This window comes from Spermophilus citellus, assembly GCF_964194105.1.
Source record: "Spermophilus citellus genome assembly, chromosome: X".
Lineage (NCBI taxonomy): Eukaryota > Metazoa > Chordata > Mammalia > Rodentia > Sciuridae > Spermophilus > Spermophilus citellus.
The window spans coordinates 43,668,673-43,740,761 of NC_138190.1; the positions used below are offsets into that span (position 1 = coordinate 43,668,673).

The following is a 72,089-nucleotide window of genomic DNA, read 5'->3' on the forward strand; positions in this document are numbered from 1 at the left end:
CATTAGGGTTCATTTGCACATAAGTATAAAGTTATGGAATATAATTTGCTCTAATTCAATTCCCAGGACTTCCCCTTTCCCTCCCCATCTCACTCCCAGTTTCGTTCACTTTGTTCTACTGATTTTTCTTTTGATTACAGAGTTTAGTGCATTGCCATTTAAAATAATTACTGATAGGAAAGAACTTTATAATGCCATTTTGTTAATTATTTTCTATATATCCTTATCAAAAGCTTTTTTGTCCCACTTTTCCTTTCCTGCTATCTTACCTTTACATTTCCTTTTGTGTATCTTCTATGGGTACTTGCTTTGTAGTTACCATGGGGATTACATAAGATATTTTAAGGTTATAACAGTCTATTTTTTAACTTTTTGTAACAATACATTTTAAACTGAGAAAAACTTAAGTTTTATTGCAAAAAAAACTCTACTCCTTTATATCAATGTACTTGTCCATTTATGTTATTGATGTCAGGTACTGCATATTTATTTTGTGTATCTCTACTAATATAGATTCGGGGGTTTTCTAAGTTTTTCTTTTGAATTCTAGCAGAATTTAAAGTTGTTTATGTACTAATGCTGTAATAGTATAGGATTCCATGTGTATATTCTGTATTCATCTCTATCAGAGAACTTTATTTTTCAAATGCTTTCACTTTGCTATCTAACATTCTTTATCTTAAGTAACTGGAAGGACTCCTTTTAGGATTTCTTGTAGTGCAGGTCTGGTAGTAATGAACTATTTCAGATTTTGCTTCTCTGGGAAAGTCTTCATTTCCTCCTCATTTTTCAGTACCCAAAATATTGGATTTTATTTGAAAATGGCAAAAAGTCATTGGATTCTTTTATTAAATTATTTTGTTTCATTGTGCCAAGAACATCTAACATATCCTCTTAACAGGTTTCAAGTGTTTAATAAATTATTGTTGGAATAAGGCACTATGTTGAACTGCCCATATTTAGAGATTATTTATCTTGCTTTAGTGAAATTTCATTCCCATTGTTTTAGTAACTCCCTATTTCTGACCTCAACAGATTCTCAAAACAACACTCCTCAACAAAATACAAAAACTCCTCAAATGCACATTTAATTGATCATCCACCGTGATCAAGTGGAATTTATCCCAAGGATACAAGGATGGTCCAACATACACAAATATAGAAATATGATACGCTACATTAACACAATGAAAACACAAATTATATGACCATCTCAATAGACAGAAGAAACATTTGACAAAATTGAATATCCTTTCAGGATTTTAAAAAAACTCTTAATAAATAGGTATGGAACAAATGTGCCTCAACATAATAAATGCCTCATATGATAAATCCAGACATAACAGCATACTCAGTGGTGAAAAGTTGAAAGATTTTCCTTTAAAATCGGTACTGGAAGTCATATGCAGAGCAACTAGGCAAAATAAATATATAAAAGAAATATATGTTGGAAAGGAAGACATTAGATTGTCACTTTTTGTACATGACATTATCTTAAATATCCAAAATCCCAAAACCACCAAAAAACTGTTGGAATAAAAAAAATTCAGTAAAATTACAGAAAATAAAATCAACATACAAAAATCTATACCAATAACATTAGGCTATTCAAAAAAGAAATCAATAATACAAAACCATTTAACTACAAAAAATTACTTAGGAAAAATTTTAGCCAAAGAGGTAAACAATCTGTACAATGGATACTATAAAACACTGTTGGAAAAAATTAAAGAAGACACAAACAAATGGAGATCTATCTATGTTCATGGTTTGGAAGAATTAGTATTGTTAAAATATCCATAGTATCCAAAGTAATTCAGAAAAGAACCCAAATAACCAAAGCAGTATTGAGCAAAAATAACAAAGTTGGAGATATCACCCTGTCTGACTTAAAAATATACCTCAAAGCTATAGCAGCTAAAATAGCATGGTACTGACACATAAGCAGACACATAGATGAATGAAACATGACAGAGATTCTAGAAATAAACCCATGCATTAGTAGTGGTAGTTTGCAACAAAGATACCAAGAACTAACAATGGGGGAAGGATAGTCTCTTTAATAAATGATATTGGATAAATAAAATAGCAACATACAGAGAGTGAAATTGGGTCCTTATTTCACACCACACACAAAAAATAAAATCAAATGGATTAAAAACTAAAACATAAGATCTGAAACTTTAAAAATACTAAAAGAAAATAAGAGGGAAAGCTCAATAGTATTTGTCTGGACCCTAAATTTGGGGTGTGACTTTAAAAGCACAGGCAGTGAAAGCAAAAGTAGACAATGGGATAATGTAAGATTAAGAATCTTCTCCACTACCAAAGAAACAATCAACAGAGTGAAGAGACAGCATAAAGGATGGGAGCAATATTTGCAGCCATACATCTCACAAGAGGTTAGTATCTAAAATATATAAGGAACTCCATAGCAAGAATACAAAAATATGATTTATAAATGAGCAAAGGGCCTGAATAGACATTTCACAAAAGAAGACAAATTGTCAGTAGGTATATGAAAAATGTTCCACATCACTAGCTATCAGAGAAATGCAAATTAAAACCTTAATAAGATATCACCTCACCCCTATTATAATGACTATTATCAAAAAACAGAACATAAGTCCTGGCAAAGTTATGGAGAAAAGGGAACTCTAACACACTGTTGGTGGGAATGTAAATATGTACCACCATTTTGGAAAACAGTATAGAAGATTCTCAAAATTTCAAAAGAAAACTACCTTGCCCTTCCACCATGTGAGAACACAGTGAAAAGGCTGTGAACCAGAAAGTGAATTCTCACCAGACACCTCATTTACCATCAACTTCACCTTGAACAATTGTCCAGGTTCCAGAACTATGAGAAATAGATTTCTGATTATGGCATTTGCCAGTAAATGCATGGAGCTGCATGCTAAGCAAAATAAGCCAATCCCAAAGAACCAAAGGCCCAATGTTTTTTTTCTGATATATGAATAGTAATTCACAATATGGGAACACTAAGGAAGAATAGAGGTACTTTGGATTCAAGGGGAATGAAGGGAGGGAAGGAGTTCTGAGGCATTATTACCCTATGTGCATATATGATCATATGACCTGTGTAATCCTATGTCATGTATAACCAGAATAATGAGAAGTTATACTCCATTTATATATAATGTGTAAAAATGCATTCTATTGTCATGTATAACTAATTAGAACAAATAAAAAGAGAAATTTCTGTTGTTTATAGGCTACTTAGTGGCATTTTATTATAGCAGACCTATGGACTGAGACCAAAATTGGTACCAGGAAGCAGAGGTGCTGCTCTGTCAAATACTAACATCTGGAAGCAGCTCTAGAATTTGGTAATGGGTAGAGACTGGAAATAGTATTTGAGGTGGATGTTAGAAAAAGCCTACATTGTCATGAATGGAGGAGAGCTGTAGAGAAAACCTCTGTCATCTTAGAGAATATCTGAGTCCTCTTGAGCAGAATTTTGGTAGAAATATAGATGATAACATCCATTCTTATGAAATCTCAGGTGGAAATGATGAATATATTATATATATATTAATATGTTAAGCCCAGAGTGCAAGTGCCTTGCAGGCAGAATGATTTCAAAAGAGCCAAGGGTACACATGGGTTCTCAGGGTTTGCTTAGTAGAACCTCAAGGCTATGCTCTCTGATTTCTGGCTCAGTGCTCCTTGGCCATCCCAGGTATTGCTCCTGTGAGTCTAAGTACATTATTGTCTACAGTGGCCACCCCTGCAGAGAGCACAGGCAGTAAATCCTGGTAGTACCCCATGGAATCACTTCTACTGGTATTCAGAGTACATGAACTATGGAGGCATGACTACCTCTACCTAGATTTCAAAGGTTCGATATCTCACATACATCTAACATGGGCAAGGGAATGGGTACACATTGTGGGATTGGGCTGGCTGTGAAATAAAAGCTATGAAAGTACTATATCAGAAAATAAAATCAAAAGGCAAGAATATTTTTAAAGCAGGGGCAGAGCCGACCAGAGGGGTTTGGCTTCTAAGAAAAAGCCCTTGCTTGCTTGATATTATAGCAGTTACAGATCAAAGGGGATCAATAGGTATAAGATTTCAGTGTGGGAGGAGTCTTATTTCCGTGCTGACTTCCCAGTGTGTCAGAGGTCTTGTAGTAAACAGGTTAGTTGGCATTTTTCAGGCTACGCCCACCTCTGGGAGGCTGTGTTTAAACTTGGAGCTGTGAGCTGGGTTTGGGCATTCTCAAATCGGTGGATTCCACCCAGGAGTTCCCAAAGGAGCAGCTTCACTGCCTGATGGCTTGAATGTTACTCAGTTCATACACAGCTCATAGTTAGCTCCCAACAGATGGAGCCACGTGGAACCCAGAGCATGGAACCCAGGCAGAGGGCTACTATGAGGCCAGGACCAGTGCAGAAAATGCACACCAGGACAGTGCCTAGTGGAACTCTGGGGATAGGGCCACTTCTATGACCCCAGATCAGTAGTGCTACCAAAATGTGATTATGGAGAGCCACAGGCACCCAACTCCAAATCATGGGGATGGGGCTGCTCAACCCCCTGGGATAGGGCTGACCTGAACCTTAATGGCCCAACTCCTGCCAGCAAACCTGGGGAGGTGAGACTTCCAATCCAGTGAGTCTGGAAGACAGACTCTCAAATAAAACAATTATTTGTAAGCATTCAAATTTTGGACTTCTTTGTGACCTGTTACCAATTTCCTCTTTCCCATTTCAAAAGGAAAAAATGTCTATCCTTTGCCTCTCCCACCATTGTATTTTGGAAGCACATATTTTTTTCCACATGTTGTGTTGGTTCATTATAGTTGTAGATATCAATGGGATTTGTCATTACATATTCGTACATGCACACAATTTGACAATATAATTTGGCCAACATTACTCCTTAGCACTTCTCCCCTCCTTCCCCACCTCCCACCTCTTGGTCCCTTTCCTCTACTAATATCCCTTTGATTTTTAGGAGGTCTACTTCCTTCACCTTTCTTTTCCTTTTTCCTCTCTAGCTTCCACATGAGAGAAAACATATGACATATAATGTATAATATTCTGAGTTTGACTTATTTCACTTAACATGATGGTCTCTAGTTCCATTCATTCTTCTGTAAATGCCGTTTTCATTTTTCTTTATGAATGAATAAAATTCCATTGTGTATACATACCACATTTACTTTATCCATTATTCCATTGATAGACACGGAGGCTGGTTCTATAGTTTGGCTCTTATGAATTGTGCTGCTATAAACATGGGTATACATGTATCAGCATAGTAAGATGCCATTAATTATTCAGGGTAAATACCAAGGAATGGTATAGCTGTATCATATGGTGGTTCCAAGCCTAGTTTGTTGAGGAACCTCCATGCTGATTTCCATAGTAGTTGTACTAATTGACAGTCCTACATAGTTTGCTTGATTTCACAGGTGCACAGCTGGAAAACAGTTTGTCTCAGGATTGATTGTACTTTGAATGGAATCTCATGCATATCTGATCAAGATGGTATTTAGATGATATGTGTGGCTTTTTTAGTTGATGCTGGAATGAGTTAAGATTTGCAGGGATCCTAGGAAATAATGAACGCGTATTATATGCAAGAGGCATGAGTTTTGGGAAGCTCCGGACACAATACTATGGTCTGAATGTTTGTGCCCCCCAAATTCATATGTTGACCAGCTATCCACCAGTGATAGTATTAGGAAGTGTGGCCTTGAGGAGGAGTTACTAGGATTTCAGGAATATGCCATATTTTTAAAAATTTTTCATTGGTGCATTATAATTATACATAATATTAGGATTCATTTTGACATGTGTACATGTACATAGCATAATTCAATCAATTGCATTCCCCAGTACTTTACGTTTCCCACTGTTAATCCCTCCCACCTCATGAATGGTATTAGCACCCTAAAAAAGAGGCCTCAGAGGGCTGCCTTGCCTCTTCTGCCATATTGGACATAGCAAGAAAGTCGTGTCTGTGAACCAGAAAGAGATCACTGATAACCAGAAAGAGATACTGAATCTGCCAGCACCTTGGTATGAATTTTCCAGCCTCCAGAACTTTGAGAAATAATATCAAAGTTGTTGTTTATAATCTACCTATTGTAAAATATTTTATTATAGGACCCTGAATGGACTAAGACAAATGCTAAAATGTATGCAGATGTGTTATATACCAATAAAATAAATTATAATAATATACCAACAAAATCATAACTTGGCAAGAAGGGAGGAAAAACTGAAGTATAAGGGGCTGGAGTTGTAGCTCAATGGGAGAGCACCTGCCTACCACATGTGAGGCACTGGGTTCAATCCTCAGCATAACATAAAAATAAAATAATAAAACAAAGGTCTTGTGTCCATCTACAACTAAAATATATTTTTAAAAATCAATAAAAATAAAGCATAAGTATGCTACTTATCTTTCACAAGGAGTTACATAGACACTATCAAAAGATGAAATGTAACTTTAAAAGTAAAAAAAAAATCATTGTTTATTCTATTTTGTAAGGGATATTTTACAAAGTAAAATATACTATTGTGAGGAAAAGAAGGACATACCATTTTGTACAAAGAAAAACATAACTTGAATAATATTTGGTCATTCTGAATAACATAGAATATGAAAGTACATAACTGCCTTAAAAATTTATGCCTTCTCTCCTTTACTTATTTCTTGACAGCATCAATTTAATTTTTGATAAGTATATTGTATACTTTAGTTAGCCATATTTATGTATGTCAATTTCTTATTTTTAAAATGGGAACAGTATAGTTATAGTATTTCATTTTGCCAGTATTTAATTCTTTGTAAAATCTTAATTTGTGAAATAATAATGTGTAAGTCACATTGAATATCTGGTTTATATTTATTTTTTGCCTGTAGAATATTTTATTCAATTTAAGAACTATATGTAGAATGATATTGATGACCATACTCTTTTTTTTAGTTGTAAATGAACACAATACCTTTATTCTATTTATTTATTTATTTATTTGGTGCTGAGGATCAAACCCAGTGCCTCACACATGCTAGGCAAGCACTCTACCACTGAGCTACAACTCCAGCCCCTGACCATAGTGTCTTCACACATTAGGCTCTTCCTCAAACTTTTTGGGAAACTAAGAAGTTCCAGGAGAGGATTCTAGATTTTAAACAGAAAAAAAATCTTAACACATTACAATGATCCAAAATGATAGTTGTGTGACACAAAAGGTATTTCAACAATATTTAGGACATATTATATTATCTAGGTCAATCTATAAAATAGGAATAAGCTTTTGATTCCAATACAATCTTCAAAAAGTGGCTTTCCTACTAGGCATGATAGCACATGCCCATAATCCCAGCAGCTTGAGGTTGAGAAAGGAGGATTGCAAGTTCAAAGCCAGCCTCAGTACTTAAGGCTCTAAGTAACTTAGTGAGACCCTGTCTCTAAATAAAAAATAAAATAAAATAAAAAGGACTGGGAATGGGGATTAGTGGTTAAGTGCCTTTGGGTTCAGTCCCTGGTACCAAAAAAGAAAATGTTTTTTTTTCTTTTACCTTATATTCAGATCTGGCTTAGGGAAGATAGAGTTCTAGAAGGGAGATCTTTGTATTATTAGATGGGATTCCTTATTTCAAGCAAGTGTCAATCCTAACTTAGGATCCTTAATTTGACACCCCCCAAAAATTGTTGTGTAAAACAACATATATATCCACAATTTTTGTTTATTTGTACATAGTACTAGGGATTAAACCCAGGGGCGCTCTACCACTGAGGTAATCCCCAGTCCTTTTTATTTTATTTTTTTTATTTTGAGACACAGTCAGAGTTACCCAGGCTGGACTGAACTTACAATCCTCCTGCCTCAGCCTCCTGAGTTACTGGGATTGCAGGTGTATGCCACAGTTTTTAAAATTTTTCATTGGTGCATTATAATTATACATAATACTGGGATTCATTTTGACATATTTGTATATGACATAGCACATTTCGATCAATCACATTCCCCAGTATTTTCCCTTTCCCACAGTTAATCCCTCCCCTAGTCCACTTCCCCAACCCTCTATTTTCATAAGATCATTTTTTTTATCTTTTTCTGTCTACCTTCCGAATATGAGATAAAACTTATGACTCTTAACTTGCTGAGTCTGACTTATGTCTCTTAGCACGATACTCTCCAGTTCCATTGATATTCCTGCAAAGGACATAATTTCTTTCTTCTTGATAGTTGAATGAAAATTGTGTATATATAACACACTTTATTTTTTCTTCTGTCATTGGATACCTAGGCAGGTTCCATAATTGGCTATAATGAATTGCACTGCTACAAACATGTTTGTACAGTATGCTGACTATAACTTTTCTGGATTATACTGAGGATTATCTGGATCATATGGTACTTCCAATCCACAGTCATTTAAGTAAGTGGTTCAGGTGTCCTTATGGTTTAAGAAACCTGTAACAGCCGAATATCAAAAAAGCAAACTGTACTCAATTGGAATATAACATCAAGTAGATATCTTGACAGTCCTGTGACTAATAATGGTATTGAATTTGTCATTTAAACTCCTTTTGAAAATAAATTTCTAAATAGAGATGGTTTCCCTGACAGATATCATTTCTACAAAAGAAATTCAAGAAAATAAAAGCAGATTAAACATTTTCAACATCATTTTAACAGCATAAGATAACCTTGATAATAAATTAGAAAAAAGCATTACAAAGTAAGAAAAATATAGGCTATTCTTAATGAACATAGATGCAAATTTCCTCAGCAAAAGTGTTAACAAATAGAATCCATCAGTAAATAAAATAATAATGTGCTGCAACCAACTAGAATTTATTTCAGTTATGCAAGACTAATCCAATATTAGAAAGCCAGTCAATGTAATCCATCATATTAAAAAGGTAAAGAAACATGATCCGATAAACTGATATACAAATTTTGACAAAATATAATCCCTTTTCATCAGGGAAAATCTCAGTAAAGAATAAATAGAAGATAATTTCCTCAACCTGACAAAGACCATATACCAAAAAATCCATAGGTAATCTCATACTTAATATTTTTATGGTTTAAATCTGAAATTTCATGTGTCAGGCAAAGTAGCAGTGTTCAGAGGTCAAAATATTAGATGATAAGGGCTCTGACCTCATCTGTGGATTAATCCATTTGATGGAGTCATAATCCCAAAGATTCTTTCTTTCAAAAACTGCTGGTGAATTTAGCAAGGTCCCAGGTTATAAGATCAAGAGACAAAAGCTAAAGTGATGTCAATGAACTTTTAAAAAGCAGACTGTCCTTCTTCGATGAAAGAAACACGTGGAAGTCAAAAATTTAAAAACAAGGACAAGGGTATAGTTCAGTGGTAAAGAACAAGGCCTTTATTTCCAGACACAGCACCACCCAAAACTCACTTATAAACATGCTTCAAAATAAATTAGGATCCAGGTGCAGTGGCTCAGTCCTGTAATCCCAGAGGCTCGGGAGGCTGAGATAGGAGGATCATGAGTTCAAAGCCAGCCTCAGCAAAAGCAAGGCACTAAGCAACTCAGTGAGACCCTGTCTCTAAATAAATACAAAATAGGGCTAGGGAAGTGGATAAGTGGTCAAGTGTCCCTGAGTTCAATCCCCAGTACCTCCCTGAAAAATACAGAAATAAACTCCCATAAATACAGCTAGATAATTATTGAAGGAGTTACAAAAGTCATTCAATAGAGGATGAAAAGTATTTTCACTAACTGATCTTAGAACAATTGCACTTCCATAGGCCAGAAATTTAACTCAAAATGGATCATAGATGTAATTGTAAGGTTATAAAACTTTTAGAGTTAATTAAGAATATTAGAAAATTTTCATAAACTAGGTTTGATGAAAAGATGTTAGATGTGACATCAAATGTATGATATAGCACAGAAAAAAATCACTTCATCAAAATTAAAAATAAAAAGTTTCCCCCCAAAAACATTATTAATAGGATGAAAATACAAGCTTTAGACTGGGAGAAAATATTTGTAAACATACATCTGACAAGGGACTCATATCCGGAATATATAAGTAATCTTGTAAGCTCAAAAAATTTTTAAATGTGATATCATTGGAAAATAAGCAAAAAGAAGAATAGACACTTTATCAAAGAGTATATACCAGTCAGGCATGGTGGTGAATGCCTATAATCCTAGCAACTTCAGGAGACTGAGGCAGGAGGATCACAAGTTCGAGGCTAGCCTTGGCAACTTAGTGAGACCCTGTCTCAAAATTAAAAAAAAAATCTGTCTGGGGATGTAGCTCAGTGGTAGAGCACCCTGGGTTTAATCTCCAGTATTGGTGGGGGTGGGAGGAAGAAAATTTTAAAAAGAGCACATACAGAAGAAGAATACAAAAAGCATGGAAAGAGTTGTGGATGTAGTCCAGTGGTAGAGTGCTTATCTAGCATGCACAAGGCCCTGGGTTTGGTCCCTAGCACTGCAAAAACTATTAGGCAAACAAACTGAAGTCACAGTGACATAACCCTGCACACACATCAGAATAGAGTATGTATATATGTGTGTATGTATGTATATCACACAAAATATTAAGCACTTCTGAGAATAATGAGCAACTGGATCTCATATATTTCCATTAAAATATAGAATACTACAGTCACTCTGCAGTTTCTTATAAAGTTTGAGAGGTTCTCATAAAATTTAACATAAACTTACCATACAATCTAGCAATCATTCTTCTTGATATTTATCCAAGGAAAACAAAAATGCATATCCACATAAAAACCTATATGTGAATGTTTATATCAGTTTATTTTTATTAGCCCCAAACAGGAAACAAATGTCCTTGAGTGGATGAATTGATAAGTAATCTGTGGTGATTCAAATAATAAAATACTACTTATCCATTTAAAAATGAACTATTGGTACATATAACACATTTGAATGAATTTCAAAGATATGCTGAGTGATAAAGTCAATCTCATAAGATTACATGCTGCATGACTTCATTTATGATATATTACTAATAATACATTTGTGATAAATATAGATAAGTGGTTTTCAGGGTTTAGGGCTGGCAGGGGGAGGGCCTTACTCTTAAGGAGTACCATAGAGGAGTTTTTCCATGATGATGGAATAATTTTATATCCTAATTTTAGTAGTGGTTACACAAATCAATACATGTGATAAAAAATTTATAATACTGTATACCAAAAAGGATACATGAAAAACTAGTGCAATCTTAGTAAGTTCCAGAATTTAGTGAATAGTATTGTACTAATGTCATCTTTTACTCTTTTTTGAAAATGTAGTATAGATGTGAAAAAAAATTATCATTAGGTCAACTTGAATAAAGGGTACTCTGCTATTTTCAGTAGCTTTATTGAAATATAAGTTACATACCATAAATTTACCCAGTTAAAGTGAATAGTGGGTTTTAGTGTGATTAACAGGGTTGTGTTACCATAACCATAATACAGTTTTAGAACATTCTTATTTCCCCCAAAAGGAAACTTATACCTCTTAATAATCACTTTCTAATTTCCTTATTATAGACCTAGAGGACCACTGATATACTTTCTTTCTCTCTAGATTTGCATATTATAAGCATTTCATGTAAATTGAATAATGCAATATGTGGTCTTTGATAACTGGCTTTTATCTTTTCATAAGTGAAATGTTCATCTTTGTCTCAGAAAATATCAGTGATTCAATGTTTTTTATTGATGAATAAAAATCTGTTATAAGAGTATAGTACATTGTGTTTATCCACTCACCATTAATGAACATTTAAGTGGGTTGAATGTTTGCCCATTATGAATCATGCTTCTATGAACATTTATATATAAATCTTTATGTTCTAAGATAGTATTTCATTTCTCTTGGATAGATACCTAGGAGTGGAGTTGCTGGGTTACATGGTAACTCTAATTTAATATTTGGAGGAACTATCAGTTTTCCAAAGAGGCCTCACCATTTCACATTCTTACCAGCAATGTTCTTATTTATCCAAATTCTCACCAAAACACTTAATTGTCTGTATTTTAAATTATTTTCAAACAATTCTGTTGTTTATGAGGTTGCCTCTTCGTGTTGGTTCAATTTATACTTCCCTTACACTTAATGATGTTCAGCATGGTTTCAAATAGTTGTTGGCCATTTGCTTATTTTTTCAGGCTGGGTTTTTCTGGTTGCCCTGACTGGTCTTGAACTCTTGGGCTTAAGTGATCCTTTTAGACTCCAGAGTAGCTGGAATGGCAAACATGTGCCACCACATTTGGCTTTGAAAATATATATATGTATATATATATATATATATATATATATATATATAGAGAGAGAGAGAGAGAGAGAGAGAGAGAGAGAGAGAGAAATGCCTATAAGATCCTTTGCCCATTTATGTAATTATTGACTTTTAAATTTCTTCATAATTTTGGAGACAAGTCTCTTATCAGATATATGATTTGCAAATATTTTTCTCATTCTGAGGGGCGTCTTTTCACTTTCTGGATGATATCATTTGAAACAAAATTTTATATGTAATCAAATTTTCAAATGCATGCGCATTTGGTGTATATCTGAAAAGTCTATGATCAACAAAAGGCCAGGAATATTTATTCCTATGTTTTCTTCCAAAAGGTTATTTAAGTGTTTTTATTAGGGCATTATAGTTACACACAATAGTGGAGTTCATCTGGACACAATCACACATGCATGGAGTATAACTTGATCCATTGCAGTCTGTCCCCTGTGCTTCCTCTTTCCCTCTCCTCTTCCCTCCTCTTTCCCTTCCTCTACTTCACTGCTCTTCCTTCTATTTGTTGTTTTCAATTGGTGTTTTCTAGATGTAGATAAAGGTGGAATTCACTGTGGTGTATTCATACATGCACAGACCATAATGTGGTCAATTTCATTCCATGGTCACTCCCTTTTCCCTTCTCTCATCTCTCCCCTCCATCCCATTTAGACTGTGCTCCCCTCTATTCTCATGACATTTGCCCCACCACACATTTTGTCCCTTACTTTGCTCTTGCCTCTGCATATGCGAGGAAACATTTGACACTTGTCTGAGTCTGGCACTTTGCACCTAGCATGATGTTCTTCAGTTCCATCCATGTCCTAACAACTGCCATTGTTTCATTGTTTTATTACTATTATATATATATATATATATATATATATATATATATATATATAGAGAGAGAGAGAGAGAGAGAGAGAGAGAGAGAGACACTATATATATATAGAGAGAGAGAGAGAAAGAGAGAATATATATATATATATATATAGAGAGAGAGAGAATATATATATAGAGAAAATGATTCTATGAAGTATATATATATATATATAGAGAGAGAGAGAGAGAGTATATATATAGAGAGAGAGAAAAAAATGATTCTATGAAATATATATATAGAAAAATGATTCTATGAAACATATATATGAAATATGATATATATCATATTTTCTTGATCCATTCATCTACTGACAGACTGACAGACTTCTATCTGGTGAGCTAGTTCCATAATTAGGCTACTGTGAATTGTGCTATTATAAGCATGGATGTGGTTCTATCACTATAGTATGCCAACTTTAGTTCTTTTTGAAAAATATCAAGGAGTTGGATAAATAGCTTGGTCATATGGTGGTTGTGTTTCTAGTCTTTTGAGGAATTTCCATACTGCTTTCCAAAGTGCCTTGTACTAATTTGCAGACCTACCAACAACATACATATGAGTATATCATTGTCCCCACGTCTTTACCAGCATTTGTTATTATTTGTGTTCTTGATGATTGCCATTCTAACTGGAGTGAGATGAAATTGCAATATAGTTTTTAAAAAATATATTTTTAGTTGTAGATGGACACAATAACTTTATTTTATTTATTTATTTTTATGTGGTGCTGAGGGTAAACCCCAGTGCATGCTAGGCAAGCACTCTACCATTGAGCCATAACCCTAGCCCTCAATATAGTTTTTTAATAACTTTATTTTGTTTATCTATTTTTATGCGGTTCTGAGTATCAAACCCAGTGCCTCACGTTAGTGAGGCAAGTGCTTTGCCACTAAGCCACAACCACAGCTCCTCAATATAGTTTTGATTTGCATTTCCCTGGTTGCTAGGAATGTTGAACATTTTTTCATGTATTTGTTGGTCATTTTTATTTCATTTTTAAAGAAATTCCTGTTTAATTCTTTTGCCTATTGATTGGAATATTAGTTTTTTGTGTTAAGCTTTTTAGTTCTTTATGTATTCTGGGTATTAATTCCCTGTCAGAGGAATAGCTGGCAAAGATTCTCTACCGTTCTGTAGATTCTTTCTTCATTCTCTTGTTTAACTTACCCTGCAAAACCTTCATAATTTGATGATATCCCATTAATTGATCATTGGTTTTATTTCTTAAGTGTTAGGGCTCTTGTTAAGAAGTTTTGTCTTGCTAAGAAGTTATACTTAGTGTGGTGGTACACACCTGAAATCTCAGTGATGTGGGAGGCTGAGGCAGGAGGATCACAAACTCAAGGACAGCCTCAGCAAGTTAGTGAGTCTCTTAATAACTTAAGAGACTCTGCCTCAAAATAAAAAAAAAAGACTAGGAATGTGGTTCAGCATTTAAGCATCAATGGATTCAACCCCTGGGAAGGAATGAAGGAAGGAAGGAAGGAAGGAAGGAAGGAAGGAAGGAAGGAAGGAAGGAAGGAAGGAAGGAAGGGAGGGAGGGAGGGAGGGAGGGAGGGAGGGAGGGAGAGAAATAAGAAGTTGGGACCTATGCCATTGCATTGGAGTGTCAACCCTATTTTTTGTTTGTTTGTTTTTGTTTGTTTCCAACCATTTGCAAAGTGTCTGGTCTCATCCCTAGGTCTTTAATCCCCTTGAGTTGACTTTTGTTCAGGGTGAGAGATAGGAATCTGTTTTCATTCTTCTACATATAGATTCCCCATTTTCCCAGCATCATTTTAAAAAAAAAGCTATCTTTTCTCTAACATATTTTTGGCACCTTTTTTTTTTTTGAGAATCAGATGATTGTATCTATGTGAATTTGTCTCTGTGTCTTAAATTCCATTGGTCTTAATATCTGTTTTGATGCCAGTGTCCTGCTGTTTTTGTTACTATAGTTCTGTAGTGTAATTTGAGGTCCAGTATTGTGATTCCTTCAGCATCACTTTTTTTACTCAGGATTGTTTTGACTATTCTGGGTGTTTTATTTTTTCAAATGAATTTTAGAACCTCTCTCTCTCTAGGCTTATGAAGAAATTCATTGGTATACTGAAGGGGATTTCATTGAATCTGTATAATGCTTTTGGTAGTGTGGCCATAATTCTGTCTATCCAAGAACATGGGAGGTCTTTCCATCTTCTAAGGTCTTCTTAGATGTCTTTGTTCAGTGTCCCATAGTTTTCATCATAGTGGTCTTTCATCTTTTTGGTTAGATTTTTTTTTCTTGATTGGCAGATTCATAATTAGAGTATTGGAAAGCTTTTGATTTATGAGTGCTGATCTTGTATCCTGCTGTTTTGTTGAATTTGTTTATCAGCTCTAGAAGTCTTCTGGTGGAGTTTCTTTGGGTCTTCTAAATATAGGATCATGTCATCAATAAGTAGAGATAATTCAACTTTTTTTTCCTCTATTTGTATCCATTTAATTTCCCTCTGTTGCCTGATTTCTCTGACTAGAATTTCAATAACTATACTAAATAGAAGTAGTGAGAGTGAGTATCCTTATCTGTTCCTCATTTTAGAGGAAACATTTTCAGTTTTTCTCCATTCAGTCTGATGTCGGCTTTGGTTTTATTGCAAATAGCCTTTATAATGTTGAGATTAGTTTCTTCTAACCCTAGTTTCTCAAGCATTTTTAATATAAATATGTGATTGATTTTCTCAAGGCTTTTTCTGCATCTATTAAATGATCATGTGATTCTTTAATTATATTGAAATGGTTAATTACATTTATTGATTTGCACATGTTGAACCAACCTTCCATCCCTGGGATGAAACCCACTTTATCATGGTATATTATTTTCTTATTGTAAATTTTTGAATGTGGTTTGCTAATATTTTACTAAGGATTTTTGCATCTATGTTCATCAGGGATATTGGCCTGTAATTTTCTTTCCTTGATGTGTTTTTGTCTGGTTTTGCTATCAAGGCTATACTGGCTTCATAAAATGAATTTGGCATTGTACCCTTCTTTTCTATTTCATAAAATAATTTGAGGAAGACTGGTGTTAGTTCTCTCATGGAAATCTATCTGGTCCTAAGCTTTTCTTTGTTTGGGCTTGTGCTGCTTTAATCTCATTGCTTGATATTAGTGTGTTTAGGTTTCCTGTATCTTCCTAGTTCAATTTGGACAGGTCACATGTGTCTAGAAATTTCTCAATGTCTTCTAGATTTTCCAGTTTTTTGGAATATAAATTTTCAAAATAGTTTCCAATGATCTTCTGAATTTCAGAATTATCTATGGTAGTATCTCCTTTTTCATCTCTAATTTTGTTGATTTGGATCGCCTTTTTTGTTGGTTTGGCTAAGTGTTTATCAATATAGTTTATCTTGGAAAAGCAAAAGTTTATATTTTTAATTCTTATAAATATGATCCTAATGCTATGAAGTATGGGTAAATATCCATTCTTTTGCAGATTACATCCAGTTATCCCTACATCATTTGTTGAAATGCAGTTGTTCCACCAAAAGAAGTATATTTTCCTCATTGTTCAATTATTAATTATTTTATTTTCTGGGATAATTTGTGAAGGATTGACATTAATTAATATTTAAATGTTAATTAGGGTTTACCAGTAATGTCATCTGGACCTGAGCATTTTTTTGTTGTGGGAAATTTTGAATTATTAATTCAATCTCTTATTTATTTATTCACTTTCTATTTTCTTACACCCATATTGGCAATTTGCTTTTTGTAGGAATTTGTTAATATAATCTGTTATGCAATTTGTTGATTACAATTGCTCATAAATTTCCTAATGATACTTTCACTTTCTATAAACTTGCTAGAATTACTATCTGTTCCATTTTCAGTCTTGTTAATTTGTGTCTTGTCTCCTTTTTCTTGTTCCATCTAATGAAAAATTTGCCAATTTGATAATCATTGTTAAGAAACAACTTGGTTTTCTAATTTTCTCTATTATTTTATATTTTCTATTTAGTTTATTTGCACTATAATCTCAATTATTTCTTTCTGTCTCGTTTTGGTTTTTTTTTCTCTTTTTCTAGTTTATTAAGATGAAAGTTCCCATTATTGATCTGAGAACTTTTGTAGCCTTTTGCAGCAAATAATTTCCTTCTAACACTGCTTAAAGTACATCTCATAAGTTTGACATATTATTTTCACTCATCTATGCTGACTTCCTTTGTGATTTCTTCTAAAATCTATTGATTGGTTCAAATTGCATTGCTTAATTTCCATACATTTTTAATTTATAAAATTCAGTTCTGCTGTTGGTTTCTAATCACATTCTATTATGGTCAGAGGATATGTTCGTGTAATATCTAATTTTAACTTCATTATGGGTTATTTTATGGCCTTGCCTATGGGACTATCCTGGAGAATGTTTCATGTATACTTGATAAGAATATGTATTCAGCTACTGTAGAGGAAGGTATTCTATAGATATTCATTAACTATAATTGATTTATATTGTTATTCAAGTTTTCTGTACTTTTGTTGATCTTTTGCCTAGATACTTTATCCACTATTAAAAATTTGATATCAGCAAGTGTGGTGGCGCATACCTATAATCCCAGCAGCTGGGGAGGCTGAGGCAGGAGGATCGTGAGTTCAAAACCAGCCTCAGCAACAGTGAGGTGCTAAGCAACTCAGTGAGACCCTGACTCTAAATAAAAAAATACAAAATAGGGCTAGGATGTGGCTCAGTGGTCAAGTGCCCCTGAGTTCAATCCCTGGTACAAAAAAAAATTAATTCTTGACTATAATTATTGAATTTTTCTATTATGCCTTTTTCTCTTCATGTATTTTGGGACTTTGTTCTTATATGAATATGCTATATAATTGTTATATCTTTTGGAAGCATTGACATTTTATCATTATACAATATCCTTTTAGCAATCTTTTTTTACCTGAAATGTATTTTTTTCTGATATTAATATAGCACTTCCAGCTCTCTTACAGGTGCTATTGCATAACATGTCTTATTCCCTCGTTTTACTTTCAATCTATTTGTGTCTTTAAATATTAAATATGTCTTTTGCAGACGGTATAGTTAGGATTAGATCTTGTTTTTCTATCCACAAAATCACTGCCTTTTTGAATGAATACTTTAATTCACTCACATCAAATGCTATTATTGATATATCTTGATTTATGCTTGTAATTGTGCTTTTGGTTTCTATTGACTTCATTATAATTTTTGTTTATGTTCCATTTTTTTCTGTCTTTGTATTGAGTAGATATTTTCCAATATACTTTTTAAATCCTTTAATTATTCTCCCAACATTTTGGGGCAGTTTTCTTTTTCATTGCTTTGTCTCACAGACAAAGCAACCTTTGCCCCTCTCACAGACAAAGTAATTTTTAAAAAATTGTCATATATATCGTGTGTGTGTGTGTGTGTGTGTGTGTGTGTGTGTGTTACATTTCTGGAAGTCAGAAGGTCACCCATCTTATGCGAAAATCAAGATGTCATCCAGGCTAATACTCCCTTTGGAGTCTATAAAGAAGAAAAATAAAGGAAAACTTCTTTCCTTGCCTTTTCCAGCTTCTAGGGGTTACCTGAATTCTTTGTCCCATGAGCCCTCTCCCTTCTTCAAAGCCATCACCTCAGCCTCTGAATTCATAGGTTACAAGTTTTAGGACTTACACATATTTGGTGAGCTATTTAAGTTTACTAATTCTTTTTCTGCCACCTCACATCTACTGTTGAGCACCTCCTGTGATTTTTTTTTTATTAAATTATATTTTGGATCCAGATTTTTTTGTTGTCTTTTGAAAAATTTCTATTTTTTGAATTGTATTTTCCATGATGAGTCATTGTTATCTTACCTTCCTATAATTATTTAAACATAGCTTCCTTTAGTTCTATGAACATACTCATAATAGATATTTTACAACCTTTGCCCCTCTCGAAGATAACTTCTAGTACCTGTTCTTTCCTGTGTATGAGTCACACTTTCCTGTTTCACTGTCTGTTAAAAATTTCCTTATTTAAAAATTGGACGTTTTAGTTAATATATTGCAACATCTCTTGGTACTATTCGTTTTCTGGGGAGGGTTATTGTGGTTTATTTTTATAGTGACTGGCTAGACTAATTCTGAAAAGTCCATTTCTTTTGAATATTGAAGTGCTGATATCCTTTCCTCATATTGTTTTACTTGGTTTTTTGAATGACTTTTACACACTAATTAGCTAAAGAGGTTTCTTGCATTGCATGGATGTCTTGAAAAGTTCACTCAAGGAAGATCATTCAATCTGACTCAATGAATCCTATATCCTTTGTGTACTGACAGAAACAGTGGTGGCACATGCTGAGGCCATACTTCTGAATGAAACCATTCTGGTTTGAGCAGATGCTGCAAGAGCAAGAACCCTAGTCAAATTTTGCTGGTGGCTCCAGTAGAGCTCCTAGTGACCCATCTTGCTATTAGGGGTGCAACAAGGCCAAAAGAAAGGATTCTGTTTTGTTATTGTTGTATGTTTTTGTTTCTCTTTTTTTGTATTCTGACATTTTAATTTATTTTGAATATAAGTCATTTTTTTTCAAGTGAAGAAACAGAATCAACCTCAGGATATGGTTTTCCAGGGATACAAGCCAAGTCTTGAGATCTTCAGCAGAGAACACTATAGTACCAGGTGCTAACAATAGGGTACACACTCTAAATAGCAACCACTTATATTCATTTTTCATTAGGGAATAGCCAAAATTCCTTAAAGCCATAATATATAGAACATCTTCATCCACAAAGGCTAGAATGATCCAAATTATATGCAAGCCAACCTATTGGGAAACAAGATCAGAGCTGGCCCAGGACTGGGTATCAGAGACAGTGCTTATGCTTTAAAAACATACTCCATGGCTTAAAAAGTTCCTGATCCCTTGTCACTAAGAAACAAAGTAAAAAATATTACAGATGGATCCACACTAATATGTAATTTTATGGAGGTCTTCCACCAGAATGTGAAGGTAGAGATAAGTGTAGGGAATAAGATCTTTTGATATTTTAAAAATATATTACTCAGTAACTAAGAAATTAGACATACTACTCTCTTTCATTTGCTGTAATAACAAATTGACAAAGAAGGCTATTTAAAAGAAATGCTCATCTAAAGAAGGAGGGAACGGTAACACTTTCCACTATAGAATAACCTCCTGCTTTTCCAGACAGTTAGCATTGTTATTCTTCCATGGTACATATTCATGTGGAAAAACTTATTGAGTTTTGCCAGGGCCAGATGAAAAACAGAGTGTTTCCTGATTAGATAATTAACCTTAGTGAACATTTTTGAGAGGGACCCATGAACTCTGGCCATTATTCTGTCAACATCTGCAAACTGCATAATTCCTCAACCCTTAGTCAATGGTTTCTGTTCAATGTGAACATCTTAAAGCTGGGTTCAGTCCCACTGTGACTTATCAAAGTGAATGTTAGTCATCAAAGTCTGGAATGTCATCATAGGAATAACCCTGGTAGCCTTTAGATGCATAGTAGGCAATGCACAGATGGTAAAATCCTGACAGGAACACCAGAATGCCAAGGATCAGGACAGGAACAGCCGTTTTCCCTGCCCCCTCTCTTTGCTGATGTAGCCTGACAGCAGAAGGGAGCCTGTGATAATGAGAAAGGTGCCAATCAAAAACAGCACAGTGGCAAATGGCTTTATAAGGGATCTTAGGAGGGCTTTTCTTAAACTGAACACCAACGTAGCTATCATCTGTGTGGGAAAGCCTTGAGTATTTTACTTTATTCCTGGGGGTTCCAGTAGCCAGATTAGTACAAGATGGCATCAGAACACAGTAACACAGCCACAGTCCGAGCATAGCACCAAGACTGGGGCTAGTGGGGAACCCATCCACAGCTGCCTGCCAAGGCATCCCAGGCCTCACGGCACAGCCAACCTAACTCCCCGCCCCCCCAAAAGCACCAGCCTGACACCAGAACTCTTTTTTGTTTTCATATTTAACCTTTGCTAACCCTGGTTGTCCTTGGGTCAGAGTAGCTTATGATCAGTCACTGATTGATCAGAGATTATGCTTAAGATTCCTGAGCCACCAAGGATTTCTGCCTTTGTGTTACATAAGTGTGTGATTTAGAGATGGCCTTCAAAGTTTATAAATTAAGCCAGCCAGGGGATGGTAGTTCTTAGATCAGAAGTTCTCACACTATTTATTCCTGAAAAAGTGCTAACTTGAACAGGTGCTCTGTCCTGTAGGGTTTTCACATGGCCTTCTTCAATTATCTTTCACTGAACTTCATTTTAGATTTCAGGCTGACCTACTCTGATTATTAACTGATTGTTCTATTGTTTTAAAAAGTGACCTAGGCCTTAAATTCTGCCATTCTCTTATCCAAATATTGTCAACTCTCTTAGGCAAGGCCAGGAAGGTGTAATACTTCTTGGTTTGACCCCTGCTCCCTTGTCAGAAACTTTGCATTATGGAGTGAGAGCTGGAGATGAGTGGGTGTATTGTTGTTGCTACCTGCTTTTCTCCATTTGCCAAGCATTGATTTTCTACAGAGATATAAAGGTAAATACAAATCCAAAAAAGGAAAAAGAATAAAAATTTTCATGGCCCCTAAAGGGAAGAAGACTCTAATTTCTTAGAGCATATACTTTAGCCCACATTAAATTGTGAATTATTTCAATGCTCCTTTGAGATATATGTAAATATTTTTAAAAGTGGTTTAAAGTCATCATACAAAAAAACCACTTGCATACCCATGTTTATTGTAGAATTTTACACAATAGCTAAGATATGGAGTCAGCCCACATGCCTTGTCAACAGATTAATAGATAAAGAAAATATGGGAAGAGTCCTGAAGACGGCAGAATGGAGCTAGGTAGCAATTCCTAATTTCCCCACAACATAGAAAGGAGGAAGCAAAAGAATAACTGATCTGAGAGAACTTGACTACAACTTTATACCTGGATTAAAGGAATTATGGAAAATAATATCAATAACTTTTGCTTTTCATAAGGTTGATTTTATGTGACTTGGCTCTAAAGTGTTTGTAGTTAATAGGGTTCAGTGAGTCCTCTCAAAGTGGTGCTGATACTGGGAGGCCCCACATTGAGGCAGAGGCCCCACATTGAGTTAAAGTATCAATACCTGAATAATCACCCAACGCAGGGCTCTGAAGAGAAAGAATCTCATGAAGTAGTTCCTTGCTTTAAAAAAAAGCAATAACCATCCCAATAGATAATTACACATCCAAACAATATGAAAAGGCAGGGAACAAGCCATCCCAAACAGCACATAGTACTTCAACAACTGACTCCATCAACACCACAGTGGAGGAATTGTCAGAATTCAGAAAGTTCATAATTAAACTTATCTATGAGGTAAAAGACAATATAAGGAGTGAAATTAGAGAGAAAATATAGGAAGTGAAAGATCATTCCAATAGAGATAGATTCTGAAAAAGAACCCAAGAGAAAGGCTAAAAATGAAAGACTTAATAAATCAAATTAAAAATTCAGTGAAAAGCATGACCAATAGAATAGGACATGTTAGAGATAGATTTTTCATGCCTTTAAGACAAAGTATATAATATTGACAATAAAGTAGACTATAACAAAAATATGTTAAGAGCCCATGTTCAGAACATTCAAGAAATCTGGGATAACATCGAGACCAAATTTAAGAATCATTGGGGTAGAAAAAGGCTCTGAAATACAAACTAAAGGGATGGGGATACACAATCTTTTCAATGAAATAATTTTAGAAAATATTTCAAATCTTAGGAATAAGATGGAAATTCAAATATAAGATGCATTCAACACTCCAAATATACAGAATTACAATAAATAAGCCCTAAGACACAGTATAATGAAAATTCCTAGTTTTTCAAAATAAATTTAGAATTCTAAAAGATGCAAGTGAAAAATGGCTGGTCATATTTAGGGTAAACCAATTCAAATTTCAACTGATTTCTCAATCCAGACTCTAAAAGCCAAGAGGACTTGGAATAATATATACCAAGCTCTGTAAGAAAATGGATGTCAAACTAGATTACTATACCTGGAAAAATTATCCTTCCAAATTGAAAACAAAATACAAATCTTCCATGATAAATAGAAGCTCAAGAATTAATAACCTCAAAGTTTTCAGTACAAAGCATACTCAATGAAATATTTCATGAAGAAATGAAAATAGAATGAAAACCATCATAGGGATGAATTGCACAATAATAGTTAGTTAAAGGAAAACCAAATCTGAATTAAACATTGGAAACAAACAAAATGGAAAGAAATAAAAATCATCTCTATAATAACATTAAATGTAAATGATCTAATCTCTTCAATCAAACGATATAGATTGGGTCAGGTGCAGTGGCACATACCTGTAATCCCAGTGGCTTGGGAGGCTGAGACAGGAGGATTTCAAGTTCAAAGCCAGCCTCGACAACTTAGCTACGTGCTATAATCTAATATTATACCTCAAGGCTGTAAAAAAGAAGAACAAACAATACCAAAATCAGTAGAAAACAGGAAGCAATTAAAATTAGAGCTGAAATTAAGAATTAAAAAAAATACAAAGGATCAGAAACAAAGAGTTGTTTTTTTAAAGGATAAACAGGATTGACAAACCTTTAGCCAAACTAAATCAAATAGAGAGAAAATTTAAATAAACAAATTAGAGATGAAAAAGGAAATATCACCACAAACACTGCTGAAATTTAGAGGATCAACAGAGTATTTTAAAAATTTATACTCCAATAAGCTATAAAATCTTGAAGATATTGGCAAATTCCTAGAGACATATGACTTACTCAGATTGAACCTGGAGGATATAGAAAGCTTAACCAGATCCATATCAAGTAATGAAATTGAAAGAGCTATCGAAAGTATTCCAACAAAGAAAAACCCTGACCTGGACAGATTCTTAGCCAAGTTCTACCAAACCTTTAAATAAGAACTAATACCAATCCTCATCAAAATATTCCATGAAATAGAAAGGAAGGAAAGACTGTCAAATTCATTCTATGCAGCCAATATCACCCTGATACCAAAACCAGACAAAGACATATCAAGAAAAGTATTTAGGCCAATATCTTAAAACTCATGAAAAAATATTGGCAAACCATATCAAAAACACATTAAAATATAGTGCATCATGATTAAGTAGCTCTTTTCCCAGGTTCAACATATGCAAATCAATAAATGTAATGCCACATAAATAGAGTTAAGGACACAAATCACATGATTATCTCAATAGATACAGAAAAAGAATTTGATAATAACGAATTTGTAACACCCATTCGTTTTTTTAAAAAATTAGAGAAACTATGGATAGAAGGAACTTACTTCAACCTTATAAAGGCCAACATCATACTGCTTGCATAAAAACAAAGTGTTTCATTTAAAAACAGGAACAATCAGGTATACCCATTCTCATCACTCCCTATTCAGCATAGTTCTTGAAACTCTAGCCAGCATATGAGAGGGAAATTAAAAGGATACATATAGCACAAGAAGAGCTCAAATAATCTCTGTTTGGTAACTATGTGATCCTATATTTAGAAGACCCAAAACTTCACCAGAAGACTTATAGGGCTGAGAAACAAATTCAGCAAAGTAGTAGGACAGAAGATCAACATACATAAATCAATAGCTTTTCTATACTCCAATAGTGAGTCTGATGAAAGAGAAATTATGAAGACTATCCAATTCACAGTAACCTCAAAAAATACATAGATATTAATCTAATGAAGATGTGAGGGACCTCTACAATGAATACTATAGAACACAGAAGAAACTGAAGAAAACCTTATAAGATGGAAACAGCTCTTTATGTTCTGAGATAGGCAGAATTAATATTATCAAAATGGCCATACTATCAAAAGTAATATATAGATTTAATGCTATCCCCATCAAAATGCCAGTGACATTCTTCACAGAACTAGAAAAACAGTTCTAAACTTTATTTGGAAAATTAAGAGACCCAGGATAGCCAAAGCAATCCTGAGCAAAAAGAGTGAAGTCGGAGGCATCACAGTATTGGACCTCAAATTATAATACAGAGCTATTGTAACAAAAGCAGCATGGTACTGGCACCAAAACAGATGTGAATAGAGGAATAGAAGACATAAAGACAAACATATATAAGCCGTTATCTGTTATTAGACAAAGGTGCTGAAAACATATATTAGAGAAAGATATCTTTTTTAACAAATGGTGCTGGGAAAACTAGAAATCCATATGTAGAAAAATGAAACTTGACCTGTATCTCTCACCTTGTACCAAAAGACAAATCACAGTGGACCAAAGACCTAGGAATTAGACCAGAAATGCTACAACTGCTAGAAGAAAAGGTGAGCTCAACATTCCATCACATAAGCACAGGAACTGATTTCCTTGAAAATCAATAAATAAAATGGTATCAAATTAAATTCTTCTGCACAACAAAGGAAACAAGAGCATAAACTGAGAGCCTACATAATGGGAGAAGATCTTTGTCTCATGCTCCTCAGATAGGGCATTAATATCCAGCATATCTAAAGAACTAAAAAATCTTAATACCAAAAAAACCACCCACAAATAACCCAAGTAATTAGTGAGCAAAATAACTAAACAGAGACTTCTCAAAAGAACAAGTGGTCAAATGGTCAACAGATATATGAAAAAATGTTCAATATCTCTTGTAATTAGGGAAATGTAAATCAAAAGTACATTGAGGGGCTGTGGCTGTAGCTCAGTAGTAGAATGCTTACCTGGAATGTGTGAGGCACTGGGTTTGATCCTCAGCACCACTTAAAAATAAACAAATAAAGGCATGCTGTCCATTTACAACTACAATTTTTTTAAAATTACATTGAGATTTCTTCTCACTCCAGTCAGAATGGCAATTATCAAGGATACAAACAACAAGTGTTGGCAAGGATGTGGGGGAAAAAGTACACTCATACATTGTTGATGGAACTGCACACTAGTACAAATACTCTGGAAAAGAGATTCCTCAAAAAATCTAGGAATAGAACTACCATATGACCCAGCTTTGCCACTCCTTTGTGTTTTCCCAAAATATTTAAACTCTGCATAATATATGGATGCAGTCACATCAGTGTTTATAGCAGCACAATTCATAATACTCAAGCTATGGGATCTACCAACCCTTCAACAAATGAATGGATAAAGAAAATGTGGTATATATAGACAATGGAGTATTACTCAGCTTTAAAGTAGAATGAAATTATAGCATTTGTTGGTAAATGGATGGAACTGGAGACTATCATGCTAAGTAAAGTAAGCCAGACCCGGAAAATCAAAGGTCAATATCTTCTGTGGTATACACTAGCTACTCCAAAATAGGGGATAAAGAAAAAGAGAGGAAGTGGAGAGGGAAAGGAAAATGGGGAGTGGATTCCATCAAAATAGAATGACGACTTGTGGACTAGATGAAGGGAATTGAGGCAAAGAGAGGATGGGTGGGAAAAGGGAAGAACAGTGGAAGGAACTGATCTAACTTTTCTATGTACATATATTAGTATACTACAATGAATATCACCATCACCATCATATATATGCACAACACAATAACCAAAAAAACAACTATAAATAGCATAAATATCAGTAGAGAGAAGGGAACAGGAGGAGGGGGGAGGGAATGGAAAGGGGAAGTACTAGGGACTTAATTAGGTCAAATTATATTCCATCCTTTTATAATTATGTGAAAATGAATCCTAATGTTATGTATAACTAAAAAGAACCAGTAAAATTTAAAAAAATGAAAAAAAGAAATTTTATATATGCACACATGAAGAAGTATTATTCACCTATAAAGAAGAGGGAAATCCTCTAATTTGCATAAAATGGATAGAACTTGAGAACACTATGTTATATGAAATAAGCCAAACACAAAAAATGCAAGTGTTTTCTCATATGTGGAAACTTTAAGAAAGTCCTGAAAGTAGAATATATACTTCAAGGACTTTAAGGGAAGGGGAAAGGGAAGGATATTGTAAAAGGGGGAGAAAGGGGAGGGAAAGAGAAGGCAGAAGAGAAGTTGGACATGATCAAGGCACAATATATGTAAATGTTGCAGTGAAATACATTAATTTGTGCAATTAGTATGTGTTGATAATTATAATTTAAAAATTACAGGATACTATTCTTCTGGACTGAACTCATGCACTAACAACAGATAAGACTATACCAAAATTTTAAATGCCACATAATGAAATTCAAACTCTACAGAAGCAGATAAATCCTAAAACAGACCAGGTTTCTGTGAAAACAGGAGACTCCTGTCCATATAAATCAGATAAAAAGGAAGTCCTCTCTGTTTTAATCCTTTAAAAAAGTAACTGAAAGCTGGACATGGTGGCACATGCCTGTAATACCAACAATTTGGGAGGCTGAGGCAGGAAGACCATAAATTTGAGGCCAGACTCACCAAATTAACAAAACCCTGTCTCAGAATTTTAAAAAGGGATGGGAATGTAGTTTATTGGTAAAGCAGATCTGGATTCCAGAAGTAACCCAATGTTAATTAGCTTTTTCTATTATTCTGTTCCCTTATTCCCAGGTTACAAGCCCCAATTCTGCCGTGGCCCAATGGGAGCACTCATTCTATTTTTTAGAATGGAGGCTGCCTTGATTCATAAATCACAAAGAAAATCCCATCTGATCTATAACTAATTATGCTGTAACTTTGACTTCTGGCAAAGAAAAATAAGCCTTTTGCCAGCTTTGCAACCTAGGAATGCCCTTCTCAAGGACCTGAGTGTCTTCCCATTGAAAGGTCAACATCAAGGGAGACAGGGCCCCTATTTCCTTGGGAGTTTAATTTAGGTGTCTGATTCTAAATCATAACTACCTGTCATAGAAATATGGCAGATTTTATGATTATTCTGAAAAAGACAATTAGCAAAGACAAATGGCCACTACCCATTACTAGGTGAATATAAGCTGAACTGTGTCTAACAAATGGTACTATATGCTGTTACTTGAGGATTCATTGTTTATCTTGAGAACACATATGAAATGGGTTGTGTCTGCCTGGGGTATATAAAGAGGTGAGATTTCTTTCTGTGTCTACAATCTGTTTATCAGATTACCTTTGATACACATCACATTCTTAACTTTTTTTTTCTCTTCTACTTTTGTAGCAAGATTTTCTGTGTTGGCAGGAGATTTTATTTGTAATCATGTCTCCCCAACACAGGTGCCTAGGGGAAATGGGAACTTTCACTTGACTGTTGAGCCAAATAGAAGAGCTTTTCTGTAACACTCATGTTGCAAAGGAGATGGGACCTGCCATTCAGCTGTTACTACATAGTTGCTGAATCTGCTGGAATAATTAATCACCAATATGAAGATAGAGGAAGGAGTAGGTGCATCCCGTGGTTCAAAACCAGTTTTATGCTATTCCTACATGTAGGTTGATGATTAAATGAACTGGTGAGGAGTGCTATGATAAAGATAAATTTAAAGGACTTTGGGAAACAGAGGAGGGCTCCTTAACCTAGGCGTCCATGAAAGAATTTTCAAGGGAGATAATGTTTATGAATGGAGTATTGTTATGAGCCTCAACATGAGATTAGAAAATTGACTATCAGAAGTAACTTGTCCAAAATAATATGGATACTAAAAGGTTGAGTTGGTTCTCATTTTTACATGGAAATAGCCAAGGATGTAAACCCAGTGATCCACCAAATTGTCAAATATAGGTGAGTGCTTTCCTTTTAGTAGATTTCATTGAATACAGTTTTCTCAATCAGTATAAGCCCTTTTGGTCAATCTCCAAAGACTCTTTTCTTTGGAACTTTGTTTAATAGATTTTTCTCTAGAGGAAAGGATTTGCCGAGCTCTTCACACTGCCATTCCAGAAGTTCCATCACTGAACTATTGTTTGCAACCTCTTGTGAATACTAAATTATTTCAAAATAAAGAATTTTTAGCTGGATGTGGTGGTGCATGCCTATAATCCTAGCGACTCCAGAGGCTGAGCAGGAGTATTGGATTCCAAGTTCAAAGCAACTTAGGGAGGCCCCAAGCAACTTAACAACACACTGTCTCAAAATTAAAAGGGCTGGGGATGTGGCTCAGTGGTTACGTGTCCCTGGCTTCAATCCCCAGTATGAAAATAAAATAGAGTTTTTATAATAAAATAAAAAATCCAGTGATGCTTAGCATGAGTCAGGCAGTGTCCTAGGTGCACTTATGGTCAGGCATGGGAGACAAATGCATATGTTGAAAAGCACAAAAGACTGCTACAGGTGCAAACTTAAGACATCTGTGAAAGTAATAAGAATGCAAGAAGAAAAAATACAAAAGTAGTCAGTAAAATAGGAAAAAAAAACAAATGTCCAAATGAAAAAGAAAAAGCAGGGAATGAGGGAACTGTGTCCTTTTGAGTATAAGAGCACTCAGCTATGCTTGACAATTCAGTGCATCATTGGGTTTACATCTGTGGCTATTTCTAGGTAAAAATGAAACCCTGCTCAATCATTTACTATCCATATTATCTTGGACAAGTTACTCCTGATAGCCAATTTTCTAATCTCATGTTGAGACTCCTAACAATTCTCCATTCATAAGCATTATCTCCTCTGAAAATTCGTTCATGGACACATAGGTTAAGGAATCCTCCTGTTTCCCATAAACCTCTAGGCTTATCTTCATCATAGCACTCCTCACAATTTCATTGAATCATCAACCTACATGTCAATTTTTATCTACTTGGACTCCCAAATCTTATTTTTTTTTAATTTGACTGCCACCTCTCTAATTTTATGTGGCTCTGCTTGCCTCAAAAATTTTTTAAACCTACATATTATAATCTACAGTAAGTCAAAAAAAGAATCTATATTTTGTTTGTTTGTTTAAATACACCTACACAGTTCTAACAACTAAGCCCTGGAACTGTACAGAATTCTGAGCACAAAATGACAACTATTGAATTGTTATTTTTTTCTTCAGACTAACAAATGCTAAATTCTCATTTCAACCTTTGGTATAAAATATTTTTTGTCCAATGTCACCCAAACTTAAAATTACTCTTAACTAATGCTTTCTCAAAATTCAATAAAATAACATTAAATATGGATCATTTATTCTTTTTATTTTTTAATATGGCTCTATATAAGCATACCAGAATTTCTAACCATAAAACACCATCCAATTGATTATTCAACAATGTAAAATTGGAATGTTTTTAAAATTCTGCTCAAAAGCAATGTTAAACCATTGCCATTTTCTAGCAGTTGCAAAAAGGTTTTAATTAAAAGGGCCAATTAAAGGCATGCTTTGCCAGGCACAGTGGTGCATGCCTGTGATCTCAGCAGCTTGGGAGGCTGAGGCAAGAGAATCACAAGTTCAAAGCCAGCCTCAGAAAAAGTGAGGCCCTAAGCAACTCAGTTAAACCCTGTCTCTAAATAAAATACAAAATATGGCTGGGGATGTGGCTCAGTGGTCGTGTGCCCCTAAGTTCAATCCCCAGTACCCCCTCCACAAGGAAGAAACATGCCTCTCATGGGACTCCTGGACGGATTCCCTCTACATTTTTGGTCATTTGGACTTAATGGCCCAGAGGTAGTGTTTTTTAATCTCAGAATGAAAACACACACACACATTAAAATTCCCCAAAATTTAAGACTAAAATCTTTGTTTTTTCTTTTTTACCTCTAGTACTGTCCATCATGAGAAACACTGCGATAACCAAAAAATCTTATAAGTGTGTATGTGTGTGTGAGTGTATGTGTGTGATTGAATGGTACATTTTCAATTGTATAAGATCTTTGTCTGTCAAAAAGTTGTTCAACCTGATTCTTGGTTTCCCATTCTGTAAAATGTTGAGAATAGCAACCACTTCTCAGAGATCATGTGAGGATTTGGTTTCATAATAATATACATATAAATATTTTTGTGAACAATAAAGGGCCATATATGTGTTTTAGTTAGCTTTTTCATTGCTGCAACCAAAATACGTAACAAGAACAATTAAAGGAGGAAGAGTTTATTTGGGGGCTCACAATTTCAGAGGTCTTTCAGTAGACAGCTGGCTCCATATCTTGGGGCCTGAGATGAGGCAGGACATCATGGCAGAAGTGTGTGCAGAGAAAAGCAGCTGGGGACAAGGCACCAAGAAGCATATAGAGATAAAACTCAGCTCACAAAACATAAACCCTAAAGAAGTATGCCGCCAGGGACCCACCTCCTCCAGGCACATCCTACCTGCTTATAGTCACCACTCAGTTAATACCTATCAGAGAATTAATGCACTGGTTAGGTTACAGCTCTCATAACCCAATCATTTCACCTCTGTGCTTTCTTGCAATTTCTCACACTTGAGCTTTTGCGGGGATACTCTCTGAAAACTTTCTGGCACACTATGAATACAAAAGGCAAGTTTTATAAAAGCAAAGAATATTCAAGCCCAATTCCTGCTATACAATACAGTATTAAATGTTTTATTATACCAATGAGTTTATGCAATCTTAACCCATTTGGAAATTATAATAAATGATGCCTGACACTACACTAGGAATTTGAGATTTAAATGGATGAAACATGGTCTTTCTCTCAAGAAACTCATAATCTAATAGGGAAAAAAACCTGAAAACAAATAACTACAAGGACTGTGACAGGATACCCGGTAGAAATGTATGCCTAGTACAGACAAGTACTCCCAAGTCCTTTTACAGTCTCAGGCTCTTATTCCATTAATTACATCTTCCAATGTCTTCATCCTCTCTCTGTCTTCTGGCTCCTCCCTATTAAAAAAAAGCCATGCTGCCTTCTCTGCCACAGTTAGTTTAGTGAGTGAATCAGACAAGTTCTTCATGGAACTGAAGGATTCACAGTGGAATTTCATTTTAACGTTAAATGGGAAGAGATGGCAATAGAGTATTGGTAGAGTGAAGTGTCTTGCTTCAGTTCCTGAGAACCATGGCAGTGTCATTCACCAAAACAAGGATCCATGGAGGAGGGAAAGTATTAGGGAAGGGAGGCAGACTCACATGTAAGTGAATAAATCATAATAATGTCTAATGCCTTGTATATGGCATGAAGTGGGAAAAAAATAATCATGGAAGAAAATAGTTTCTGCCATTCCAAACTCAGCTTAAATCCTTATCCTGCTATATTTGAGCTTTGTGACCTTGAGAAATTATGTCTTTTTTTAATTATTTTTTTTATTTATATACAACAGCGGAATGCATTACAATTCTTATTATACATATAGAGCACACTTTTTTCATATCTCTGGTTGTTTACAAAGTATATTCACACCAATTCATGTTTCAGCAATAAAAAAGAATAAAATCATGGCATTTGCAGTTAAACTGATGGAGTTAGAGTAGGGCAGTTGGGCAATCCCCAAAAACCAAATGCGGAATGTTTTCGTTGATATAAGAAGGCTGATTCATAGTGGGGTAGGGAGGGGGAGCATGGGTGGAGTAGAAGAACTCTAGATAGGGCAGAGGGGTTGGAAGGGAAGGGAGGGGGCAGGGGATTAGCAAGGTGGAATGTGATGAATATTATTATTCAAAGTACTTGTATGAGAAATTATGTCTTAAAGACGCCAACATTCTTGATCATTATTGATCAGATTAAAAACATTACAGGCAGGCATACTGGAATATATGTACAAGCTCAGCTATTTGAGAGGCTGAGGCAGGAGGATTGCTTGATTGTAGGATTTTAAGGCCAGCCTTGGCAAATAGCAAAATTTCAACCTTGAAAATTAATTATTTTCATCCCATTTTACTCATGCTTTAAAGTAATTTTAACTAGCAACAAGCAGTGACAACACCAATAATCCCAGTAGCATGGGAGGCTGAGACAGGAGATTGCAAGTTCAAAGCCAGGTTCAGCCACTTTGTGAGTCCCTAAGCAACTTAGCAAGATCCGGTCTCAAAATAAAATGGCTGGGAATGTGGTTCAGTGATTAACTACACTTGGGTTCAATGCCCAGTAAGAAAAATAACAGCAATTTTAAATTAATAACTTTTCAAAATCTAACCCCCAAAAAAATCTGTATCAAAAATTTTTAAGACATAGCACAGTGATTTAGGGCATGGATTCTGGAGTTTTGAATCCTTGGGTATGAAACTCAGTGCTTACTACAAGAGAATGAGCAATTTTTAACTTCCCAACTTTATCATCTATAAAAACCCATATTAAATTAGTAGTACCAACCTTACAGGATTCTTATGAAAACTCAATGACTTAATATGTTAAGTATTATAATACAGTATCTAGAATATAGGAACTGTTAAATGTTTGCAGTTTAACATATTAAAATGTGTGCTTCCATATATCAGAGAAAGCATTCAACTGTTGACTTTTTGGTACTGGATTATTTCACATAGCATAATAGTCTCCAGTTCCAACCATTTATTGGCAAATGCCACATGTCATTTTTCTTTATGGTTGAGTTGTGTATGGCTCCACTGTGTATATATACCACATTTTCTTGATCTATTCGTCTGTTGAAGGGCATCTGGTCAGTTCCATAGCTTGGATATTGTGAATTATGCTGCTGTAAACATTTATGTTGCTGTGTCACACTAGGATGCTGATTTCAAATCTTTGGGGTGTATACCTAGGAGTTGAATAGCTGAGTCATAAGGTGGTTCTATTCCTAGTTTTTTTCTTTAATTTTTACTTATTTATTTATTTTTTAGGATCTCCACACTGCTTTCTAGAATGACTGCATCAATTTGCAGTCCCACAAACAATGTATGAGTGGACCTCTTCTCCCACATGCTCACCAACATTTATTATTATTTTTATCCTTGATAACTGCCATTTTTACTAATTAGAAGAAACTTCAATGTAGTAATTAATTAATTAATTTGTTCTACAGGACATCAGAATGCATTTCAGTTCATAGTGCACAAATGGAGCACAATTTTTCATTTTTCTGGTTGTACACAAAGTAGAGTCACACCATTCGTGTCTTCATATATGTACCTAAGGTAATGATGTCCATCTCATTCCACCGTTTTTCTTCTCCCTTCTTCTCCCTTATTCTTCTCCCTTCTTTGCTCTATCTAGAGTTCACTAATCCTCCCATGCTCCCCTCACCCCCATTATGGATCAGCATCCACTTATCAGAGAAAACATTTGGCCTTTGTTTTTTGGGATTGACTTACTTCACTTAGCATGATATTCTCTAGCTTCATCCATTTACCTGAAAATGCCATAATTTTATTCTCTCTTAATGCTGAGTAATATTCCTGTGTGTGTGTGTGTGTGTGTGTGTGTGTGTGTGTGTGTGTATATATATATATATATATATATATATATATATCACAGTTTCTTTATCTATTCATCTATTGAAGGACATTCCTAGAGATAGTAAACATATTTTTCTACATTTGTTGGTCATTTGCATTTCTTCTTTTCAGAAGTATCTGTTTAGTTCTTTTGCCCATTTATTAATTGGGTTATTTGTGGGGGGTTTTTTGGTGTTAAGTTTTTTGAGTTCTTTGTATGTTCTGGATATTAATAATACAAAATTAAAAAGTGAATTTTAAAAGAGAAGAAAGAGAGAAAAGCAAAGAAAAAGAAGGAATTTCATCAAAATACAGAAAAATCAGTAGACAAAATAAAGGGGATTGAGGACAATGAAGGAGGGACAGGAAAAAGGAATAATTGTGGATATGGAATAAATCTGACTTTTTTATGTGCATACTTATATGTGGCATGGTGGGTCCTGACATCAGGTGTATCCACAGGACAATATTTTTTTAAAAAGTAAACCATAAATGGAATTTATGGAACAGACGAATGGATCAAGAAAATGTGGTATATATACACAGTGGAGTCATACACAACCCAGCCATAAAGAAGAATGACATTGTGTCATTTGCCAATAAATTGATGGAACTGGAGACTATCATGCTATGTGAAGTGGGATTGGTGGAGTAGAGGGAAGGGAGTGGGGGTAGAGCCAAGTGCTGGGGACTGAAATGGAGTGGGTTGTGTTCCATACATTTGTGATAATGTCAGGGTATATCCTGTTGGTCTATATACCTAAAAAGAATTTTAAAATAATTAATAGAAGGAAAACCAATAGAATAGAGGAAGAGGAACTGGAGGAGGTGGGAAAGGAAGGAAAGTGGAAGTACTGGGGATTGAATTGGAGCAATTTATATTCCATGCATGTATAACTTATGTCAAAATGAACTCCACTACTATGTGTAACAATAATGTACTAATAAAATATTTTAAAACGTGTGTGCCAAAGGACAATGAAATGGAGAATAAAAAAGAAAGGAAGGAAAAAAGGAAAACAAAAATATGTAACTAATAGTTTATTGCAGGGCTGGGGATGTGGCTCAAGTGGCAGCGCGCTCACCTGGCATGTGCAGGGCGCTGGGTTCGATCCTCAGCACCACATAAAAATAAAATAAAGATGTCGTGTCCATCGAAAACTAAAAAAAATTAAAATATTAAAAGTTCTCTCTCTCTTTAAAAAAAGTTTATTGCAAATCTCACAGAATATGAAAATAAACAATAGTTGTTATTACATAAGTAGTCTCTTACAGAGTCCTGATTTTAAAAAATATGCTATGACTTATCTAAATGGTTTAGAATTAATTTTTAACTTTAAAGTAAAAGTCTGCTGTTGAGTTTTGAAGTTCCTTGAAATGTTGTCTTACTTGCCCACTGAACAGTGACAATGGTAGCATGGCTTAGTCAAGATGGCTGATCTGTAGGTATATAATATTTCAGGTGTGGCCTTTGACCTAGGTTAGTTTCCTGTGGCCAGAGGAGCACAGAAGCAGCTTCAGAGCCCTGGTACCATGTATTGCCCTGTTGAGATATGACCCCCATTCTGAGGATCATGATGAAGTTGTGAGATCACCAAATTTATTCTTATTTCCTTGGGAACTTCCCCCTACATTCCCTTCATCCGACATTTTTCTCTATTTCATTGCCCTTTGGAATACACATGTTCCATCTTCTGGCAGGGTGCTGTTAAGACTATTCATGAGAACAGTCTTTGAATATGTGGGTTTTTGAGCTTCCGAACATAAATGAAGTGCAAATTTCAAATAAAGGATAAAATATATTCAAATAAAGGTGTTTCTTTTAGATAGGAAGTAGGAGAGTTTCGTTTACTTTGTGTCGATTGACTGTCAGAAGCAGGGTCATGTTAAATAGAGCATCTGTGTGCATGTAGCCACTTTTCACCACACAGATGTTTTCTCTCTTCACCTGGGTCCCTCAGTGCTGTCTCAAAATCTTGCTGTTTCCTCTGCCAATTTCTTCCTGTTCTCCACAGAGCTGTAATACTGCTCCCCTTTCTCTTAACCTCTTATCTTCCCCATGCTTTCTCACCTCATATTCAGTGAATAACTTTGACTCACATAAACCCACAACCTTCATTATATCCTAATTCTTCCTTTTCTTCTTCCCTCTGGTACAGGGAAGGAAGTAGCCTTCTCCTGATCTAAGATGAATTCCATCACTGGACTCCACATCCCAAGTTCTTCCACTTTCTCAGACTGTATTAGTCAGCTTTGTTGCTACTGTGACTTAAAGGCCTGACCAACACAATTGTAGAGGAGGAAAAGCTTATTTAAGTCTCATGGTTTCAGAGGTCTCAGTCCATAGACAGCTGGCTCCAATCCTCAGGTCTGGAGGTGAGGCTGAACATCATGGTGAAAGAGTGTGGTGCAGGGATTGCAGCTCACATGATGAACAGAAAGCAAAGACAGGGACTCCACTTGCCAGAGACAAAATATATACACAAAATGTATGCCCCCAGGGACCCACCTGCTCCAGCCATACCCTATCTGCCTTCAGTTACCACTCAGTTAATCCCATCAGGGGATTAATTTGAAGATTTGGTTAAGGCTTTCATAGCCCAATCATTCGTCATCTAAACCTTGTTGTATTGTCTCACACATGAGCTTTTGGGGGACACTTCACATCCAAACCATAACATAGACTATTGTTCCATTGATTACCACACCTTCTTGTGTCTTCAAGCTTTCCCTTGTACTCTCTCCTCCCCATCAAGAACAAAGGTTCACAAATCTGTGACACCTTGAAAATATTAAAACTCTCCTTCAATCTGATGACACCCTTGAGTTACTATCCTGTTTCTCTCCTCTCCTTTACAAAGTATTTGAATGGATTATTTAGACTCATTGAATCCAGATCCTCATCTTCCACTCATTCCCCAGCCCACCACCATCTGCCTCACTACCCTGCCCTTGTATTCATCCTTCTCAGAATTGTGCATCTATCATGATCATCTAATTTTAGAACATGTTCATCATCCTTCAGTTAAAAAAAAGAAAACGTGTACCCATTAGAAGTCAATCTCCATTTTTCTTCCCCCTACCTATAGGCAAACATTAATCTACTTTCTGACTCAATAGATTTTCCCATATTAGACATTACATATCAATGGAATTATATGTGATATATCTGACTTTGTTCACTTAGAATGTTTTCAAAGCTCACCCATTTTAAAGCATGTATAAGTACTTAATTCTATTTTATTGCTTAAAATATCCCATTGTATGGGTATAGTACATTGGTTATCCAGTGGTAGCTGCCTCATCTACACTTTTCATTTCTGCAGTATCAGTTGCCCATGGTCAACTAAGGTCCAATAATAATGAAAAAAAATAAATAATATATGTTTTAAATAATTTTTATTATAGTGTACTGTTACTGGTATAAATAGTCTATTTTATTATTATTAATTACTTTTGTTAATCTCGCAGACTGCCTAATTTATAAACTTTAACAGAGGTGTGTGTGTGTATATATATATATATATATATATATAGAGAGAGAGAGAGAGAGAGAGAGAGAGAGAGAGACTGACATTATATGCAGCTTCAGTCTGGGATTTTGGAATGTATTCCTTGAGGATAAGGGAAGATTATTATTCATTCATAGTATAGGGGCATTGGAATTGTTTCCATTTGGGGCTATAGTGAATAATTCTGCCATGAATATTCATGTACGAGTCTTTGAAATATTTCTTCATTTCTTTTGGATAATATTTAGCATTGGAATTGATGGATCATATAGTAAGTCTGTTTAACATTTTAAAGAATTTCCAAACTATTTTCCAAAGTGATTTGTGATATTTTCTTGCCCCCTCAGTAATGTATGAGGTCTTCAAATTCTCCACATCCTCACTAATGCTTATTATTTTTCATCTTTGATTATGGTCATTCTAATGGCCATAGAGAAATGGTTTCTCATGATGGTTTTAATTTGTATTTCCCCAGTAACTAATAATCATTTATTATTAGTTCAGCATCTGTTCTCTTAATGAGCATGTTTCACTATAGTTGTCCACTTGTATATCCCTTTGGAGAAAATTCTATCCAAATCCTTTGCCCGTTTTAATGCTACTATTTGCCTTTATCTTATTGAATTATAAATGTTCTTTACAATCCAGGTGGTTGATTTTGTGTGTGTGTGTGTGTGTGTGTGTGTGTGTGCGCGCGCGTGTATGTGTGTTGCTGTGAATTGAACCCAGTTCCTTGAGCATGCTAACAAGTGCTCTACCACTGAGCTATACCCCAACTATTCCTTCCTTCCTTCCTTCCTTCCTTCCTTCCTTCCTTCCTTCCTCCATCCATCCATCTATCTATCTATCGGGTGCTTGAGTTAAACACAGGACATTGCACATGGTTGGCAAGGGCTCTACCACTGAGCTACATCCCCACCTCCTTCTCTGTGTTTTTCTATTATGTTTCATTAATTTTCATTCCAATCTTTAACATTACCTTCCTTCTGCTTGCTTTGTGGTTTTTTTCTTCTTTTGTTGCAATTTATAATTATCAATTCCCAGTAAGTACTGAATAAGCTACACCTCAAGTTTTATTTTTTATTGTATCCAACTTGAAGTATTTTCTGATTTCTACTGTGAATTCTTATTTGCCCATAGATTATTTAGGAATGTTATTAATTTAGATAGATAGATAGATAGATAATTAGTGAGCTTCCCACATTTCTTTGTTATTGATTTTTAATTACATATTCTATTTAAATGTCAGGAGCTTATTCTCAAATGTCCAGTAGGAGGCATGGTGCCCTTGCTGGAACCACCTGTTAAGAATGATTTTGCAATTTTCTATCTTGTCTTTGTAGCACCCAAGAGATGAGGCTTAAGTTTGAGTAGACAATAAGAAATGAGAAAATTGTTACCAACCCTACCCTGATGCCTCTGTCCTCTCAGCACTGGCCCCAAAGAAGTCTAAACTCCCAGAGGTACTATTAAACTTCTTCACATTGCTGTGTACAATTACATAGAACACAGACTATAATCAGTCATCTTGGACCCTGATGGGTTTTTTGATTCCCCGTGTTGTTTACCATCTCAGAAAGAGGAGTAACACTGAGTTTACTGTAAGGTATTGTCAATCCTGTTATTTTTAATCTTCATCTAAAAAGCATGCAAGTTGGAGGAAGATAAAACTGATTTCTTTCCCCCACCATTTTAGCCCTTTAATTCATTTCATTGACTTCATGTTTATATCTTGGATTCTGAGAATATAAACTTGAGATATTTCAAGTAGTATATGGAGATTGGGTTTAGGGAGCTGCTTTCCATTCACGATTTGAGTTGAAACCAAAAACTAGTTTTCATAGTGAGCAGTGTTTTGAGGTGGAGGGACTTTCCTAAGCCATTTGAAGTCAACCTTTATTAGGGGAAAAAATCTAGTAAAGGAACCTAAAAAGGATCTGATCCTTCTAGTATATTCTGTGCAGTAGTTGTAAACTGTGTCCATTTTGTTACATTTCCCTCACATAATCTGGTTATCGTTAGTAAAATCTCATTAAAAGTATGGCCTGGTTGCTCATATACTATAGGAAATTAGGGAAGGGTGAGAGCACCTTTTGGGATAAAAATGTAGATGGGTTCTAAAGTAATCAGTGCGTAAATAATCCCTTATTAAAATCTTATATCATTATTTAAAAATGTAGAAGGAATTCATGAGGTCCTAGGTTTGAACCTTAGCATTGCATTAAGAAAAAAAAGGGGTATAAGGGGAGAGCAGGATTCCTTTCCCTGAATGTAGAATGGTAGTGTCCTTGTTTACTCATTGGAAAACACTGCTCAGAGGGGTCAGAGGCTACAGCAGGGCAGGGATATGGTAACTTACTGAGGATCTAGTCAAAATGGAACATTCTGTAAATAGGTAATAGCAGGTCTACTTTTAGCCAATTATGTTTAAACTGTGTTACTTGCAAAGAGTCTGAACTGATGCCCTACCCCAGCCTACTGCTTAATGAGTAGAAAGTATGTGTGGGAATTAGGAAACAAAAGCAAAAGAAAACATGTTTCTTTCACCTTGCATGAGGATTTGGTGAATAGAACAAGGTCTATATTTCAGAACCAAGTTTTCTGTTATGCTTTCTGCATTTGTACAGACAAGGCAGAAATAGCACAAATTCCACAATGAGCCTGAGTGTTAGCCTAAAAATGATAAGGAATAGCAAAGGTGCCTGTGTGGTGAGTGTTTAACAATAAAAAAAAAAATCATGGATTTTTTGAAATATTCTCCTTAAGTTACATATTTTTTTATGTTTGCAAATCAAACAGACTAAAAGATATGTGTATACACATCATATGTATGTGAAAATTTATTTAGTTTTTGAATTGCACAAATTTTCTGGAGATTAATTAATTTTGTAATCAGAGAAAAACATTCAGTGTCTTTTAAAAAATATATTTATTTTTAGTTATAGGTAGACACAATATATTTATTTTATTTGTATGTGGTGCTGGGATCAAACCCAGTGCCTCGTGAATGCTAGGCAAGCACTCTACCTCTGAGGCACAACCCCAGCCCCAGCCCCAGCATTCAGTGTCTTTTTAAAAATAAATTGTAGGGGGATGGGGTTGTGGCTCAGTGGTAGAGCACTCGCTTAGCACATGTGAGGCCTTGGGGTCAATCCTCAGTACCACATAAAAATAAATAAAATAAAGGTATTGTGTCCAATCAACTACAAGTAAAAAAATAAATATTAAAAAAATAATAAATTGTAGGATAAGGAGTGTTGTTCCATTGGTAAACCTAAACTTATGTCCACTACTAGAGTTGAAAGATTGCTGGTCATGTATGGCATAGTGGTGGTGCTAAAATATTTTGCATTTGTCATGGGGGGTGGGGTGCAGGGAGGGCACCTCCAAAGAAAAATTCACACTAAGGGAAGAGCACTCTGCCAACAGGTTTGGCTCACGAACAAAAGGTAGGTTTGTGGAGAAGAGAAATGAGTTTTCTTGGGCTGTGGGTTTGGTTTCCTCACCAGCCTTCCATACTTAAATTCTAGAAAAAGAAACTCTGAGGAATGTTTTTTTTTTCTTCAATTTTTATTATGGAAAATTTCAAACATATACAAAAGTATAGAGAATAGGATAGCGAATTCTCAAGCATCCATCATACAGCTTTAACGATTATCAAGTCAGAGCCAATCTTGTTTCATCTATGCACTTGCCTACCCCACCCTCGAATTATATTGAAGCAAATACCAGTAGCATATCATCTAGAAATTTCAGTACATTTCTCTAAAAGATAAGCATTTAAAAAAATAATCACAGTACCATATCACAGCTAAAATAACCAATATATCAGAAATATGTGTTTTTATTTCAAATTCTGTAAAATCTGGGGACACAATCAACACATTTCACTGGTACCATGAGGAAGGATGTTAACACTATTACAGAGTCCAAGCTTTTCCCAATGTAATTGTTTTATAATGCAAAAGAATAATAAAGCAAACCATCACATTACAGCCATATTGGGACTCTTGTAAGGAGCTGGGGAAGAGTGCTGATGTCACACACTCCATAGCAAAACACAATGATATTTCTCCTCTAAACTCTCTCTGTCCTAATGTTGTTCTGGAAGTGGCTGACCCAAGTCTTCCCTTTAAAATCCTTCATACTGTGTTCCCTTATTACAGATGTCTTTTTCCCAAATGCCTTTTCTAAGTGACAACAGTGTGGTCTCTCAACACTGCATATGTAGAAACTAGGTGGGATGAGGAGTTAGCTGAGTGTACTGGAAAAGGAATGAAAACTATGACCAACTGAAACAGTGAGAGGCAAAAGAAATGTAGGCAAACTTCATGGCATAATTAACTTTGGAAACTGGCTATGCTGTGTGTGGTCTTTCTTGGCTCTGGCATCAAATAATAGAGTATATTGAATCTGTAAGATGAAAAAAAAAAAAGCTTTTCCTCAAAGAGATGTTAAGATGACATGTAAGAAGTGGTTAGGGCATTGCAAAAAATTAAATGTATTATCTGTATATTATTTTAAGATCTATTTTTATAAAACTCACAATATTATCTTGTGTGCATTGTATTTATTTTTACAATTTACCTTTATAGCAAGTGATTTTCTGAATAAAATGTTAAGCAAATTAATAACAGTACAAAAACACTGAAGTTGTTACATGAAGGACTGATTCTACCAAATGTTTCTCTATGCGATGGCATAATTGTAAAACTGTGCCAGCCACTGTGTGGTATGATATAGAAATATGATTAACAATTCTTGGCCTTGAACATCTCACAACTGCCTGGAAATGTTTCTGAAACACCTGATACACAAAAGCTACACCATGGTGCCTAGAACACATGTACTCTACTAGCACCAGATTGGAAGGGGAATGTTTTGCCACACAGGGATTACAAAATATTAATTGAATCAAAGACCTTCAGTGAAGCCAACCATATTTCAAGTAGTGTCTCAGATGCAGGATATGCAAAAGAGTAAGGAAAAATAGTCTTCGCTCTCAAAGATATAGTCTAATGAAGAAGGCAGACACATCAAAAAAGCACAACAAAAGGCTATAGGTGCTGAATTAAGAGTCTCTTCACGTACAATAGTACAACAACCAGAGCAAGAAGAGTCAGCAGAATAGACAGAAGGAGTGTCTGTCCCGAGACGCAGGAGAAAAAACAGATGAGCTGTCTCCTTGGGAACATTTCAAGTGCTCACCTGCACTTGACAATTTCACTGAGCACTAGGATCACATCAATGATTCTTTCAGAGCAATCCTGAACATCTTTACTGTTCATCTGGAAAAAGAAACCAACATACAATTAGCAAGCTTATATTAACAATTCTCCCAACTGACAAATTTAGTGAGGGCATATTATGTGTGTCAATCACTTGGCATTTGGAAAGCTTTCACAGAATTATCTAATGCAGATGCAATGTGAGTCTGGATAAACAGCTGAGGAATTCACAGGCCAATGTGACACACACAAAAAAAAAAAAAATTCAGGAAACCTGATACCAGAAATTTTGCAAAAGGGGAATGAGTATGTAAGATATTTTTAAAAAGCCAGGCACAGTGGCACACACCTATAGTCCCAGCAACTTGGGAGACTGAGGCAGGAAGATCATGAGTTTGAGACTAGGCTGGGTGTCTTAAAAAGGGATGTGGATATAGCTTACTGGTAGAACACCCAGGAGTTCAATCCCCAATACAAATAAAAGAAAAGAGAAAAACCCACAAATCCTAAATTCAGGCTTTGGATATAGCTCAGAGGTAGACTACTAACCTAGAATGTGTGAGGCACTGAGTTCATTCCCCAGTACCACAAGCACAGACAAATCCTAAGTTCCATGTTCTGGACTCTAGGTTTATGGAAACAAATCAGACTATTCCCAACCACCAAAGGATTTGTGGACCTGTGGATGCCTAGCTTTGCAAATAGATTAAGCCCAATAAACTATGAGAACTATCACACAGGAGGGGCTTTTTTCACATGGTCAGAAAAGAATTCTCACTGGAGATACACATGAAGTACCTCTTTTTATTCTAATGACAGATTTCAAAAACAACTTGAGCATCAGATAATTAGATAACTCGGCTGAAGTTAGAGTGACTAAGAACTGGTACTACGTCTGTCTGACTTCCAAGACCTGATGTAGTTTCTATCACATCAAGCTCTCTATCATAAAAAAAATCATATTTAAGTACAGTCAACATAGTGACTTCGGTTTCTCATAGTGGTTCTGAACCAAAAACATCTAAAATCTTCTAAATGCAGTATAGTTGTTTATTATGAGATAACTACCAGGAAAATATTGATGAATTTTTTTTTGGTAGTACCTGGCAGCTCCCCCACAATAAGGGAAACCTGGAGGCGAAAGCTCTGGTCAGGTTAACAAAAATATGTAGCTATTTATTATATTTTATGAACAAATTGGCATTTGTATATGAATCTTTTCAATGAAAATCATGCAAATTAATTAAAATCTTTGTATCCATTATCTTGAATCTATGCAAAGTAAAAGAGCAACTGAATTGTTTCATAACAATTTTCTCCCTTTAGTTTGCTTCTTAAAAGTGTGGTCAACAGATTTTTTTTTAGTTTTTTTAACCTTTTTTAAAATTTATTTTTATGTGGTGCTGAGGTTTGAACCCAGTGACTAACACATGCTAAGTAAGCACTCTACTACTGAGCTACAACCATAGCCCAACAGATTTTGTATTTACAGCCACACACAAAATTTCTTGAAAAAAATTTATACAGTATTATGTTTCTAGGAAATCTACATATCTATATTACAGTTTTCTCTTTATACATTTATAAAAATAAAAGCACTTGACTAGGGGGCTGGGAATGTAGCTTAATGATACAGTGCATGTTTAGTATGCATGAGGCCCTGAGTTCAATCCCTTGCACCTCAGTTGGAGGGTGTTGACTAGCTGAAAATGGATAATATAAGCTATTTATTAACCATGTAGAAAATAAGTTTCTGATCTATAGCTGCAAACTGCAATTATCTGCAGAGACTACTCTTTTTCTTTCTTAATGGGGGAAGGGGGAAGGCTATAAAAATCTAGCTGCCTATGTTTAGTGAAATCATAAAAATAATATTTAAGTGACTTGTAACACTCTTTGAAGGAAAAAAAATTCCAACAGTATATCATCTTTTGGAGCACTGAATTGGTAGAAATGTCTATGTATTAACTCTGGTCACCTGTTGTAGCCTAAATCTACTGATTTAAGTCTTTTTAAAAATGCCACTTATTTGAGCTTTTAATTATTCAGACAAGACTGTGTTCCACAGAATATCTTATTTAAAAACACTTAAGTGATCCTGACAATCAATCCTTAAAAACATTATTCTAGACATTTCTGGTTAAATAAAGTAAGTACATACAAAGGAAGGAAGGAAGAAAGGAGGGGAACAACATATTTATAGGCTAACAATTCTTAAGAATTATCAATGCTGTACATTCTTGCCTTTATCAGACCTGTAAAGAAGAAACTATATGATATGATGCATTGTTTTCCTCTAATAATAGCAAGTATATGTTAAACCTCCAAGTTCCTGTGTCAGTGTTACAGGTGGAAGGGGTTTTATTTACCCAAAAATCTATAAGTAGAATCTAGTAAGTATACTGTGGATGATAATATAGAACTTAATCTTGAGTAACTAGGTCATGGGGAGGGGGTGCACAGGATATGTCTTGAGATTGTTTGAATAATAAAAGTCAATTTGTTTGGAATTATTCCCTTTATTCTCTGTACTCAGCTCCTACCTTCAGTCCCAGACAACCAATAATCTGCAGTGTCTATAGATTTGTCTTTTTTTCCTATGACTTGTAAAAAAATATGATTCAAATATATATTCAATATATATCACTTTGTTAGAGAAAAGCAGAAAATATTGATATTTTATTGGACTATATGATTCAGTTAATAAAACTGTTGGTTTTTAAAAGTCACCATTTTTTAAGTTACCCTTTCCTTTGGTAGCATTACTGCAGAAAATGTTTTCTGGATTGAATAATGTACTTTATCTCTATTTAAATGTGAAATAAATTTTTTAGAAAAAGGGGAAACACATTTCTTTATAAATGCAATGACACCCACTTTCTATCAGCATATAACAATATTAATTTGTAAAATTACAATGCAAACCAAATGGAGAAAAATATTGAATGCTTGGAAGGGTAAAATGCAGAAAGTACACAAGAGGGCAGCAGAAAGGAGTACACCTATGGTTCAAAACATGATCTATTCTTTGATATTAAGATGGGAGAGCAGAGTAATGATTAGGAGAAATGCAATAGTCTTTGGGTCATGGGCAATGTTAATTTCTTGGTCTGGATGCTAGCTTCTGCATGTGTTCACTAAGTAACAATTCATTAAGCTGTATAGTTAAGACTTGTGAATTGTTCTTATGTATGATGTACATCAAAAAATTCGCTAATTTTATAAGGGTACTTCTATTAAATTTTTAGCAGTAATTATGTTAAAAAAAGGTTACTTCAGGCAGGATGAGGTTCAGTGGAAGAGTGCTTGCCTAGCATTTCTGAGGCTCTGGGTTCAATCCCCAGCATCACAGCAAAACAACAACAACAAAAAGTTATTTTGAGCTGTACCAAATTGTTTTACATAATCATTACTTTCCATTTGTAGTCATCATTCATTCATAGAATGTTGTTAAATTGCTTAAATGTTAGATATGGAATGTTCTTTTCACACTCAATACTCTCTTCATAAAGTAGGCTTTCCTTCTACCTAATTTCAGACAAGGCTAGGGAAACACAGGAAGTTCCAGAAGAGAGACTAATGTATTATAGATGGGATTCCTGATTTTAAGCAAGTACCAAGGAAAAAAAAAAACTAATAGCTTCTGGTTCAGCAACCCAAAAAGTTTGCCTGTTAAACAAAACACTTATCCTCTGCCAAGAAGAGAAAATGTTCAGGTGTCCTAACAGGTTGCAAAATCTGTAACAGTGAATAGCAAATAGACTTAACTCACTCACTTGGGATGCAATCACCACAAAAGATTCCATTCTTGTGGTTACTGCCAGTCAGGAAGTTTAACCAGGTTATCACTAAATTCAAACATGGGCCATGACTTACTTTGAAAAACGAATGCATACTGAGAGAATCACAGTTCTTCCAGAGTGTCCAGAAATAGGCACTGGGCATTGGAAGTCCAGCAGCCTAAATTATATTCTATGAATATAGTTTTCATTATAAGAGGTAGACATCACATGCGTTTTGCTAGCAATTCCCCAGAAATATCTACTCTATAGGGCAATACCTCATAAACTCAATGGGAAATGAAAATTTCTAGTCAGCAGTGAAAAACCAACTAAGGTGGGAATTTAAAAAAAAAATCAAACGATCTACGTATGAATAGACACAGGCATTTCTGAAAGAGGCACATCAGATCCCATTTCTGAAGCCGAAATTTCTGTTGACTGCAGGAAGAGCACAAGCTTTAATTTTCCCATTTTTCTAATTTAAAACGATCCCAACCAACTCCCACCACAGAAGAGCTTGCTGGCAAAGATGAAGGAAGGCTGTGAAGGAAAGGCAACTTCGGGGGGAAAATAATAGAAGATGCCCACACGATCAAGCAGGGCGCACTTAAAGGCCTCCACTCCGAAACAAACCACACGCCTGCTATCCAAAATGCGCACGCACACTCACGCACGAACATGTGAAGTACAAAAAAAAAAAAAAGAAAGAAAAAAAAGCCCAAACCAAAACATCACAAGGCGCGCGCACACACCCACCCCCAAGAGCAGAGCAGGGCCAGCACTTAAGGCACCTTTAAACGAAACCCCTTGCAGCTTTGGCTTACCGAAACATTTTACAGTGTCGCCAAGAAGCGATTTTGAAAGCGTCTGAAAAACGTGCAAATTGTCTGAAAACAGTGCCTGGCGACTGAGACAATTTGCAAGCGTGATTCAGAGGTCTGCCAGGGAAACAAAAGAAGCCTCTCTCCTGCCCGTGCGACCGCACATGGCAGGAGAGGTGCTCCCTCCGGCAGGGCTTTTCTGAAGCCAGGCGACCACCGAAGTCCGGGCGCGAGCGGTACATACTAGGGATCGCTCTGCGACGCGGACGCGGCCACGGAGTTTCCATTGGTCGGGGAGCCGCCCAGCTTCAGTTTCTCCAGGTACTCGGCGTGCACGGGCTTGTGGCACTGCAGGACCTTGATGGCATCTTCGATCTTGAACCACTCTCGCTTGCGCCCGATGCTAATGGAATCTTCCCAATCTTCCAGCAGCTCGGTGACAGTCAGTACATACACGTAGGTCCTGTGCTTGCGATCTTGGTTCTGTTCGAAAACGCCCAGGAGCCGGCCCAACTTCCCCTTGACTCCCGCCTCTTCGTACACCTCTCGCACCGCCGCGCCGCCGGGCTCCTCCTCGGGCTCCATGCCCCCGCCGGGCACGATCCAGCGGTCCGGGTACCGGCTGCTGCTCACCAGCAGCACCTCGTCCTCGCGCTCGCTGCGGAAGCACAGGCATGCAGCCCGCTTCTTGAAGCCCTCCGGGTCGTAGGTCCGCGTCTGGTTCGGCTTGCACTTCATCCTGGAGGCCGCCGCCAGAGTGGCCGGAGCCGCCGCCGAGCAGCAGAGCAGCCGGTCTGCAGAGAAAGGGCCGGGCGAGGGCGAGGGCGAGAGCTAGCGACAGGGATCGGGCTCAGGCTCGGGCTCCAGAGAGAGTCGCGGGAGCAGCGAGTGCGGCCGAGGGAAGACTAAGCGGGCGCGGGGGCGGGCGCGGGGGCGGGGGCGAGCCGGCGCGTCAGTCAGTCCGCGGGGCGGGCAGCCGCCGGCCGGGCGCGCGGAGGGTCCCCACCCGCCGCCTGATTGGAGGCGCCGCTTCCGCCGCCTCCCCGGACCCGGCAGCCCACGACTCCGCACGCAGCCCACCGCGTCGCCACCGCCAGTGCGCCGCTCCCGCCCTCGGTCGCTCAGCCGCCCGGCAGGGGTTGAGCGAGGTGAGGCGCATTCACGTGCGCGCTCGCGGGCCGGTCCGCGTGCGCGTCCACGGCGGAGGGCGAGGGGCGGGGGCGGGGGTCTCCTGGCTCCCGCAGCGCGCGACGCCGAAGGCCCACTGCGCAGGCGCCCCGCACCTCTGGGGCCGGGAACCTCCTGCCCACACAGCGAGATTCGCCGCATTGGCACCTGCCCGGGAGACCGTTCCACGTGTGTCTTTCGGCCCAGCGCGGCTGTGGCTGTGGCTGTGGTGCCGCCGGACGGTGCTCCTCACCCACCCGCCCCCACGTTGCGCCAAGCTCACGCGGGTCTTTACACACCCCGGGGCCGCTCGGTCCTCAGCCTCATCTCCAGAGATGAAAGGCACTGGCTGTTGATGGGAAGAGCCCCCTGTCCGCAAGATGACCAGCGGGATTCTTGGCAAGATCATCTTGCTGAGTCACATCATGCGGTTTTCTTTCTTCAACAGGTTCTCCACCTTGCCAGGCGTCTTGCTTGGCACAAGCCTTCCCTTAACGCGTTTCTTAAACCCCTATTTAAGTCGTCTCTAACCTCTCTGATCCTCAGTTTCCTCCCGAGGCCATTTCTCGCCTCCTGGTTCCAAACCTTTCAACTTTCAGTCATGGACACCTCACTACTAGGGAACCATCCCCGGTGGTCTTGTATCAAATCCCAAGAGTCCACACCCCCACCACCCTTCTCTGTCTTTCTTATTCATAAGCATTGCCAGCCTTTGGGGAAAACTTGTGCGTGGCGCTCCATGGCAGTCTTCAGGTTTTACAATTTGACTTGAAAAAGTCTGGTATGTGACTCCAGCAAAGCCACTGGGCGCTCTCTCGCCTCTGTTTGCTCATCCTGTCCACTTGGAAGAGAAATGGCACCTCACCAGAGGTGCCAGAGTTAGCAGCCTTCAGCCTTCCCTCTCCATTTATTTCTTCTCAGTGTTTCTCTGGTCCCTCCTTCGAGTAGTAGCCTCATAGAGAAGCAGTCTGATGTCCCTAACTTCGTCGTATTGCATACTAAGGACCTTTGTCTCTCTCTTACAGGCTGCTGACATCAGCCAAGTGTCCTGGGGAGGTCATAGAAACCGACCTTTTTGTTGAAATCATCCCTTCCCTCTCGGGAAGATGGACACTGAAAAGTAAATGGAAACCAGTCATGAAACATTTAGTTTCCAGGCATCTGCCTGATTCCGTGTGTACCCAGAATTGCTAATGAAGATGATGGTCTTTTCCCAAGGACCACAAAAGCCTAAACTATCTAGCGCATGAAGTGACAAAAAGGACTGGGTCATACATGAAGAACCTGATCAAATGAAAACAGTGACTTCAATAAAAATACTGTTTCTACTGATGATTGTTCAAGATGGATGGATGATCAAAAAGTTTTTCAGGGAAACCAAACCTGATCATTGAAAACAAGCTGGAAAATAAAATCCCTCCGTGCTACCCTAACTCACAACTACACACATGAGTTAAACACCTAGAAAAATTCCATTACAATCGTGATGAACATAAATATGCCTATTATTGTCCACATTATTAAATATTTTTGTAAGTTCTTTCTGGTATGATGAGATTATAAACAATAAAGTCCAAACTGGTGAAATCAATGTTATCATGATTTCCTGACAAAAAGAATATTTTCTTAGGACACACCTCAGGGGAAAAAATTTACAAAGAAATTGTTTAATAGAAGAATGAAACACTGATCTTGATGACTATCAAACTGGCAGTGTCAACCACCACAAAATGTGTAAAATCCCAAGAGATCCTAAAAAGTATGGTGAGGAGTTCGTAGTGCATGATAGCACTTCTGCTCAGGGCTCTGAAAGATGATTTGAGAAAAGCAACTGGCTCTTCAGCAAAGCTGGCAGATTGGGCTGGTGTCTGAGCAGGTGTGGTCCACCCAGGCCCCAGCCATGACCCAAGTCTGCTTCACATTGCAGGTCCCATCTCCCTTTCTCACTGGAGGTGCCATTTTCTAGTTTGTTCCATCCCTTCCACAGAAGACTCTGCTTATGCAACATGCCTCTGCTGGGGACAAATCCATGGCACGTGAGAGGAACAGGAACATTTGAATGTGGAAAGAGATGCAGGCTGGACTCCTGGTGGCAAAGTCATAGCATGTTTCTGGATAGGGAGTTCCACAACTTACTCGTTTGATACAACAACAGGGACATTTCCAGGTTAGGTTTTTTTTTTTTTTTTTCAGAATTTCACAAAGTAATTTTGTCATTCACCTGAGAGGAATGTGGTGAGAATGACCATGATTTAAAAAACTAAATAACTTTAAGAGTAAAAATCATTTTTACAAGTTCAGCATTGCAGAGTCTGGTTTATTTATATTTAATTGTTTTTCTAAACTGTAATTCTGCATCACTGTGGCACTAGACATTTAGGGCAATGAGTGCAGTGCATTCATGCTGGGCAGTGTCTCCTCTCTCCTTGTTGGTGGGCTTGACCTTGGAACTGTCTTTGTCCACCAGCATAGCAACAAATGTGAAGTAAACATTGAGTTGAAAAGTGCTTGTACGCTAGGGTTTCTCTCTCTTTTGGCTCTTGAAACCTCATGACAGCAACCTAGGGTAGCTGCATGATGACAGCCCTATGGCTCATTCATCCCATTTGCCCCAGGTGACACTGAACCAATTGCCCAATATATGTCTGAGACCATCCTGGGCCATTCAGCCCCAGCAGAGCCCCTTAGCTGACAGGTCCCAGATGCATGTGTAAGCTTTATTGAGAAAGCAAAAGAATCACTCACATGAGCCCAGCTGAAATTGTCAACCTGCAGAATCCTTGGCAATTGTTGTTTTAAATTACTATATTTTGGGGTGCTTTGTCATGCATTAAAATTAGCTGATACCAATATTAACCATTAAATCAATGAAAGTTCAACCAAAAGCAGAGAAATTAATTTTCTTAGAAATCGAACCTCTGCTTACAAAGGATGTCATTTAACCTTGCTGGAGTCAGAAGGAAAGGAATGAGGTTAAGCCATTTAATCTTTGCTGATTGCATCTGTGTGGCAAGCTCCCTGGTAAGCCAGTGATGTTATTTAACTGTCATCCCATTAACTCTTAGGGAGGGAGGCAGTTACTATGTCCATTTTATAAAAGGGAACACTGAGGCTTGGAGTGGAGCTTGCATGTTAAAGCAAGGTATCATGTTTCCATAGATTGCACTGTCACAATATCACCATGTCTTGTCAAATGGATTATTGTGTCAGAGCTGTGGTTTGCTGTGGCCTTCTTTGATGGTGTTCAGTGTTGCCCCTTAGGTAAGGTGTTTGCTCAGGATCACTGAGTTTGGTGAAATAAAATGTCCTTCATGGTGTTCTTGTGAACAATAAGTGAAAAGTATCCTTCCATTTCCAGCAATGAATACCTTTGTCACCTTGTCATGGAACCTAACAATTTGAAGCTTCAGTTTCCCCTGTAAGGTACTATGCAATGCAGTGATACAGAAAAGAAGACACTATTTTGTCGTCGCTCTAGGCCAGTGTTTAATTATGGATGGTCAGCTGTATTTTATGTCCCTAATCTTCATTTGCCAATAAGTCTGAAAATTGAGTATCAACCCCCCGCCAACAGATTCAGAAATGGGCTGATAAAGGTGAAAGCAATAAGCCAGTAAGTTTTGGAGTTAGTATTCAGACACAGGGTCTCTCTGGATCCCAAGGTAACCCTCTGGCATTCACTATGCAAATGTCCCTCCTGGTAAGACTTGCTGAGATACACAGTGGCCTGGCATTCCCTTTGGTTAAGTCCTCCTCCTCTGAACATTTTGTTTCCACATGGAAAATCCAATCTCCCAAGGGAATGTCGCATCCATGTAAATTCTAGGACAGCCAGGACCCAAGCTGAGAGGATGTGCTTTGAAAACAACAAGCCTGGGCCTCATATTCTGCATTTGTCTTAGGAGGGAGGAGCAGATGGGCAACTGACAGCAGCAGTAGAAGCATGCTCATGGGAATTTGGGGGCTTTACCCAGTGAGAAAGCCAAAGAAGCTGGAGGCACCTCTTTTGTGGCTGCTTTTCAGGAGTACAGCCCTGAGAGAGGGGAGCCCTGTGGAAACAACTGTTCCCTGGTATAGACAATGGGAGTGGTGGCCCCTGCACTGGACAGTACCCCCAGCTGTGCCCAGCTGTCAGGAGAGGGATCACCAGGACATACCTGACAGACTTTCTGGATATTCAAAAGGGAAACAAAGCCAATGGAAGTGATGTAGTACTGATCAATGAGGAAAATCATGGCACACAGCACTGCAAATGACCTAGAATTTAAATCTACCCCTCCCTGTACCTGTGCATCCTTATGAAAGTTAATGTTTTTGTTGCCTTGGTTTCTCTCATCTGTAAAATGTGGAAGGTACTCAGGAAGTCAGGAGCACCTACCTCATGACCCTCATCTCTCCAAAAGGGGCTTTTCTGACCATGTGCTCAGTCACCCTTTCACTGGGTTTAAACCACTCACATCTGGTTTTCCAGGAATCTTCCTCCTTGAATTTTACCATATCTCTAATCAAGAGTTCTGGAACATTCCATTGGCATTCTGGTGAGAAGGGAGGATTGGGAGGCAGTATGAAATGTACCTGTTTCCATCTGAGTCCGCACAGTGCCTGGGACCTGATGTCCTGCTGAGACTCAGAAATGTGGATGGAAAGAAACATTGTGACAGAAGGTACAAGGACCACAAAATATATTCATTCTTGTTCCTGTTCTTTCCCTATTAGTGATTGGAAATAAAATATTTGTTACCTTAGGGCAATTCCCTATATGCCTTTTCATCATGGGAAGTGATGCATGCTGTGTCCTTTCTATCAACCTCTGCAAGTCTCCAGTTCTTGGTTTCTGTATATACAGTGGACACCCTTTTTACCCTGAACACAAAAGAGCCTTCATTATTCACTAAAAGTTTTCAAATACAAAATGACTGTTATTCAAATTCCCCCATGTTTTGTTTGTTCATTTCATAGTTGAATCACGGGTGCAGACAGGATTGCATTTGTGCAGTCATGGCAGAGATGTACACAGGTCCAAGTGGTTGCCAGGGTGTTCAGTGGAATTGTCCACATGAGCTCTTCCACTCTCATTCCTAGAATTCTCTGTCTTTGCTCACCACCTCTTCCCCACCCCCCATTGCCATGTTCCTGTTTTCTTGGGTGCTCCAGAGTGTGCTGACTGTTGTGCCAGCACCTAACCCTTGTAACCGCCCATCTTCTTTCCTCCAAGGGACATGTTAAATCCTTACAGAAGCCTACAAGGCTCTTTAAAAAGCTGGCACATTTCCTCTTTGATTTTGCCAGGAGTGTCTCCCCTTTGCTCACTGACCTCAGGCTGGCCTGGACTTTGCAGAATTTAAATCTACCCCTCTCTATAGCTGTGCATCCTTATGCATACTCTGTGTTTTGTCCGGCAGGTGCCCACCTCAGTGCCTCTCTACTGGCCATTCCCTCTGCCTGGAAGGCTCCTGTCTCTTGTCCACCAAGCTATAACTTGTTTCTGTCTAGGCCTTGAAGTTCTCAGCTCCCCAGACCACCATGTTGCATATTGTATACGGCACCCGTCTGTGAAACCCTTTCACTGGTGATCCTGATCCCTTTATGATGGCCCAAATTTTCTTTTGATCACAGCACTATCACCTAATAGACTGAATTTACCTACTTATTTTGTTTGTTGTTTTCCCTTTACTTCCCCATGGACCCTGCTAGAGTACAAGCTCTTGAGGTAGGATCTCTATCTCTTGTCTACTGGTGTATCTCAAGCACCCAGAATTTGCTGGAGCACATGTGATTTAGTCATCCAGAAACTACATGTGGGAGGGATGCGGAGGGTTGTATCTCAGTGGCGGATTGCTTGCCTTGCATATGGAATATGCCTTGCATATCCCAAGTACCATAAGGAAAAAGATAAAAAGTGAAGGTGATGTAGCTCAGTGGTAGAGTACCCCTACTTCCCATCCCCAGTACCTCTCCCCACCAAAATGAAAGGAAATTCCTTCAGATATATATTGAATATTTTTGCCTCCCCTGCTAGATTGGTCTTGAGTGACTGGTCCACATTTCAATGGTCTTTGTAAGCCTACCATTCAGGACAGCCTCTGAGAAGATCAAAATGATAACACTGATGATTTGCTTATTTAATTAATCTTGTAGAGTGACACTCATTGGGAAAATATTCTCTTTCCAATCTGCAGTCATCCCGTCAGCTGCCATCCACATCAGCACCAGATAGCAACCAGGTGCTCCACAAACTGTAGTCAGCCATGAAGGTCTGAGAGCTGGAGGTTGGCCTCATTTTCTGTGGCACCTTGGAAGGCAGAGCCAGCAGTTCTTACCATACACCCCACTGTAGGCGATGGATTTTCCTTTATCTGTGCAGAGCAGTACTATAATTTACCTATTATATTTTACTTAGTTAATATGATACCTTGTAGAATAACACATAATTGTATGATTGAGCATGGTGGAAGCAATGCAATGTTATAAGATAGTTGAACATAACATTGAGACTGATATTTAATGACAAGACACATGTTGTATGCTATGCTTGGCACCTCATTTATCTTTTTTTCTTTAATCCTGAGGAAAACCTCTTCAGAGGATATATTATCATTCCTATTTTATGTTGGAGAATGTTGAGATCCGAGGCATTATATAACTTTCCCAATATCTAAGAACTCTAAATAGTCAGATGAGGTGGGAAATTCAGAGCTCTTGGAGTTGACACCCTCAGAAACCTGCAGCACTGGAAATCCCACCTGGGCTGGCCCCTGCCTCTCTCTCCCATGCCCTCCCCTCCTCTCACTGCTGGCTCTGCAGCACTTCCATCTCTCTCCACATACACTTTCAGAAGCTCCTCATTCTGGAATGCTCCCTCCAGCTTCTTTGGCCAAATCTTGGTAAATTCCACACTGTTCCTGCTGTGATCGGGGAGGTGACTGTTTTGGGTCCCTGGAAAGAGACAGATTACATGTTACTGATAACTCCTTAGTGTTTTTGATAAGGGTGGATCCTGATGCGGGTCCTTGGTTGCAGAGATGGTTTTTGTATGGGAGAAAACCATACTTGGCAGGGCGCCTTCCCTTCCAGAAAGACCAGTCTAGTCCAGGAAGGAAAACAGGTGTCCTGTCCATGGCACTAGTGTATACCCACTGGCTCATGTATCATGAGGCCATTCCCTCAGATCAGAATGCACTCCTCAGGTTCACCAATGACTTGTCAAATGTCTTCTCAAGGTTTATTCAATGAAGTCAAGGCGCATACAAGTAATGCATTGGTATCTAAATTCTGGTTGTGAAAATGATTCCACAGATAACAACTAAGTGCCACCAAGAAAATGGTCGGTTTTGGAGATCTGCTCCATTGGCATCATGGCAGCATAGGTGTGACCATGGGCTTCAAGCTGCCATCATTCTCTAGTAATACAGAGACTGGAAGGAAAATGGCTTTTCCTATTCTCCTTTCCATCTTCCATTTCATTTCTAGGCAAGGTTGAAAATCTCTACTTGTGTTTTCAGTTTTCCCAAAATACAATGTTGGTAGGAGAGGATAGCAATCAAACTCCTAGTTTCTTAACTTAGCTTTACTTCAGTCAAATAGCTTTTACTTGCAGCCTGCATCTTAAAAGCGTGAATCATGAAAGCATACTATGTATTTTGTATAAGCACAAGGATAAATGCATCAGACTTCTAGTCCTCCAACACATACTAGCTTCTAAAAAAGTTTTCATGGCATCTGTTACCCAAAAGGCATACCAATGTTTGGCTGTATAGGAGGTATCTTCTGTCCTGCCTCCAATTTGGAAATGTGGTGAGAAATTCAGGGCTCTTGGTGGTGATACCTTCTGGAAGCCTGCAGCCCATGGAGATCCCACTTTGGCTGGCTTCCAGTAGTTTTTGCTATCCATTTTTCAGCATGAAATATATTAATTCAGCAAAACTTCTGCAATGTTTACCATGTCTCCAGAATGCTAGGTGATATGGAATGTGCAAAAACCAAATGAAATATGGCCCAAGTCTATAACTGTCTCATTGGAAATCAGAAAAGAACTGCAAATTCTGAATTATAAAAATAGTCAAGGTACATTTGCCATTGCCAAGAAGATGAAAGAAGAAGATGCAGAGAAATAAACTGAGGGGAAAAAGTGAAATAGGAGCAGGAATGAAATCAAAAGAACTTAATCCTTATAACTATGAACTTCCATGTCTGTGCCTGAAATTTCCATTGCTTTGGGATTCACAGACTTTATTTCATATTTCTAGATATTTATACTTTCTATCCAAACATGTTAATAATCAAATAAGCATTCTTATACTCATTCATTAATTTATCCAGTTAAAATTTTATGATTTTTTTGTGCATCAATCACTTTTTATTTGCAAAGCCTAGGTGAAATTCAAAAGTAATCCCATGTGAGAACATCTGAGAAAACAGGAGATTATCAGAAAAGCCAACATCAATTATTATTCTGGGAAGTCGGAAATGCACTTGTACTAGAAGCTATGGAAAAATGGTAGTTGGGATAAAAGCAATTCCCCATGTTCCGTGCACTGTGATAGGTATTAGGATTAGAGCCGTCATTGAGGTGTTACGCAGCTTAGTGTAGAAAATCATGCAGGCGGATCTTCAGTGGTTTGTAAAAGCTTGTTAAAACGTTTTTTAATATGATTAACACACATGTGGATTCACATATGGGATTTATGATGTAGAATCTTGGAACTCTGATTGGAGCACAGAGGTGGATGGTGTTGGAGCCCATCTGTCTGACTCTATAGCCTCAAGCAATGCCTATTGACAACAGACCCTTTTTCATATTAAGTTATTTCAATTTAATTCAGAGTCACTACCTGACATTCCTCTGGCTTTGCTTCTGGGTCATGACCCACAGGAGAATCCTGGAACTGACACCTGCATCTCATTTAAAAGGCAGCAACTGAAAGGGCAGTTCCAGTATGGGAGCCCTTCCCAGGCAGTATGGCCCCATCTTACCTGGCAGTGTCCTTTGTTGTTGCTAACACACTTCAAGCTCTGTTCTTGCCTCTGTATTCTAATTAATCTTCAATACACAACATTTAGAGTTCTCTGCACTATGCCTTTGGCTCTGCTTATTTTAATTTACACCTTAGAGCTGCATGCGGTTATGGCTGAGCCAGAAATTATTTCTCATCCTCTCCAGTAGGTTGGATAACACAGAAAATTGCTTTAACCACAACAGATTTAATACAATAATAATTTCAATGCCTGTGTCTTAGTTTTCTACTGCTGCATAAAAAAGTCACCACAAACAGCACACATTTATTTTTCCAATTTCCGTAGCTCAGATATCTGTCAGGGTCAACTTAATCCTTTGTTGAGGGTCTTATAAATTTAAAACCAAGTTGCCAGCTGGGTTAAGATCATATCTGGAGGTTCTGCCAAAGAATATACTTCCAAACCCGTTCGGGAACTGAATTCAGTTATTTCTTTGTGTAGCTATATTAATTTCTCTATTCAAATGTTGATGTTTTTCTGATCTGGGACTAATCCTGTTTTTTTCCTGATTTCAATTCAAATAAATAAGTGCATAAAACATGTATAGAAAGATAAATATGAATAATTGTAAAGTGAAAACATATGCATCCTCAACCAAAAACAATGAAATTAAATATTATTAAAACCCTAGTGCCTATGATGTTTCCCTCCCTGACCATAACTGTGTATCTCCTCCAGAGAGGTATCTACCATCTTCATCATTGCTTACAGTCTCTTCCTTTCTGCTCATTACAGCTTTGCCACATAGGAAAAGAACTGTAATCAATTTTGTTAGGTTCAATTTGGGGTTTTTTGTTTGTTTTGTTTTTACTTTGTGGAAACATAGCTCTGAGTTTTTGTTGCATACTTAGAGAACAACCATATTTAATTTGTTTCTAGACAATCATAGAAATGTTTAAAAGCAAACACTCTTTCCAGTTTAAAGAAGCCCCCTACTGTGTGCTTCTTAGTGAACTAAGTTCCAAAGTATATAATGAGAGCTAAACTGTATGCACTACATTTATTGAGACTGTATTTGTGAATATGATGCATAATGTTAGTGTACTATTTCTAGAACCAAATATAGTTAGGGTAGCAGCAAGATCATGAGTATTGCATTAGAGATTCCACATACCACCTCTTACTGACTTTTGACTGGCAAGTCTTTCTACTACTTTGAGCCTGTGCATTCACCTTTGAAACAGATATAGATTTAAAATTTACTCACCAGTGTTGTACACATGGAACACCATATGCTCTCAACAAGTTGCTGTTAGCACCGTGATACATTGAGAAAGTCAAAAGGAAGGGTCAAAAATAATTAAAATCTGTCTATATAACATAGACAGCATATATACAAGACTAGAAGCCTCAGTGCATACTAGATAATTGTGTGAAAGTGTATATAAATGTACTCTGATAGCTAATTGGAGTGGTAGAAGATTAGATCTTATGGGCAGAAATAAATTTTAATCACGATGAAAATTTGCCTCTTGTTGTGCAATTTTTTTACCCCACAAAACACATAAAGTCTGACTCCTGGTAGGCACCTGAGGAACATGGTTATATCTGAGGCCTTCAAACCAGAAATATCTAAATTAAGTATGTATTTTTAAAACAAACATAATAAAAGACAGTAATGAAAGTTAACTTGTTTTGAGTATCCCCTCTATCCAAAATTTTCCTCAAAAATCTATTATATAAATCATTTCATTTAATCCTTACCATGACCCCAGGACAAAAGCCTTGAATTCAGAAATTAAGTTTTTTGGTAGGCTACAGGTTAATAAATTAAGTACCAAATAAATTAGCCCTATACTTATCTGAAGCTCCCTTTCCTTTGAAGGGCAGAATTTTTTTTTAGAAAATTTCAAACTTACAAAAAATTTGCAAGAATAGTACAAGAAACTCCCACTTACATTATACGACAACCTAATACCTCAATTGCTGTTTTCTCTCTCTCTCTCTCCCTCTCTCTCTCTCTCCCTCTTTCTCTCTCCATATATATGTATATATATATGTATATATATATATATATTTGTCTTTTTGTCTCTTCAAATACATAGAGATGCATAAATGCACACTCATATACATATGTGTGTATATATATATATTTTTTTTTCTAAACTGTTTGAGAATAAGCTTCAGACATATCTTTTCATCTTAAATACTTCAGACAGAGACAGAGTTACTGAAGGTGAGCAAGTAAACAAATATAGAAAATGTTAATAATTAACATATTAGGGGGGAAATACAGCATGAACAGGAATTCTTTGTACTATTCTTGCTACATTTTTGTAAGTTCAAAATCATCTTCCTAAGAACAAGGATGTTCTCATACACATACAGTATGATTATCTGCCGCAGTCTGCTTGTCACCGGGAGGTGACAAGCAACTTGAAGGTTGAAGCGGGAACTGCTTTATTACGGAACAGCAGAGGTATATATACCTAACTGATTACACACAGCTTGACTCAATTAGCATCATCCAGATACAGCAATCAGCCAATAAGGAATCCCCACCATCTTAATGGCTCCATGGCGTTGCTTCACAAACCACTCCTCCTGGCAAACTGGGAGGCACCATCTTGACTTGATTGCGGCCCCCAACAATTATCAAAACCCATACAGTCACATTGATAAAATAGTATTGTCTTTCTCACTTATGGACCTTTTTCAATTATGGCCAATTTTTCCAACAATATCATTTACAGAATGTTTTCTAATCTTCTGGTCTATGATCCTGCTTAGTATCATGCATTTTGTTATTTCTTATTTTCACTTATATATTTTTTTGTACTGGGGATTGAATTCTGGGGTGCTTAACTACTGAGCCACATCCCCACCACGTCCCAAGTTGTTTTTTTGTTTTTGTTTTTGTTTTTTGACAGGGTCTTGCTAAGTTGCATAGGGCCTTTGTAAGTTGCTGAGACTGGCTTTGAACTTGCGATCTTCCTGCCTCAGCCTCCCAAGCTATTAGGCTTACAGGTGTATGCCACCACACCAAATTGTTCTTACTTCACTTTAGTCTCCTTTAGTCTGGAAGCAAGTCCTCAAATTTTCTTTGTCTATCATGACTTTTAAAGTCTTTTAAAGTTTTAGCAACTCAATAGAGTGTCCTTCAATTTGAGTTTACCTGATATTCTATCCTCTTTATTAAATTGAGCACATACAGTTTTGTCAGAAGTATCACAAAATAATACCATTTCCTCCCAATGCATTATAACAGTTGTCATATGAAATCTACTCATTACATAACTGATGATATCAAATATGGTCATTTGGTTAAAGTTATGTTCACCAGACTACTCCAATGTAAAGTTACTGTTTTCCTTTGTAAATTTAAATATCCTATGGGGAGACACTATTTTATCCATTGATGATTCTTGTCTAAATCCACTAATACATAATGGCTGAAAATGATGCCTTTCTAAAAATTGTATGTATTTTTTGACTGAGAAATAAAAATTGCATATATTTATCATTTACAACATGAGGTTTGGAAATAATTATATATTGAAGAATGGCTCAATCAAGGTAATTTATTAACATTTGTATTACCTCACATGCTTACCATTTCATGTAGTGAGAATGCAGAGTGAGTCTACTCTCAGCAATTTTCAATAATACAGTACATTGTTATTACCAATACTCCCAATGTTGTACAATGGATCACTTGAATTTATTCCTCCTATCTAACATACTTTGTGTCCTTTGACTAATATCTCTCTGGTGTCTCCCCACCAGACCTTGGTTCTATAAGTTCAACTTTTTAAAAATTCCACATATTAGTGAGATCGTGCAGTATTTGACTTCAAGTGCCTGGGTTACTGCACTGAACATATGTCCATATTTTCACAAATGATAGGATTTCCTTATTTTTAAAGAAGGGATAGTGTTCCATTGTGTACACATACCACATTTTCTCTATCCACATTCACATGTCGATTGGTACATATTGATTCCATACCTTGGCTATTGTGAATGATGCTGAAATTGAACTTGGTAGCAATATTTCTTTGACATTTCTAAGTTGGTACTACAGAGTAATGAAGAGCTTTTCCAGCTCCCTACTTTATTTACTTATTCACTTATTTATTTATATCAGTATGCCTTCTTGGATATAGATTTTATTCATCTATTATCATTTATTTTGATGCTCAAACTGGCCCACATTTGGCCACTAGAAACTCCTTGAAACTGGTACTGTGCCGTTTGACACGTCTCCATTTTTCTTTCAACCTTTTTTTTAATTTTTTTATTGGTTGTTCACAACATTACAAAGCTCTTGACATATCATATTTCATACATTAGATTGAAGTGGGTTATGAACCCCCAATTTTACCCCAAATGCAGATTGCAGAATCACGTCGGTTACACATCCACAATTTTACATAATGCCCTATTAGTAATTGTTGTATTCTGCTACCTTTTCTATCCCCTACTATCCCCCCTCCCCTCCCCTCCCATCTTCTCTCTCTACCCCATCTACTGTAATTCATTTCTCTCCTTGTTTATTTTCCCATTCCCCTCACAACCTCTTATATGTAATTTTGTATAGCAATGAGGGTCTCCCTTCATTTCCATGCAATTTCCCTTTTCTCTCCCTTTCCCTCCCATCTCATGTCTCTGTTTAATGTTAATATTTTCTTCCTGCTCTTCCTCCCTGCTCTGTTCATAGATGCTCTCATAATATCAAAGAAGACATTTGGTATTTGTTTTTTAGGGATTGGCTAGCTTCACTAAGCATAATCTGCTCTAGTGCCATCCATTTCCCTGCAAATTCTATGATTTTGTCATTTTTTATTGCTGCATAGTACTCCATTGTGTATAGATGCCACATTTTTTTTTTATCCATTCATCTATTGAAGGGCATCTGGGTTGGTTCCACAGTCTAGCTATTGTGAATTGTGCTGCTATGAACATCAATGTGACAGTATCCCTGTAGCATGCTCTTTTAAGGTCTTCAGGGAATAGTCCGAGAAGGGCAATAGCTGGGTCAAATGGTGGTTCCATTCCCAGCTTTCCCAGGAATCTCCAAACTGCTTTCCAAATTGGCCGCACCGATTTGCAGTCCCACCAGCAATGTACAAGTGTACCCTTTTCTCCACATCCTCGCCAGCACTTGTTGTTGTTTGACTTCATAGTGGCTGCCAATCTTACTGGAGTGAGATGGTATCTTAGGGTGGTTCTATATAGGTTTAATGCAATGCCAATCAAAATCCCAATGGCATTTCTTGTAGAAATAGATAAAGCAATCATGAAATTCATATGGAAAAATAAAAGACCCAGAATAGCAAAAGCAATTCTAAGCAGGAAGTGTGAATCAGGCGGTATAGCGATACCAGATTTCAAACTATGTTACAGAACAATAGTGACAAAAACAGCATGGTACTGGTACCAAAACAGGCGGGTGGACCAATGGTATAGAATAGAGGACACAGAGACTAATCCACAAAGTTACAACTATCTTATATTTGATAAAGGGGCTAAAAGCATGCAATGGAGGAAGGATAGCATCTTCAACAAATGGTGTTGGGAAAACTGGAAATCCATATGCAACAAAATGAAACTGAATCCCTTTCTCTCGCCATGCACAAAAGTTAACTCAAAATGGATCAAGGAGCTTGATATCAAATCAGAGACTCTGCGCCTGATAGAAGAAAAAGTTGGCTCCAATCTACATACTGTGGGGTTGGGCTCCAAATTCCTCAGTAGGACACCCATAGCACAAGAGTTAATAACTAGAATCAACAAATGGGACTTACTCAAACTAAAAAGTTTTTTTCTCAGCAAAAGAAACAATAAGAGAGGTAGATAGGGAGCCTACATCCTGGGAACAAATCTTTACTCCTCACACTTCAGATAGAGCCCTAATATCCAGAGTATACAAAGAACTCAAAAAATTAGACAATAAGATAACAAATAACCCAACCAACAAATGGGCCAAGGACCTGAACAGACACTTCTCAGAGGAGGACATACAATCAATCAACAAGTACATGAAAAAATGCTCACCATCTCTAGCAGTCAGAGAAATGCAAATCTTTCAACCTTTTTTACTTTATGTCTCTTTGTATTTTCTTTGCTGTGGCTCTGGAATCAGACATTTGACGAAGAAACTCTGGCTTCTTTTAGTACAGAATGATGTTTATAATCAAGTCTGAACTCTAAAATACCTGTTTCTACTGACATTATTTCTTTGAAATCCCCTAAAATTCCCTTAATTTTAGTTACCTAATATGTAAGGTGCACATAAAAATTGGATTTTTGTCATAGGTGTGTCACAAAGTAATTAAAGTATTTCATAAAATGTCTGGCATAGAAGTAATTTTTTAAATGGGATCATTTGAGCATGAGAATGAATGATACTATTATTCATTATTGATTGTAACCCAGTGGATAAAATAAGAATCCATAAGTGCATTTGGAAACAATCATTAGCTATATTATAATTTTTGATACTATCAAATACTAGTGACAGTCCATGAGATCTATCTCTGGGAAACAAAATCAAGATTGTAATATTAACCTTGTCAAGCCAAGACCAACAGTATCACAGAGCTTATAGAAATAGAAATATGAGAGATCCTTATCTTACACCATAAACAGAAGTATCAAATCAAAATGCATAAAAAACCTAAACATAGAACCTGAAACTTTAAAACTCCTAGAAGAGAAAATAGGAGAAAAGTTCCTTGACATTGGCCTTAGTTATGATATTTTGGGTATCACATAAAATTTTCAGGTTACGAAAATAAAAAATAAATGAAACTACCTCAAAATAAAAACTATATGTACAACAAATGTAATAGAAATAAAAAGGTAACATAGAACATGGGAAATATTTGCAAACTACATGTCTGAATAAGGGTTTGAGAGCCAAAATATATAAATAACTCTTACAATCAATAGTGAAAAACTCATTTTATTCAAAGAATGGACAAAGGACCTGAACAGACATATCTCCAAAGATGACATAAATATGGCCAAGTCATAATATGAAAAGGTGCCCAACATCACTAATCACTAGAGAATTTCAAATAAAAATGACTAAGATATCACTTCATACCCATTAAGTTTGCTATTATTAAAAAGACAAGAGAGAAGCTGGGGTGTATCTCATTGGTAGAGCACTTCCTAGTGTACATGAGACCCTGGGTTCCATTTCCAGCACCAGAAGAATGATAGAGAGGGGTATGGGGAGGAAAGGAAAGGAAAAGGAAAAGGAAAAGACAAGAGATATTAAATGTTAGTGAAGGTGTGGTAAAAATGGAATACTTGTACACTATTAGTGTGAATGTACACTTGAATAGGCATTATGGAAATCAGTATGGAGATTCCTAAGGTAATGAATAAAATGCATAAATACTATATGACCCAGTAAATCCTCTTCTGGTTGTGTAGTCAAAGGAGATGAATCATCACCTTGTAAAGATACATGCACTCCCATGTTCACAATAGCCAAAATATGGAATCAACCTAAGTATCTTTGGACTGAGGTATATATGAATACAATGTGGTATATATGCATAGTGTTGTTCACCAAAAAAAGGAGAACCTGACATTTACAACATGGATAGACCTGGAAGGCATTAGGCTGAGTGAAATGAGTCACATACAGAAGTTAAAATACTGCACAATTTTAATTTTAGGTGAAATATAAAAGGGAAAAAGGTCTGATAAAAGAGAATAGAGAGGTGGTTGCCAGGAACAGGGTGGGAGAGAGGAAATGGGGAACATACAAAGAAGCAGACATATCTAATTTTAAAATTTAGAGATCTAGCATATAATAGTATCCTTTCAGTATAATGGCCTTAACCTCACTGTGCTATAAACAGCTATTTATCTGTGTCATTCATTACACTGAGAGCTGATAGATGTGACACAGAGTGCCTGTCAGATAGGAGACATTCAATAAGTGTTTGCTGAATGCACAAATTAAAGTATTGATCAATTTCAAATGTCTCTTTTGGATAATGGAGAGAAGGAAATGGAGGGGAGGAAACTGAGACCCAGAGAAGTAGTACAAATCATAAGAGCTGGAGGAAAAATTCTATCCTGCTCTGACTCTAGAGAGTTGTATTAGTCTCTGTTATACTAATCTCTTGGGATGCTGGATCTTCCCACAAAGATTAACTTGTCCAATTTTCTTGTTTCCTAGAGTTCAAATGGGAGCCTATATGTACCAGACTACACATCCAAGACTGTATATTCAAAGATCAGACAGTTAATACAAGAAATATTTATTTATCATTTACTATTAGGCTTTTTAGGCTCTGGAATGATAGCAGTAAGCACAACATTGACCAACTACTCTCATCAACATTTCATTCTAGTGTGGAAAGACAGAAAATAGGCAAAAGAATACCTATATTTTGAGGTGGTAAAGAGAATAAAGCTTGAATAACAAATAGAGAATTATTTGACATAGGTGTGTATAGAGGAGAGATTTGATATATAGATGAGAGAAGGCTTGCTGGGTTTAGAGAACCTAGAATGGTTTGACTTGTGTGGAAGTAGAATGAGGTATAGGCTGGGGGTTGAAGTGGGAAGTTAGAAAGTTGAATCCTGAAGAAAATGAGCCAGAAATTTAAAAAGACTGAAGTAATCGAAAGCATCTTTTCTAATCATAATAGAATAAAACTAGAAATCAACAATTGAAAAAAAACAGGAAAATTTATAAATATATGGCAAGTAAATAGTATACTCTTGAACAGCTATTGGATTAAGTAAGAAATTAAAAGCAAAATTAGAAAATATCTCAAGACAAGAAAACCAAAACACAACATATTAAAACAGAGGATGTAGAAAAAACAGTACTAAGAAGGAAATTTTTAGCAAATATCTTCTAAAAAGAAGAAAGATGTCAGAAACCCCAACTTTCTACCTAAAGGAACTAGAAAAAGAAGAGCAAACCAAACCCAAAATCAGCAGAAGAAAGGACATAATAAAGAATAGAGAAGAAGTCAATGAAAACAAAAATAGAAAACCCATTTAATAAAATCAACAAAACTAAGAGATTTTAATAGAAAATCAACATGCCCTTAGCTAGACTATGAAAAACAGAAAAAAGCCTCTAATAATAAAATCAGAAATCAAAGGAGAAACATTATAATATCTCCTTCAGGGTTGGGGGAGATCATAAGGTGCTATTATAAATAATTAAATACCAATAAATTGGATAGATTAGAAGAACTGGAAAAATTTCTAGAAGCATACTTCCTGCCAAGACTGCATCAGAAAGAAATAAAACACTCAAACAGACCAAACCAAATAAAGTATTGAAGGAGTAATGAAAAAAACACTCAAGAAAAGTCAAGGATCAGATCACTTAACAGTGATCTACTATATATATATAAATTCCATATATATATATATATATATATATATATATATATATATATATATATATGGAATTAATTCTAAACCTTCTTAAATTCTTCTGAAAGAAATGGAAAAGGAAAACTTTCATTCCAGTGTCATCCTGAAACTAAAACCAGATGAATACAACAGAAGAAAAAAGGTAACTACGTGCCTCTACTCCATATGAACATAAATGCAACCCTTCACACAAAATACTAACAAACCAAATACAATAGCATATTAAAAGAGTCATATACCATTACCAAGTAGGAGTCCCTGTGATGAAAGAATGGTTCAATACAGACAACTCAATCAATGTAATTCTGTCATGTGGAGTGAAAATAAAAACCACATAGCCATCTCAATACATGCAGAAAAATACTGGCAAAATTTAATGCCCCTTAATAATAAATAATCTCAACAAATTAGGTATGAAGGAATTGACCTTCAAATAATAAAGGCCATCTATGAAAAGCCCATAGCTAACATGATATTCAGTGGTGGAAGGCTGAAAATTTTACCTCTAAGATCAGGAGCAAGACAAAGGTATCCACTTCCACCACTTGCATTCCACATAGTACTAGAAGTCCCAGTCAGAGCAATTATACAAGAAAAAGAAATAAAAGGAATCCTAATTGGGAAAGAAGAAATTAAAATGTCTTTGTTTGCAAATAACAGATGAAATAGTTTTTTAAATCAGAAAAAGATGGAAATAGATAGTTTTTTCATAGACTGGACATATTAATATTTTTTAAATGTTCCAATGACCTGCTTGGCCCAGTGACATGCACATGTAGTCCCAGTTACTTATAAAGTTAAGATAGGAGGATATGAGTTCAAGGTTATCCTGGGCAATATAGTGAAACAGCACTGAAAGATTATATAAAAATGAACCCCACTGTTATGTGTAACTATTACATACTAATAAAAACATAAAAAAATGTCCATACTACCCAAAGTGGTCTATAGGGCCAATGCAACCAGAGATAGTTTAACTTCTTCCTGTTTTGTCTACTATCAGTTTTTAATGCATATGAACTCAGGAAATGTGATACCTCCTGCTTTGTACTTCTTGCTCAATTTGCTTTGACTTTTGTAGGTCTTTCATGATTCTACATAAATCATAAGATTGTCTTTCTTTTTCAGAGGGTTGGCTGCTACAGGAGATTGAACCCAGGGTCTTGTGCATGCTAGGCAAGCACTCTACCACTGAGCTACATTCTCAGACCTATATTCTCTATTTCTTTTTTTCCACATTTTTAAATTCTAATTTGTTGTGTATGACAGCAGAATGCATTACAATTCATTTTACACATATAGAGCACAATTTTTCATATCTCTGGTTGTATACATAGTAGAGTCACACCACTTTAGTCTTCATACATGTACGTAGGGTAATGATGTCCATCTCATTCCACCGTCTTTCCTACCTCCATGCCCCCTCCCTTTCCCTCCCTCCTCTTTGCTCTATCTAGAGTTTGTCTTATCCTCCCATGCTCCCCACCAACCCCATTATGAATCAGCATCCTTATATCAGAGAAAACATTTGGCATTTGTTTATTTGGGATTGGCTATCTTCACTTAGCATTATATCTCCAACTCCATCCATTTACCTCAAATGTCATGATTTTATTCTCTTTTAGTGCTGAATAGTTTTGCATTGTGTATAGATACCACATTTTTGTTATCCATTCATCTATTGAAGGGCATCTAGGTTGGTTCCACAGTTTAGTTATTGTGAATTTTGCTGCTATGAACATCGATGTGGCTGTGTCCCTGTAGTATGCTGTTTTGGGGTATAGTCTGAGGAGAGGGATAGCTGGGTCAAATGGTGGTTCCATTCCCAGTTTTCCAAGGAATTTCCATACTGCTTTCCATATTGGCGTGTGTGTGTGTGTGTGTGTGTGTGTGTGTGTGTGTGTGTATGTATGTATGTATATATATATATATATATATTTGCAGTCTCACCAGCAATGTATGAGTGTGCCTTTTTCCCCACATCCTTGCCAACACTTATTCTTAATAGCTGCCATTCTGACTGGAGTGAGATTAAATCTTAGAGTAGTTTTGATTTTCATTTCTCTAATTGCTAGAGATGTTGAAGATTTTTTCATATATTTGTTGATTGATTGTATATCATCTTCTGAGATGTGTCTGATTAATTTCTTGGCCCATTTATAATTTTATTTTATTTTATTTTTGGTGTTAAGATTTTTGAGTTCTTTATATATCCTAGAATTTGGTGCTCTATCTGATGTGTGTGTGGTAAAAATTTTCTCCCAATGAGTAGGATCACTGTTTACCTCACTGATTGTTTCTTTTGCTGAGAAGAAGCTTTTTAGTTTGAATCCATTCCATTTATTGATACTTGATTTTAATTCTTATGCTATAGGTGTCTTATTAAGGAACTCAGGGCCTAATTCGACATGATGGAGATTTGGGCCTACTTTTTCTTCTACTAGGCACAATGTCTTTGGCTTAATTACTATGTCCTTGATCCACTTTGAGTTAAGTTTTGTGCATGGTGAGAGATAGAGGTTTATTTTCATTCTGTTGCATATATATTTCCAGTTTTCCCAGCACCATTTGTTGAAAAGGCTATCTTTTCTCCAATGTATGGTTTTGGCACCTTTGTCTAATATAAGATAACTGTAGTTATGTGGGTTTGTCTCTGTTTCCTCTATTCTGTATCATTGGTCTACCAGTCTGTTTTGGTGCCAATACCATGCTGTTTTTGTTGCTATTGCTCTCTAGTATAGTTTAAGGTCTGGTATTGCTCTTCTTGCTAAGGATCGCTTTAGCTACTCTGGGTCTCTTATTTTTCTGGATGAATTTCATGACTTCTTTTTCTATTTCTATGAGTAATGTCATTGGGATTTTGATTGGAATTGCATTAAATATGTATAGTGCTTTTGGTAGTTCAAAAAAATACTTGGGAATCAACTTATATTTTCTATTTCTGTAAAGAAAAACATAATGACATAATTTTGGAACAGAATAGAGAGCCCAGAAATACATCTATGCACATATGGTCAATTGATCTTCAAATAGGTTCCAATATTACACAAAGTGAAACATATTTCTTTAATAAATAATGCTGGGAAAATCAGGTAGTCACATGCAAGTAGACCCTTATCTCACATCAGACAAAATATCAGTTGAAAATGAATGTAAATCTAAGAACCAAAACAATAAAAGTCTTAGAAGAAGCCAGGAGAAAACCTTCTAGACAGTTGACTAGGCAATGGTTTCCTGAATATGACACTAAAAGCAGAAGCAATCAAAGCAACAATAAGTAAGTGGAATTGTATACAAAAATATGATTACAAATGGGCAGAATGCCTGAATAGACATTTCTCCAAGGAAGATGTACAAATGACCAACGGGTAGCTGAAAAGATGTTGAATATCATTAATAATCAGGGAAATTCAAATCAAAACTATAATTAGATATCACTTCACACCTGTCATGATGATAATTATCCAAAAACACAAGTTTTACTAAGCATATGGAGAAAGAGAACCCTTTTAAATTGTTGATGGGACACAAAATTGGTGTAATCATCATGAAAATCAATATCAAAGTTCATCAAAAAATAAAAATAGAATTACAAATTGATCCAGAAATCACACCTTTAGGTATATCCAATGCATCAAAATCTGGAAGTTAAAGAGATACCAGCACCGCCATGTTAATTGCATAAATATTTATAATAGCCAAAATATGGAAATAAACTATCAATAATGGAATACTATTCAGCCTTATAAAATAATTAAATCATACTTTTTATGATAGCATGGATAGAAATGGAGATTATGTCAAATGAAATTCATTAGACACAGAAAGAAAAATACTGCTTGGTTTCACTTATACATAGAATCTAAAAATTGCCAGACACATAGAAGGAGAAGGAGTAGAATGGTATTTGGCAGGGACTAAAAGAAGGAAGAAATAGAATGGCGTTAGTTAAAACATACCAAATATCATTTATACAAAATAAGTGAGATCTGGAAGTCTGCTATACAATATAGGTCTTATAGTTTACAGGACTGTATTGGATACTTAAAAAGTTTGCTAGCCAGGTGTGGTGGCGCACACCTATAATCCCAGCACTGTGAAGACTGAGAAAGGAGGATGGAGAGTTAAAAGCCAGCCTCAGCAACAGGTGGGGCACTAAGCAACTCAGTGAGACCTTGTCTCTAAATAAAATAGAAAATAGGGCTGGGGTTGTGGTTCAGTGGTTGAGTGCCCCTGAGTTTAATCCCCAGTACCAAAAAATAAGTTTGCTAAAAGGTTAAATCCTATATTAAGTACTCTTACCACAAAGGGCAGGGGCACAGAAGGCAGAGAATACTTCCAGAGATGATATATAAATATATGGCATTGATAAGGATCATATTTTGATCAAGCACATGCTTATATACAAATATAAGTGTATACAGATTTTTTTTGTAGAAGAATAAAAGAAAGTCCATACAAATGGTGCCATTACAGTAGCATATTGAGTCCCTATTAGAATTGGGGTACTTTCCTCTCTCCAGAAAAATATTAATTTGTTAAAACAGCAAATACTCCATTATGCCTACCATATTTCCAGAAATGGTCTCTACCCCAAGTATGAAAAGATCATTGAAACATGATTTTTCATAATCATGGATTTGACAATTTTGTATTAGAAGCAAACACATAAGTGGAAAAGAATTTTTTTAAAGATAGAGTGAGAGAGAGAGGGAGAGAGAGAGAGAGAGAGAGAGAGAGAGAGAGAGAGAGAGAGAGAATTTTCAGCGGACACAACATCTTTGTTGGTATGTGGTGCTG

At 36.6% G+C, this 72,089-nt stretch overlaps 1 protein-coding gene and 1 pseudogene across 2 annotated transcripts; both read right to left on the reverse strand.

Annotated features, from left to right (window-relative positions):
- Positions 1–20,603: 20,603 nt before the first annotated feature.
- LOC308639410 (transmembrane protein 230-like) lies at positions 20,604–21,050 on the reverse strand (annotated as a pseudogene). Its single transcript has one exon. The product of its transcript is annotated as a transmembrane protein 230-like (transcript).
- A 22,036-nt stretch (positions 21,051–43,086) lies between these two features.
- Positions 43,087–48,482, reverse strand: NUDT11 (nudix hydrolase 11; the record flags this gene model as incomplete). The annotated part of the gene is made up of 2 exons (XM_081277653.1): positions 43,087–43,201; positions 47,989–48,482. Coding segments are annotated over 2 exons (495 nt in total). The 3' UTR covers positions 43,087–43,200.
- Between the last annotated feature and the right edge of the window lie 23,607 nt (positions 48,483–72,089).